Source organism: Rhodamnia argentea, chromosome 1 (genome assembly GCF_020921035.1).
Source record: "Rhodamnia argentea isolate NSW1041297 chromosome 1, ASM2092103v1, whole genome shotgun sequence".
NCBI lineage: Eukaryota > Viridiplantae > Streptophyta > Magnoliopsida > Myrtales > Myrtaceae > Rhodamnia > Rhodamnia argentea.
The window spans coordinates 32276413-32347861 of NC_063150.1; the positions used below are offsets into that span (position 1 = coordinate 32276413).

The following is a 71449-nucleotide window of genomic DNA, read 5'->3' on the forward strand; positions in this document are numbered from 1 at the left end:
ATGATATAAGTAATCATTTTTAGAAAAATATTTTCAACTCCTCGTTTTTTCTTAGAACATGCTCTGCAAATTGCAAAAGGTTGTCTTATATTTTTAAAGTATGTCTGCTCTGATTCGAATCTTTACTCCATTCCCAGATTCAGGATAGGCCTGAGTTCGACATTTCAGGTCCTGATGAAGTGTCGGACTCTGCGTATGTGGGTGAAAGCAAATCTGATGGCACCACTGAATTTTTTGAGGCCACGGGAATTAGGAGGCGAAGGAGAGACGGAAGGATTGGGCGCTATGACGGTGTCGATGAGGGGAAAACGGCGAGTATGGAAAATAGGAAGACGGACAAGGATGAGATTCGGGAACCTGCCAACCCAAGTGATGTTGCCGGATCGAGTCGCCATACATGCGAAGGAGAGAGATCCTACAAAGTTACAACTGAAATTGAAGATCAGGATGAGATCCAGGAATCTGCCAACCCAAGTGATGTCGCCGGGTCGAGTCGCCAAACAAACAGACTCTAAATGAAAAACAAAAACAAAAACAAAAGTGTCGGGAAGGAAACGATTGGCTTTGGTGCCCTTGTATGCCGTCGTCGACCTTCACGAAGCCTGTGCATTTACCACATTTCCTTGGAAGTTCTTGCCTGCAGAATAATGGCGGCACGTTATCTTTCGCCGTCGATAACAAAATTTCCTGGGCAGTCTCGAAGGGATGAAGCTCAACAACATCACATTAGTACAATGAGAAAATCTGAGAAAGACAAAGTCGTTGACTCTCGCGGACAGATTGGGGGAAAAGCACTAAAATGCCCCGAGCGAATTACATTTACGTCAATTCACGTATAAACTTTTAACTGTGCTAATTTAGTCTTAAATCTTTTAAAAATTTACCAATTTAGTCCATTTGACCAATTCTAATAAAAAAATTACTAATATGGACTCCGATCGTCCTATGTAGCATGGCCGGTGCCGACATGGATCGAAATTTTTTTAATAATATTTTGATTTTTTATTATTTACTTTTTTATTTCTTTCTTTCTTTTTTCTTCCTTTCCTTTTGGCCTACCGCAAGCAAGGCCATGGCGGTCTCATTGGCCCCGGGTGAGGCCTTTGCGGCCGGACCTCGCCTAGATCCGATGAGGGTCGTGACCAAAATGAAAGTGAAAAAAAGGAGAAAAAAATAGAAAAACATAAAAAACCAAAACTCATAATTTTGAAATAAAAAATTTAAAAAATTATTCACATTAGCTCAAGTCGTGCTACTTAGAACAACCGATATCTACGTTTGCCATTTCTGGCCAAAATTAGTCGGAAGGGCTCGGTTAGAAAATTGTGAAAATGTTTAGAATTCATTAGGTACATTTGAAATGTTTATGATTTAATTGACATGATTATAATAGATTTAGGACTTTTTTGTAATTTTGCAATAGGTCGGTGTCCACGTCAACAAATTCTGGTAAAAGTTGATCTAAATGAATGAATTGACATAAATGCAAAAGGTTTATGACTAAATTGGCTAAAAAAAAGTCTATAACTGAATTGGCACAATAGTAATAAATGTGTGACCTTTTTAGTTATTTTCCCTCTCAATTGGTGAAGCATTATGGAGAAAAAAATGTAGGTCATAGATAGCAAATGTACCCCCGCATCCATGAATCTTGGTTCGTTCTGTTCTCGACATGGGGCTGATCATCACGCGAGATAGCTATAAGATTAAGGATAGGACGATCCCGATAATATTTGAGAACATTATATTTCAATGTAATGTGAGGATTTATTGATCAAAATGAGCTGTTTTAGATATACTTAGTGAATATAAATTGTGCACCTAATGACTTGTAACAAAGCTGGTTTAGATTCTTAAACGCATAATGTAGTATTATCGGTGAAAAGTAAAAGAATAAGTTATGTTTGACAGTATAAAAGACAAAATCCAAGTCTTTCAAACATGGTATGCATGCTATGTATGCTGTACATACTCTATGAATGCCTTTCCCAGTTCTTGAAAAATCTTCGTAGCCGTGGGAATCACATTAGCATATGAAAGAGACGAGATTATGTACGACTTTATTTATTTCGCAAAAAATAAATGATTCGAAAGTGTTATAAATATATAATAATATGTGGATGCTTCACCTTTCACTATTTTCTTTTCCAATGTACGTTACAAATACATTGATATACATTGATGTACATTGATATGGATTGATGTTTCACCTTTCACATTCCATGAGCGGTTTTTTCTCTCTCAATGTAATGTACCCTCTAGCCTATAAATAGAGACTTTTGTAAACTTGTTGAGGTAATGAAAAGTGAGTTAACATTTGCTTCCGCCTCTCTCTTACATTCTTCTCTCATATTATATTTTCAAGTTCACTTTGTATTTCTAAGTTGATTCCAAAGATCACCGTTTACTTTTACAACACGTTATCAGCATAAGCCGGTTAAAATCTTGGCTATCACTCAAGGTAACACATCTTTACCTCTTCATTATCTAATATCTCTACATTTTCTTTTAAGTATGTCAAACATTACCAAGAGAAAGTTTGCAACGTTAGATATTCTTGGAAGTAATTATCTAACATGGGTTTTTGATGTCAAGATACACTTAACATCATTAGATCTCGGTCGATCCATTCTTCCAGAATCTAATCATACCCTAGCCCAAAAGGCTAAGGCTCTTATCTTCATTCGCCACCATTTACGTGAAGATTTAAAGGCCAAGTATCTCGGCGAGGAGGACCCTGCAATTCTATGGCAATCCCTGAAGGATCACTTTGATCATCAACAAGAAGTGGTCCTTCCTCATGCCAGGTTTCAATTGATCAATTTACGCTTTCAGGATTTTAAGTCCGTAGTAGAATATAATTCTGTTATTCACCGAATTGTATCACAATTAAGACTACGTGGCTAGCAGATCACGTAGACCGAAATGTTGGAAAAAACATTATCTACATTTCATGCCAATAACCTTATACTCCAGGAGCGGTATAGGGCAAAGCATTACTCCAAGCATGCAGAATTAATTTCTGCACTACTTGTAGCTGAAAAGCACAACCAGTTGTTGATGCAAAATCATAATTCCCGTCTTCTTGGATCGCACTTTGTGCCTGAAGCACATGTTGCATGTCATAAAAACAAGAGTCACTGGCATTGGAATGGCAAAAGGCGTAACTTGAAAAATCAACCTTATAAGAGCCGAGATAGAGGTTCACAATGACCTAAATGTGGTCCACAAAGAAAAGAAGGTCCAGAAGTACCTAACCAGGTCGGTGCCAATGTTTGTCATAAATGTGGTTTTACAGGCCATTGGTCTCGCACTTGTCGTACCCCAAAACACCTGGTTGACCTCTATTAAAGGGAACAAGATAAAAGAAAAAAGGAAGCCAATGTTGCAACCAAGCTCTTTATAGAGGATAAAGAATCATCTCTTGATAATACATCTTTTGATATTGATCATTTTTTGGATTTAGATTAAGCAATATATATACGTTTATGTTTATTAACATGTATTTTCTTAGTTTTTGAATAATATTCACGTTTAATATTATAGTTTCATTTCTTATTCTTTTATGTTAGTAATCAATGATGCTGAGCAATTATCTCGAGGTGAACAATGATATTCTTTGTCTTGTAGACAGTGGTACTACACATAATATCCTCCAGCAGATGAAGTTCTTTGAGACATTAAAAAAATGCAAAGGGAATATTACCACTATTTCAGGCGATAGTAACATAATTACAGGCTCCGGAAGAGCTCGTATAATATTACCAATGGGCACAGAAATTTTCATTAATGATGCTTTATTTTGCCCATGGTCTAAAAGGAACCTACTCAGCTTTAAAGATATTCATTCCAATGGGTTTCACATTGAAATCGAGACCGAATGTGGTAAAGAATACTTGTATCTAACTCGGATGAGTGGATACATAAAACAAATTATGGAAAAGTTACTATCATTCTCCTCCGGGTTATATTATACTTATATAAATGTGAGTAATAAACATGTTGCGATGAACCTGAAGTTCACAAACCCACAAGGTTTTCGGTTATGGCATGATCGTTTGGGTCACCCAGGGTCGAATATGATGCGTCGAATATTAACACATTCAGTTGGACATTCATTAACAAATCGTGGGGTCCCTTCACCTACTAATTATGTATGCGATTTGTGCGCTGAGGGTAAATTAATTATACGGCCGTCTCATACTAAAGTAAGGGTGGAACCTCCTATATTTTTGCATAGAATTCAAGGAGATATCTGTGGGCCTATCCACCATGCATGCAGACTTTTCGGGTACTTCATAGTCCTAATTGATGCTTCAACGCGATGGTCATATGTTGACTTGTTGTCAACACGTAATATGGCATTCGCAAAATTACTCACTCAGCTAATTAAATTACGTGCACAATTCCTTAATTACCCGATCCGGAAGATCCGGTTAGATAATGCTGGTGAATTTACATCTAAGGCTTTTGATGACTATTGTATGGCCATTGTGATAGACATGGAGCATCCTGTGCCACATACTCATGCACAAAATGGCCTAGCAGAATCTTTAATTAAACGCTTGAGAATGATTGCTAGACCGTTGCTGTTGAGGGATAAATTACCTTTTAGTTTATAAGGACATGCGATATTGCATGCTACATCATTGATTAGAATTTGACCCACTGCATATCATGAATACTCCCCAATTCAACTTGTACGTGGATGTGAACCCGATGTTTCCCATCTGCGAATATTTGGTTGTGATATGTATGCTCCTATACCACATCCACAACGTTCCAAATAGGGCCTCAACATCAACTTGGCATTTATGTGAGATATGAGTCTCCATCTATTATAAAATATTTGCAGCCTCGGACGGGCGACTTGTTTCTTGCCCGGTTCGCTGATTGTATATTTGATGAGACATATTTCCCGGCATTAGGGGGAGAAAACCTGAAGCTTAAAGAATGCCGTGAAATTTTTTGGAAGGAAGATCAATTGAATTACCTTGATCCACATACAAGCATGATCGAACTTGAAGTTCGGAAGATTACTGACTTGCAACATTTAGCAAGTAAACTGCCGGATGCATTTATCGATCACAAAGGGGTGACTAAGTCCCATATTCCTGCAGAAAACGCACCACTTAGAGTGGAGATCCCCTTGGGACCAAAAATGTATGATGAGCCTAGTCAATGCTGGAAGCGTGGATGACCCACGGGAGCTAAAGATATAAATCCGTGAAAAAAAAAACATTTAGTCACCCAATGCGCCTCCCGTAGAGGAAAGCAATCCCGGTGAAATTAGTGCAGCTGCCCCAAATAACAATTCCGGGAATACGGAGCAGTCAAATCCTATTGACTTGGGAAACGATGAGGATTTGGTTGATGTTAATATAGAGGTTGCAGTAAATTATATGAACACGGGAGTGAGATATGATAGAATCACAACTATCTTCGATGACTTCTTTGCCTCCTCGGTAGCGCCGATCGTCTCAAAAGATAATTTGGATCCGGAACCAAAATCCATTCTTGAATGCCAGAAGCGTTCGGATTGGAATACATGGAAGGGGGCAATTAAGGGCGAATTAGACTCGCTTAATAAACGTTGTGTTTTTGGACCTGTTGTCCGAACACCCAAAGATGCTATCCCTATTGGATATAAATGGGTGTTTGTAAGAAAATACAATGAAAAGAATGAGGTGGTGAGATATTAAGCGAGACTAGTTGCCCAAGGGTTTTCGCAGAGACCCGGTATAGATTTTGACGTCACTTATTCTCCTGTAATGGATAATATTACGTTCCGTTATTTGATCAACATGGCAGTAAGTATGAATCTCGATATGCACTTAATGGATGTTATGACTGCATATTTATATGGGTCACTTGACAATGATATATATATGAAAGTCCCCGAAGAATTTTCAATTCCCCGGATGGGAAAGAATGAAAATCGCAACATGTACAATATTAAATTGCAAAGATCATTATATGGTCTTAAACAATAAGGTCGTATGTGGTACAATCGGTTAAGTGATTACCTCATGAAGCGGAGATATGTAAATAATGTAATATATACTTGTATGTTCATGAAAAGGTCACCAAATGATTTTGCCATCATATACGTATATGTAGATAACCTGAATATAATTGGAACTCCAAAAGAGCTCGAAGAAACTCGTTCCTACCTAAAGAAGGAATTTGAAATGAAAGACTTGGGTCAAACTAAGTATTGTCTTGGCCTGCAGATCGAGCACCTCCTAGAAGGAGTTTTATTGCACCAATCTAATTATACAAAAAGGATATTGGAGATATTTTACATGGATAAATCTCATCCTCTCAGCACACCAATAGTGGTACGCTCACTTAAAGTGGACAAAGACCCATTTAGGCTTAAAGAGGAAAACAAGGATAGGTTAGGACCTGAAGTTCTTTACCTTAGTGCCATAGGAGCACTGTTATATCTTGCAAATTGCACCGGACTTGATATTGCATTTGCAGTAAATGTTCTAGCTAGACATAGTGTCAATCCAACCCGAAGACATTGGAATGGCATTAAACATATCATACGTTACCTTCAAGGAACTGTTGATCTTGGTTTACTTTACCAAAGAAATAAAGATTTAATATTGGTGGGATATTCAGATGTTGGCTATATGTCCGATCCTCATAATGCCAAGTTACTGACTGGTTATGTGTTCCTCTGTGGAGGTACGACAGTTTCATGAAAGTCGGTAAAACAAAGTGTAGTTGCTACTTCCTCAAATCATTATGAGATTATTGCGGTATTTGAAATTGACAAAGAATGTGTTTGATTAAGAACTTTGATACACTACATTCAAGATTCATGTGGTTTATTCTCAATTCATGATGCCCCCACTATACTTTTTGAGGATAATGCGGCTTGCATTGCACAAATGCGTGATGGATTTGTCAAAAGTGATAGAACTAAACATATTTCACCTAAGTTATTTTACTCGCATGAACTCCAAGAAAAGGGTGAAATAGATATCCATGAAATTCACTCTAGTGACAATCTTGCAGATTTGTTCACTAAATCCCTACCTACTTCCATATTTGAAAAACTCGTATATGGAATAGGAATGCGTCGGCTTGGGTGACTACTTTTATCGGGAGGAGCGAATTAACGATCCTTGAAGGATGGAACCTAGAAAGTTTATGGCTGTACTCTTTTTTTTCTTTGTAAGTTTTTTTCCCATAGGGTTTTTCACTTGCCAAAGGTTTTTAATGAGGCAGCTTACGTGCAATGACTATTACAATGGGGGGAGTATTATACACACTGTACTCTTTTTCCCTTCGCCGAATTTTTTGTTCCACTAGGTTTTTCTTGGCAAGATTTTTAATGAGATAGTTTAAACAGTGTATAATAAAATGGTGAACATCCAAAGGGGAGTGTTATAAATTTATTAATAATATGTGGATGCTTCACCTTTCACCATTTCCTCTTCCAATGTATGTTACAAATACATTGATATACATTGATGTACATTGATATGATTGATGTTTCACCTTTCACATTCCATGAGCGGTTTTTCCTCTCTTAATGTAATGTACCCTCTAGCCTATAAATGGAGACTTTTGTAAACTTGTTGAGGTAACGAAAAGTGAGATAACATTTGCTTCCGCTTCTCTCTTACATTCTTCTCTCATATTATATTTTCAAGTTCACTTTGTATTTCTGAGTTGATTCCAAAGATCACCGTTTACTTTTACAACAGAAAGATATTTTTCTGAAAAGAATCGCTTGTATCACATAAAAAAATGAACATATAGGAAATTATTTCGTTGTCCATGAAATGAAAAATATCGAACATAAATTATTGTTGATAATTGACACATCTCTCGTTACCCGATAATAAATATTTCCTATATCATCTATTTTTCACGAATAAAGTAAAGCCAAAGTATCAAAAGGGCGTTCGTCATTTCATTTCACATGATTGAGAAATCGACTTTTAAGATGAACGAACGAAACTCGGTACCTCGGTGCTCATGCCGCATAGAAAACGAAAAACATTAATTTAACCTTACTGTTGGGAACATGTGTACTGGCGTTCCCAATACTAAGTTCCTGTAAAACCCTAACTGAATACCTAACTCTATATTTGTCACATCTTCTGCTACATGCCCAACAAGTTAACAAACGTAAACTTCCCTTTCTTCTTTCGTTTACCCCCATCCCTCTGCCCCCCTCTATGGCCATCGTTCCGCAGGGAGAGAAGAGCGAGATGGAGGATCCTCACGGCATCCAGAACTTAGAGACCATGGACGCCGAGCCGCGTCGTCGGAAAGCTGCCAAGTCGTCCGCCGCCTCGGGTGGGCGCGAGAGGAACTTATGGTGGAAGGACGCGGAGGCGAAGAGGAAGAAGAGGTTGGCCAAATACAATCTCTACAGGGTGGAGGGCAAGTTCAAGGCTTCTTTCAAATCCGGCCTCCACTGGCTCAAGAAAAGGTGTTCTAAGTTCGTCGGTCTCCGGTAAATCTTCCTATCGTGAGGTGAGATGTGTGGGTGGAAGAAGTTCGTATTGAAGCGACACGAAATTTGGTTCATGAAATTTAAGACGGATCGAAAAAAACCGACGATCGGGTTGATATAGTGTGATTTCTAACTGGAACTGGTTTCTTTTTCCTTCATTTCGTTTGCAATTTTTCTCGGCCCTCTCTGTTCTTCTCTCTTGTATGATTGATCAATTTCTTCCTTGGGAAAAACGGAAAGTCAGGATCGGCAAGTAGAGAGTTTGATGTACTTTTCAAATATTGTTCAAATAAATTCTTAATTTCTCGTTATTCTTCTTCTTCTCTCCTCTATTTTTTTTTTCTTTAGCTTCTTAAGGGTTTTAGCTTGGAATCAATCGTCTCACCTGGATATTGCTGATTTAGGGTTTTGGGGTCTCACAGAAAAAACCCAGACTGCTATCGCCGGAGGTAGGGACAGGTCCGTAATGAAAAACATGCGGGACGAGGATAATATGAGCAATCTCGTATTATTGATCAATAATCACATGATATGAAGTTAAATGATGTATTAATAACTAGCTACTTTAAGTTAATAGTTGTCTATCTAGCATTAATTACTTCGCAATTTGGAGAAAAATATCCTGCTTTTCGATTCTTGAAAAAATATATCATCAGCGAAATATTCAAGTTTGGATCGGCCAAAACGAAAACTTTCCAAAGAGTGGCCTTGTAGTATTTATATCGCAAAGATTTGGGCCCCGGGGGGGCGGGGGGGAGGTTGGGGGTTGGTTTGTTTTGGAGATCCAATGTAAGACTTCATCGGTTGTGGGGGAAAAAATGGCAAAACAACTTTATAAAAATAATTATTTATAGCACTTGAAATAATTAATTAATAAAAATTATATTCATTGTCAATATATATTTAATTATTTTCATGGACGATAAGAATTACATTTCGTTCATTTTTTCAAGCGATTGATTTTTTGAATCATCTATTTCTCGGGAAAGAAACGAAGCTTGAGGTGCTTTGTTTCGCGAAAGGAATGAACGATTCGAAATTTTTTTTTCTAAAAAATTTAATTCATACACGTTTGTCAAGCATAGGGGAACATCGAGATGAACTCGTATAGAAGAACTGTTTTGAGAAAAAAAGGTTGTTTTTTTTTTTTAATTTAGAAAAGGCAAAGTTCTGGATTTTATGCATAATGAGTAATCAACAATTAATTACTCTGCCCCTCTACTTCATCTCTCCGTTAATTTCTTCCTTGGGAAAAAAGGGGAAATCAGGATCGGCACGCAGAGAGTTTGATGTACTTTTCATACATTGTTCGAATAAATTCTTAAATTCTTTATTTTTCATCCTAGTTTTAATTTCTTTTGCTTCTTAATGGTTGTAGCTTGCGATCAATTGTCTTAGCTGGAGATGGTGACGAGTCCGAAATCGAATCCTTGGGGGACAAGTTTAACAATCTCATATTATCGATCAATAATCACATGATATGAAGTTAAATGATATATTAATAACTAGCTATTTTAAGTTAATAGTTGTCTGTCTAGCGTTAGTTTCTTCACAGTTCGGAGAAAAATATCATTCTTGAAAAATATTTCACCATTGAAATAATAAAGTTTCGAGGGGCAAAAATGAAAACTCTCTAGAGAGTGGGCTTGGAGTATGAATATCACAAAGATTGGAGGGGGAGCCAATGGCGGACTTCATCTGTTGTGGGAAAAAATGATCACGATCTGAAAAATATCTTCTTGAAAAAAAAGGAAAATTTCAAATAAAGATTTGAAGTACATTCGTTTTTTTTTCAAATAAGGACATGAATTGCCATCATTTTCTTAAAGAATGGCTTGAAGTGAATTCCATTTCAACTAAGGACATGAGGGGTCCATAGAGTCTCAAAAGGGCATGATCTCAAGGGCATTATCGTTATTTCCCTTTATTTGATTTTTTCCTTTTTCTATCTTTTAAAAAATTGAGAAAATTAAAAAAAAAATGCACACACAAGCAAGAGGGTTGTGGTCGCCGCCCCATCCTGTTGGGGGGTCGACGAAGGTCAACCGCCTGTGTGTGTCCTTTTTTTTAGACTTTTTTTAAAAAGAAAAAAAAAAGAAAAAATGAGAAGAAATTTAAAAAAGGGAAAATAGGAAAATGCCGTTTAAGCCGGATCCGTTTTTGAGACTTCATGGGTACTTCAAGCTCTTATTTGAAATTGCTATACCACTTCAGTCCCTTATTAGAATTAATGTTTGCTTCAGGCCCTCATTTGAAAAAATGACAATTTTTCGAATTTTTATTTAACATTTTCCTAAAAATAATTACTCGTATCGCTCGAAATAATTAATTGATAAAAAATATTTCGTACTTGTCAAAAGTTTATATTTGACCATTTTCATGGATGATGAGAATCATATTTCGTTCATTCATTTTTTTTTTCAAGCGATGCAAGGGATTGTTTTTTTGGAATCATTTATTTCTCGCGAAATAAATGAAGTTAAAGACGGTTTTGTTTCGTGAAAGATGAACTGTTTTTTTCAAAAACATATTTATGTAAGAAAATAAAACACATTTGGTTTGGCTTTGCAAGGGGCTCTTGTGCATATTATACTCTGCAGAAAATGGTAAAGTTCTGGATTTTATGCATATTACTCTGCTCCCCTACCCTTTTTTCTTTTTTTTTGGTCAGGCTCTGCTCCTACCGACCGTCGGAAAAAGTTGTAGACAAAATCCCCAAAATTCTCAATTGGCTATGCTCTCAGCTGTAAATTAGGGTTCGTCATCGTCCCCCCCGCCACCCCCTTTCCAGGCTTCCATAGCCAAAATCCGCATCCTCGGAGGCAGCTTTCTCATCACCCTCGGGGAAACGGACTCCCGATTCGCGACGATTCTTCTGAAGTCCAGGCCGAGCCGAGCTGTTCGCAGCCATGGTCAATACCGGCAACAATGTAAGTTCGTGATTGGTTGGAATCTTCTGCTTTGTTTTAGGCAGATGATTAAGGGATTGTGTTTGTTGGAATTCGGGCGATATGAACTGTGGGTTTTGATTCCGGGATCGTTCGGCTGTTCCTGTAGGCTGTCGGGGTCGACAACACTTTCCGGAGGAAGTTCGATCGCGAAGAGTATTTGGAACGAGCTCGGGAACGTGAAAAGCAGGTTAGTTCCTCGCGATACATCCTCGTTTTTGCTCGTTTGAAAATTTTTCTTTTGCTTTCGAGCTATTCAAGCATTGTGGTACTGGTTTTTTTTTTCCTCAGGAGACAGAGCCGCGGCACAAATCAAAATGTGAGCTTTATTTTATCTTTTGTTTGATTAGTTAATTTGTGCATGTCCAGTTGCAATTCGAGCTCCCCCTGAAAGTTGCATACTGCACAGTGGTAGTTGGTGCTTCTGGGTGTGAAAGGATTGTAGTTGTTGGAGGAGTAATGTGGATATTTCTGTGCAGCGAAAGCTCCACCTGTGCAAAGGAAGCCATTGAAGCACAGGGATTATGAAGTGGACCTTGAATCTCGCTTAGGAAAGACTCAGGTGAGTTAACTGTTGGCATTATGTTCTCTTTTTTGCCTGGGCCTAGATCATGATTCTGTGTGTGGAAGCATGTAACAACTTGCCAGCTTTATGGCGTTGTGAACTTACATTTTACTGTCCGACCAAAAAAAAAAAAAAAAAAAAAACTTACATTTTACTGTCACTATCTCTTTAGTGAGAGTGACCTGATTCCTATCAGGTTGATCTCTCCCATGAACTAGCTGGTAACTCATGGCGCATCCAACTGGCTGTTTTCCGTGTATTTGAGTGGAATGAATATCGACAAGCATGTCTATTCTGCTAGTGAGAACTTGTTTATTTGCTGGTATTGAATGGGTTGCGTTTGCTGTAAGGGTGTTCCTTCTAAAAGTAAAACCCTGTCAGTCTAATTTTTCTCTTCCAAGCAACTACCATCAAAGAGAGAGGAAAATGCTTGGGCGCTAACTCGTTGGCATTACTTAGAGAAGCGACTTGAATACTCTTGTGTAGTCTAGCAATTTGCATGGGCCTACAGTGTGCAAGCAAGACTATTGTCTCTGTTACGAGTCACCCTGAGTTCTTTTATTTCTAGTTTCTTTGTTTATGGAGTCAATTTAGGTACCGTGTTATCATTTCAAGCTTGTGCAGTTGCAAAATTGGCAGCAATGAACTTTGGTGGCTGATTCCCTACCACACAAAAAAAAAAAAAAATTTTTGTTAGGTGATTTTCTGGGTCAATTGTAAACGTATGGGGGAAACTAAGTTATATAGATATTGTGAGACTGTTAATCTTAGAGTTTGTGTATGTAATTATCGTCAAATCTCTTGTCAGTACTTATTTGACATCTCCCCTACTCATTTGTGCTTTGCAGGTGGTCACTCCAATAGCACCTCTAAGCCAGCAGGTAATCTCTCATAATCTCAGCGTTGGTTGTTAAGGGTTGTGTTTGACTTTAGGTTTACCTTTAAGGGTCGTATCTGTTGAATATTAATTGACCCATCTGTTTTTTTCACCCTTTCATAGCCAGTGCTAGATCAGAATAGAAGTTTTTCTTGCTGGAATTTCCAACCGGATTTTTTGTGTGCTCTATTGGCTATCAAGTTCTATCACCACCAATGAGACTGATATTTCCCCCCTTTCCTACTGTGCTTTGCTTTTGCTTTTGCTCAGTAAATGGCTGCTTCATTCTTTTAGCACAGTGCTTTGGCATCTGAGTGGACTGAATTGACCTTTCGTGTTGCTATGCGTGCATGCTCTTTTCAAATACTCTTGCTCAGGGTTTAGGATAAATTCCATGGAGTGTTGTTTAGGTCATGTAGCTAGTTTTTGCAGACAGATCGTTTTAGTGCCGAGTATGTTCATGGTTATGATTTACTACTTTAGCATAAGTATTTTGTGGTCACATCTTCCTTATTTTACAGGCTGGGTACTACTGTTCAGTATGTGAATGTGTGGTGAAGGATTCAGCAAATTACTTGGATCATATAAATGGAAAGAAACGTATGTGTTCATCAATAGCGTTCCTTCAGTCAATTTTTTACAAGTGTCTCAAATTAGTTTTCATCCTCTCCTGGTCGCTTGTTTCATTTTTTCATTCAGATCAAAGGGCCTTGGGTATGTCTATGCGGGTAGAACGAGCATCTCTTGAACAGGTGATTCTCTCTTTTATTTTGCAGTGTGATTAAACTCTCTCTACTGCTTACTCTGGGGATTAAGACATTGTCTTCTTGGGGCATGATGTATGCTTTGCCAAATGACATGGTTGAGATTAGGAATGGAAGGCTCATCTGCTGAAGGTCTTTTTGTGGCCTGTAGGTACAAGGGCGTTTTGAACAACTTAAGAAGAGAAAGCCTCCTGGTACCTTTACAGAGCAAGGTAACCCTTCAAAGGATGCAAACGTGTATGGAGTTGAGTTTATTGATGCTTCATTTAATCAGATGGCTAATGGGAAGTTTGTCTACTTTACTGTACAGATCTCGACGACCGAATATTAAAACAACAGGAGGAAGAGGAGGAACGAAAACGCCAAAGAAGAGAAAAGAAGAAAGAGAAGAAGGTTAGTAAGTTTACTTGTTTTTGGTGTGGATCACAATACAAGTAGGAACATGCAGCTGTTAACCTGCAACTGCCCGTGGCTCTGGTCCTGCTGTGCTTGCTTTGGTTTTCTTTGTCATTCACTCATTTGTTCTGTGGGTCAGAAGGAGAAGGCGCTAGAAGAGGAACCCGAAATGGATCCAGAGGTTGCAGCTATGATGGGATTTGGGGGTTTTGGCTCATCCAAGAAGTAATCACTCACCATCATACCTTCCTATCATTGGTGATATTCCCAATGTCATTGTGAACTTCAAGATGGAAATGTCGTCTTGATCCACAGCGGTCCTTCACGAAGATGATTTTCAAGGTCATCTCGAATTTGTAGCTGATGTATGTGGTGTCTTTTCATCTTTATTTTAGGTTAAATGGAAGCTAACTTCATTTAGATTGGTATTCTGTTATCAAGCTGTATCTGTAGGTATTCTCTGGCTTAAACTCCAGCTGGAACTTGAAAGAGAGAGTCTTATGGCTTCCAGTTACATTTTATCGTTATGGTAGATATGAGAATTTGGATTGTCTCGACATCCCCTGTAAGTATGTTCTTGCTTGACAAGGCGAGTGACTTTCGTATTTCTGTGTCGACGATCTAGTTGGTTCTTGCTGTGAATGAATTCTGCATGATCATCTCCAAATGGGAATTTTGTTGGGCGGTTTGGGCCAATTAACTTATGGTTTAACCGAAAACACGAAAGCAACAAAAAGTGTAAACATGATTCGGACATGGTGTGGTGGTAAAAGTTCAATTTGATCCGAAAGCTCTGGGTTGGGCTTTATCTTTTGAAGTGATATCGAATTTGACTTCGCTCTAGTGAGCTGGTTGCTCAATTCAACTGAACAAACTCAGAACCGGGTAGAGGCAATATTTTTGTAACAAGATTTCCTTTTTTATTTAACAGAGACGTTTTTGTAGTTTATGCTCTCCTAAAATGGAGATCTTGCCTTGACATGATTTAATCTCCTAAGCCAGAAGCAGAAGTTTGAGTTGTAGGTAGGTTCTGATTTTGTTTGCAAACCATTAAAGGAATTTTTGCTCCAAGAGAGGGAACCAAATTGAACAATGATATGTTCGCCTTGGTTTTGTCTGTTTGAATGGAATGATGAACGCCTCTAAAAGCAAAGCAGAATGAATAGTGGTAATTTTTGCCCCCACCCATGGCCCTGGCGTACATTTAACCGACACGATCATGTTCTGCAATTTTTTTTGTTTGTCTTTTCAGATTTTCTTTACTCATTTATCTTTAAAGGTAGCGTTTGGTCACCAGGATATGAGATAGGATAGGATATTTTTTTATCTTATTTTGTATTTGGTAGCTATCTAATGTAGGATAAAAGGGATATAGCTAGGATAAAAAAATTTCAGGGCTGTGAATGGATTGGTATTCTATTATAGACCGGGGTATCGACATTCGAAATGGTTCTCTTGGACATTCAAAAGAACTCTTTTGGACGATTGTATGAATGCATCTTTAACTTGCGAAAGATGTAGAATAATTAAATTGTTCAACATTTATTTACTCACTTGACATGACAACAAGTAAGGTCAGCAGGTCATTTTTAAATAATTCGACTTCAAATCAAGACCCCTAGTTCAACGGGGTTTGCTTCGTAGATGTTGTTGGCCCGGACCTCTACTTAATAATAACATATTTATCGGGACTCATCATTGAATAATTTTTAGAGTATTATGATGTTTAAGTAAAATAGAGTTGATTTCAATTGTGCCTATGTTTATTTGACTTTGAATTGTAGTATACAAAATAGTAAAAAGGATATGATAATATCATTAAATTTTTTATTTTATTCTATTTAATTTTATTTTGACTAGAAATCCGGGTAATGGATAACAACCAAAAGGCACGGATGTGTGTACTAAAAAAAAAGTATTATCATGAAGGTGCTCGAGATGAGAGTGGAAAGGCACTGACAGGAACTGGCCTACATATGTATGAAATGGTAGCTGCTTATTGGGCAACTTTGAACACATCCATTGGCTGACCAAGTTTGACATGTCAACCTTTCCAAATCCGAAAACTGGTACAAGGCGATGCCATCCGAAACGGCCCACCGTCTTCAAGAATCAAAACCACTGCACTGTGGATGAACCCATCTCCACCACCAAACCGCTAATCTGCCAACAGATTCTCTCTCTCTCTCTCTCTCTCTCTCTCTTGCACACGCCTACTCACCAACACAAAAAGTAAAGAAGGAAGTCCACTAACGCTATAAAATTCGCTGCAACCTCCACTTTGCAACCCAACCCAGTTCTCAAAGAAGCTTATTTCTTTCAAAACGTTCGATCAATCCGAGTATCTTGATATTTTGTTTACCGGAGCGATAGTGATGGCTGAAGTGGGAGCAGAAGAGCGAAGAGTACTGGTGGCCGTTGACGAGAGCGAGGAGAGCATGCACGCCTTGTCTTGGTGTCTCAAGAATATCGTTTCCGACAAGTTCAGAGACACCCTTTTGCTCCTCTATGTGAAACCTCCTCGAGCTGTGTCCACAGCTCTCGATGGCACAGGTAAAAGATGTCATGCAGAAGGTACTTCTTTCCTTTTTCCTTTTCTAGTTCATATAGTTTCATGATCTTTGGTTTCCTGAATCCCAGAAGTGAAAAGATCGATTTTTTCTCTCTTCTTTTTCTTGGGTCGTGTTCTTTGTTTCTGTTTCAGCTTACTTGTTTTCATCCGAAGTGATGGTTGCCATCGAGAGGTACGGCAATGAAGTGGCCGATTGTGTGATGGAGAAGGCCAAGAGATTGTGCAGTGAGCTTGGTGATGTGAGTTCATGTTGTTGCTGTCAGTGCTTAAAGTTTGTACCCTTTTGAAGAAAATACTGGGACACCTCTTGCATTTTAGAATTTTACTCTCAGACCAAATGAGAATTTAAAAAGGAAGGTAGGAATACACTTGCAACCATTTAATGAGATGATTCTAAAAATTGGGTCAGGTTAAGGTGGAGACAAGGATAGAGAATGGGGATGCAAGGGATGTGATCTGCCAGATGACAGACAAATTGGGGGCTGATCTGCTGGTGATGGGAAGTCATGGCTATGGCCTGATTAAGAGGTAGTAATGATTTTTCAGTACCCAATAATTATCATGTTTATTCATGACAAATTAAATGGATTTTCATTTTCCTTTTCTAAGTTTGTGTTGGAAATTGAGTTTGACTTCGTTTTGGGCTGGGAATGGCAGGACTTTTCTGGGGAGTGTGAGCAATCACTGTGCACAGAATGCAAAGTGTCCTGTAATGATAGTGAAGAAGCCCAAGTCCACTCCCAACAGCCACTAAGCTAAACCCAAGTGGCTCTTTGCTCTGTTTAGGCTATTTTTTTCTTGTGAAACTTCTGTGTCTCTCTTGACCTGTGTGACCACCTACTGCTGTTGCCTCATTTGGTCAGAGGTTCAGGCCGACCGATATAAATGTAAATTCTGTTTTCTCATTCACGTTTCCTGTGAGATCGAGCCGAAGGATGCATCTCTGTATTTCCCCTTTCTAACACTCATACATCATGGGATGTGTTAACATGATGTACTATAATCAATCGCGATGTGGTCATTTATAGTGCTGTCATTTTGCTCCCCACGCATTTAGCTTGAGAAGAAAGATTTTTCCTTTCGTTTTTGCCTTAAGACAGAAATGATTTGACCGCCATCAGCTTAGCTAAAAACAAGTTCATCGTTGTGGAGAGTTGTCAAGTGGAACAGTAGTAAGGATCACATGGATGGAAACTTGAGCCTTGAATTGGGAGATGATTGAATGGTTAATTCTATTAGCGTGCCGGTCAAATCTTCAAGCTGCGTAATGTGTTTGTGTCTGGAATGGAACTTAACATGTGAGAATGTAAGGCCTGTTGTCCTGCATCTTGTTCTTGATTTTGTCTCTTGTTCCTGATTCTGTCTCTAATAAAGACAAGGTTGGTGTCGACACTCCTTATGTTACTTGAGATTCTTGGATTGATATTTGCCAAACACTAGTATCGGCATGCTAGACATACTGAGCCTGAGGAAAATGCTTGTGAAGACTCGTCTAATGCTCCTGTATTCAAAATTGACATATTTGATTCAATAACTGCAATCTAAGAGGTGAAGGCTTTAGCCTCGAATCAGACTTGTGCAATGGATGTACCGTGCGTTTAAGTTGACAATGCTCACTTGGTTTCTCAAAAGTTAGAAGCACTGCTTGCTTCGGAGGAATTCGAAGCTAGAAGAGCCAAACTGTGTTTTTATCGAGTATGGATATGGACCTCAGAAGCAGAGCTCATGTGCTTCCTCACTCTGCCTCTCATGTTTTCTGCATAGAGAGAGAGAGAGAGAGAGAGAGAGAGAGAGAGTCATCTCCTAAATCTTCTCCAAACTTCATGTTCGTGGAGTTGGGATGATTGACAATTGCCTAAATCTGATGGAATTGTCCCCTCGATGGTAGCAGTTCCTAGCTTTATGAGGACGCAACTTGACGTGAATATGATGACCCAGCACGAATTGCGACCCCTTTTCACCCCTTTACTCTGTTTCTTCCATTACCAAGTTGAACTCAAAACAGGGTGGATCAAGCTCTCTCAACCAACCATTTGAGATAAGAAATATGATAGGGATAAGGGCGAACATATGGTGGAAGAAAATTACTCCTAATTGATGCCGACAAGTTATAGCCTACTTTTATTATGAAACAAGTTCTCTTGCCTTCGCTTCGAAAGGATTATTTTTTTTGAAGTCAAACATATTATGGATGATCAATATTGTTGAGGAACAACGCCAAGAGTTACACAAACTTAGCGCAAATAGCAAAGGACGAAAGAAAAATCAAAATGCGTGAGGCATGATATACGTGGAAAACCTAAAACGGGAAAAACCACGAAGAGAAATAGGGGTTTCGCTATCTTCAAAAGAGAGTACCATAGTACAATCAAACATCTAAAGATCTAACAAGAAGAAAGTGAAGAACAATAAAAAAAGGGTAGAATGTGAAGGCCAGCGCTATCATATGCTATGCAACATATCCCTTTTATAACTCTTTCTAAAAAAAACCTAAAACAAAAGTGCATGGTCTAACGTATCCTTGTGTCTAATTTGAAAGTCAAAAACTCAATATATATAATAACAACTTTAAATAATGTAATTGAATGTAGGAATGAGCTTTAAAAAAGAAAAAGAATTTTGGATCCACTTTATCAAAATTTCTTTTAGCTTTGGCTGATGATAATACTGCCGAGGAAGGATGAAAACGATTCTATCAAAAAAAAAAAAAATTGTCGTTGCAAAAATCGTGGAACAGAGAACTAATTTAAGGGGCTGAATGAGATATGGTAACGATTTGTTCTTTTAAATTAAAGTGATGTAGTTCTCATGGTTTTGTTAAAATAAAATGACTCAGAAGCTACAAAATGTCTGTGTAAATAACGCATGTTTGCCAGTTTAGTACTACTGAAATTGCATGCTAGCCATTTGCGGAGCTCCTCTTATGCTCATTTCATTGCATATACGTTATGGCTTGTCATGACCACATCCATGACATGAACCATAGATGCATAACCATATCAATGTAAACCCATGACCTTATGGATCATCTTTGAAGTTGGGTTCATCCACGTTGTCTTAACAAAAGCCCCTCTTCGACAAAATAATTATATCAGATGGGGAATCAAATACGGAGAGAATTACAAAAAAAAAAAGCCCTAAAGTTACGGTAATTATACCAATTCAATCCTAAACTCCTTTTTTTTTTTCCGAATTTAGTTATAAACCTTTTGAATTTGTATCAATTTAGTCATTCGGGATAATTTTGTCTTATTGACATTGACGTCGCCAATTTGTCTTTTCAAATTTCTTAATTATATTTTATTTTATTTTTATTTTCTTTGTTCTCTTTATTTTTTCCTTCCTTCCGGGGCCTGACAGGTGGCATGAGGAAAAAGGAAAAAAAAAATAAAGAGAAAGAAAAAAAATTAATTAATTAGTGAATGATTCAAAAAAATTAAAATACTATTGAAAATTAGCCACGTCGGTGTCTATCGGTCAAAATTGGCTAAAAGGACTGAATTGGCACAAATTGAAAAGGTTTAGGATTGGAATGATACAAATGTAAAAAATTTAGAGCTGAATTAGCAAAAAAAGATTTAAGATTGAATTGACATAACTACGATAAGTTAAACATTTTTTGGCAATTTTTTAATCAAATACGTCATCAATTTTTTGCTTATATTAATGATATGTAGTTCTCATTTGACTTGGTAAACTACAAATTGTCCGTGAAATAATGCATGCTTGCCATTTTATTTCTAATGAAAATGCATGCTTGCCATTTGTCGAGCATCTTTTTTCTAATGAAACTATTTTATGTGTAATGACAACGCATGCTTGCCATTTGTCCAGCTTCTTTTTTCTAACGAAATAATGTCTTGTGTGGGGTTTCACTAAAGTACAAAGAGCGGCCACGAAAAAAAAAAATTGTTGTTTATATATAGACATAACCCAAACACTATGCAACATCATTTCGAAACTCCAAAAATTCATTATACAAAGTGAGAATGAAACTTGCATTACTATTTCTGATTTCCTTTTGTGTTTCGACGTACGAGATGGCAAGCATCTCTGAAGATGATGATGATCGAGATTTGGAAAGACAAGTTCGGATGATGACCAATTCACCCATGAAGACATTTGTGGTACTTAATCTTCCAAAATTCTTAGTAATTTTCTCCTTACGGATTGTATGTTACGCCTTGCAATCTATCTTGTTCTTTTTTGATCTGTAAATCTATCTTGTTCAAAAGCAGTATTTTTATTACAAATGACTGATTATATTTGGTATTTTCATGAAGACCAAAGAAGGAGACACCATTGATTGTGTTGAAATTGACAAGCAACCGGCACTTGATCACCCCTGGTTGAAGAACCACAAAATTCAGGTAATAATTTGACCTTTTTTTCCCCTTTATCCTGTTAAGGAAGAAAATCGTGTTTAGTCGAACTATCATCACTCTTGCATTAACTTGCTCTGCTTGATGATATTGGGGAAAATTGTCTAAAAAGTCCTAAATCTATTGTACTTTTGCCAAGTCATTTCTAAATATTTTACTTTTGACAATTGAGTTATAATCATTTTCACATTTTGCCAATTGAGTCCCTCTAGCTAATTTTAACCGGATATCACAGATATAGATGTCGGCCATTCTACGTGGCACGGTTGGCACTACGTGGATAATTTTTAATTACTTTTAATTTTTTTAATTTACTATTAATTTATTGTTATTTTGAGAATATTTTCATTTTCTATTTTTTTCCGTTTCTTTTTCCTTCTTCACTTTTTTTTTTCTGTTTATTATTGCGAAGGCCAGCCAGGGTCCGCTAGCCACCGGCCGAGGCTTTGGGACCTCCATTGGCCATGCCATATAGGATGGTCGGTATCCAGGTCAAAGATATCCGTTCACAATTAGCCGGATGAACTCAATTATCAAAACGTGAAAATGTTTATGATTCAATTAACAAAATTAAAAGGTTTAAGATTGAATTCACAAAATTGTAATAGGTTTGGGACTTTTTGAACAATTTTCCCGATGATATTGTGACTGTCCTTTTTGCAGATTGAGCCGAACTTAAGCTTTGCTCCATTTCATAGCCCTTCAAAGGTTAAATTTGTACAATTTGAATCGAGAGAACCTTGCCCTGTCAAAACAGTACCAATTACGCGAGTGAGAAAGGAAGACTTGACAAGGGCAAAGTCCGTAGCCAAGATGCCATCCTCTAACAGAAAGAATACTCTTTCTCAACATGTGCTCCTCTCTCTCTCTCTCTCTCTCTCTCTCTCTCTCTCTCTGTACGTGTTATGCTCTAGCGCACACAGACACATGCACCAACATACATTGAGGTTTGTGAGATTTTTTTATTGACAACCTGTAGATAACGTATGAAAAGATTAACGATAACGTGTTGTATTAATGCATGACTAATATTCTTCTTATTTATAGCTACCTCTGATATGCCCAAAATTTCTTGAAACAATATAAAATATGTCCAGCACTATGAGAAAAAAACATACAAATTGATCTTTTCATAAGTACAAAGAAAAAATCCACACACACACACACACACACACACATATATATATATATATAATATGAGTTGCCTGTCCCCTCAAACCAAAATAAACATACAATTGAAAAAAAAGTGTACTATCAACTTTCAAAAACTAATTTCTTGATCCAAATTGCATTTGTGATTTTGAAGCAGAATTATCGCTGCACCGTATTAGAGTGAGGCATTAGCAAACAAAACTTTATTTTTTGTTAACCCATCTACAACTTGATGCAGGTAGTTTCTTTGAGAGATGAGATGACAGAAAATATCAAGTACGGAGGTTGTGGAGTAATTAATGTGTACAATTTAACCATAGCTCATGACCAGGCTAGCTCACACAACATGTGGATTGAAACTGGTCCTGTGAATCATATTAACATGATTGTTGCAGGCTGGCAGGTACTTCAATTTATAGGCAAATATAGAGAATGCATTGAGATGAAAGATATAATATCTTTTGCTTTGACTAGGTTTCTCCACAACTATATGGTGATTCTCGTCCTCGGTTGTTTACATATTGGACGGTTAGTATGACGCTAGTTGATTGATTCTTCCAATGGATTTTGAATTTCCAACAATGAAGTTGGATTGTTGGCTTATTTTGTTGACTAAAAGCATCATTTTTATAGGGTGATGGCCAGCGTAATGGTTGTTACAACATGCTATGTCCAGGTTTTGTCCAGGTTCATAGATCAATAACTCCCGGCCATTTACTAGATGCTTCTTCCACTTATGGCGGACCTCAAAAGGAGTTTTATATCCAAATCCACCAGGCAAGCTCGATTTTGACGTAATTAAGACACTGAAGTCTGTTCTTAAAGAAACCAATTCAAACCTGTCCTGCTATCTTCTTCCCAATTTAATCACTTATGGTAAGAACAAGATTAACGTGGTTCAGCTTCAGTGAAAAATTTTGAACTGCACACATGTTGGGTGATTAACACTAACCCATACTAAATATTTACAGTATTAAAAGTTCCAATCTATCTTTCTCTCAAAAATAGGTCGGGGCAGCTAAAAATTATGTGGATATGTCCATTTACTTTTGAGACATAATATGCATTTGTCAAATATGAATGATTAGATCTAATTTTTCTTTGGAATCAATTCTGTGATAGTTTTAGGGGTACATAAGCTAGGTAAACACAATAAAAAAAAGCCCTTTTTCATTATTCGATAAGAGATATTGGGGAAAGAACAACTTTAAAAAATATAAAACAACGATAAACGCACAACTAGAAGCTCAGCAATAGATTTCTTAAATCAAGATTCATAGGAAAAAAATTATAAATAGGCTTTTGTATCTTTCAAATGGAATCAAAATCTTGTTTTTTTTTTTATCATTAGTATTATTATTAGTATTGTTGTTGTTGTTGTTACTATTATTATTATTATTATTATTGTTGTTGTTGTTGTTGTTGTTGTTGTTATTATTATTATTATTATTATTATTATTATTATTAGTATCATTTTAGTAGTCATCTTTACAATACATAAGCAATTTCTATAGTTATAAGTTATACATATATATAATGTCTCTGTGTGTGTGCGTGTATACACACACACACACACACACATATGTATATTATATATATAAAACTTTTGAATGAGTTATGAAAACAGTAACAAAATTAATGGAACGTGAAATTGCTTCATACTCCATTGCCGAATATTCGAAGCTACTTGTATTAAAATTGTACTTTATCTGCAACTTAGTTATTCTAAAATTATGTAAATGTTTTCATTTTATATATTAAGTACACCTCAAACTAAAATAGCTGTGAAAAAACTTATAATTTTCTAAAACTCCTCGCCTTCTCTATTAAAGCCACATGCTTAAGAAAAAAGAGGCCCGTGTATGATAAGCCAAAAAAATTATCACCACGTTATTTCTGCAGTAACATTGGTTTAGTTAAAGGATGATCTTCATGTGTAATTGAGATTTTATATGTCTAAACAAATATAACAATTTTAATATAACCGATAGTCGCATATTAGCGGCTATACTAAAGTAGAATGGAGCGATACGTTCTTCCGTATCGAAGCCAATGTATGCTCGTAAGAGAGAACTCAGAGATACTCGAGCAGTGAGATTTGCCAATCGAACATTGTCCAATTTATATTTTGAAATTTTCAGAAGTAATGACATTAATCTCAAATATGTTTAAGAACTTATGGACATTTGTTGCTTGTATACAGGATGCAGGTACAAAAAATTGGTGGCTGACTGTTGGTCATCAAATTGTGATTGGCTATTGGCCGAGTGAACTATTCTTATATTTACGCAACGGTTCGCTGCATATGGCTTGGGGAGGAGTGGGTATGGCCGGGAGAGACGGAGTTTGCCCTCCGATGGGTAGTGGTCATAAGCCTGACGGTGATTTTAGCCACGCCACGTACTTTCGAACTCTTCATTCGATAGATGCGACCGGCGGTTTTCAACGTCTTTCGAAAAAAACAGTGAAGTGGGTGGATAAATCCAATGTCTACGATTTGAAGTACTATGGCGATAGAGGTCACGAAGATGGGTACTGTATTAGTTTTGGTGGTCCGGGAGGTTACTGTGGTGAGGGGATGGATGGTTAGTAATGAGGAGCTATTTTGAGCAACTCAATAAGGGGAGGCTTTTGACTTTGTAAACTTTTGGCTCGAGTTTTTAATTAGTGCTGATCTTTTATCTCCCTTTTTTCTTGTGGCTGCGGATGAAATATCAGGGGAGACTTCCTACTTTCAATGGTAGATCAGTCCGATATGTGAGTCTGATTATAGAGCCCCAAATTAAGATCCTAATGAGTTAAATGGGAACTTAAATATGCATAAAATTACTCTGATTGAGTGGAACTTCATTAAATAATTCTAATCCGTACAAAACTGATTACTTATCAAATGATCATTTATAAAACGCCAGAATAGCACTAAATTAGGAGAATGGCTGGGGAAAGTTTCAAAAATGTCATAGTTGACACATGATTTTTGATCATTTTATTTTAGAAAATTAATTAAAAATTACAAAACAATTCATAAAATTACAAAATCAACTTTGGAAGCCTTGGCCTAGCTTTAGGAACCAATTTTGAACAAAAAATATTTTTTGTAATTTTTGACATTTTTCGGATTTATTTTTATTATAAAAATAGCCAAAATAAGGAAAAATAGCATTCGGGGTCAGAAAAATGCGCAAAAATAGTTCGTATTTTTTAATTTTAATTCCATTTTCGTTTTGGCCTATTAAATTTTGAAAAATTCAATTTGGGATCTCATACCTCTTCTGTAATCGAGCCATAGCCTTAAAACTTACATACTCTGTTTTAATCTTTCATTACAAGTTTGGCGCACGCTGAAGCACTATTCAAATCAATAATCGGCCATACTTAACAAATACATGATAAAGCTTCTAACATTAACGATCGACATGCCTAACCAAGGATATGGCCTTATATGGTTCATCGGCCAAAATTCACACAACAGTCATCAATCGTTTATTTCATCAAACTTATATACAAGGCGTTGGATTCAGTTACAACCACAGTCAATAATATCTGGGAAGTGAGATCAAAAGGCACCTATCCATGGTAGTCAACGACTATTAACAACCAAAAATGGTTAATTGCTCACAATCACAACTCTATTATATACATGAGCAAATCATCCTGTTTTCCCCACTACTACTTCCTTCCCTTACTTACCCATCATGAGGACCATCATTGTCCTCAACGAATGGGAGAGGACCCAAAAGTACATCGTCCTCACCAACCATGTACAGTGCTATGAAACGATACAGAATTGGGGCAGGCATCAGTCCAACTTCAATAGACAGAGTACTACTCAACTTCTTAAACTTCACATCGGGGTGATCCGTATCCACATAGTCCTCCTAGGATGAAATACATTCTCGAGGAACCCATAACATAGCACCGGCAAAGCCACGCTAACCTGTGGCATTCTTTTTATGTAAAAAACCACAATTCAACAACGGTGAGCTTTCGCCCCACGAATGAACGTCTAATATAATGGAATGCAATCATTGAAATCAGAATGTCACCTCAATAATTTGTAAATTCAATGCAAGCATCTTAGGCATAGGCATTTCCTTTCCAAAAACTTGTCAATTATATGCAATGTCTCGGGCTCCTTCGCAGATATACCTCATGCAAGTGTGCGGTCCTCGGGGATAAACCTCACTCGGCAATTCCGGTCTAGAGGCATCTCCTTTCAATAATATATAGTGGAGGCATCCCTTACCTACGAAAAGTGTTGAGGGACATCCCGATTTTTGTCCAGCTCCCACGGGGCATCGCTAGATAAACCTCATGGTGGTATAACGTCGGATAAATCTCACAACGAGTGTTACACATGTTTCGTCATGAAATGCCATGCCATGCACACACAACAAAATTTTGCCATCATTGGCATTCAGGAATTTCATAAAATGTATGAATCTTTCGTAATCATGATCATATTCTTTCGGAAAAGTCCAGCAATGCAGATCAAGCATATCAAGCATAATTTTCAAGAATACGATGCAATTTTTTTTTCAAACTATTGGCGAATGATTCTAACGTCAATCCAAACAAACTATAAAGGTTAGAAATCCACTTGCCTGGATTCAAGAAATCTTAATTTCCGGATCAACGAACGAATGACGGGCGACAGACGATGGGCGGCGGTGCACGACTTCACGGACGGCAACGGCTAGGGCGGCATGGGAACACGGGTGGTCGACGTTCCGCTTTAGGCAACGGACGGTCGACGGCTTGAGGAGGCGATCGGTGGTCGGTCGGTTCCAGCAGAGTGTCGACGAGATTTCCGCCTAAAGCTGCTAAATGAGCTGACGGCGGTTTGTATTTACAATGATTCGATCAGTAGCTTGCAGCAGCTTATGATTTGTCGTGCTTGTTGCGTCGGCAAGTTCACCCTTTGTAGGATTCACCACGCCGTGACATGTGTCAAGCACGTATCACACGTGCCTCACGGATGGCTACCATGTGTCAGGTGATGACACGTGGCACCGCCTCTCGGCCGCCTCATCATAAACCGCCACGTGGCCACCTCGTTCATGTGTGCATGCCCGGTCCCAATTTCATATGTATTTAGCCCCACCGTGTCCAAAATAAATTATACCGTGTTGCCCTATTGTCTTAATTTCAGCCCATAATTAATCAAAGGCACTCCTTGTCTCATTTTCACTTCATAGTGTTGCGACCCTCGTCGAATGAAGAGAGGAAGAGTGCTAATGGGTCGCCCTTCCGGCCCGGTTGCGTGTGGACCTTCGGACGCGGGCCTCTCCCAAGGCCCATTACCCAAATCGCAATGGAGAATAAGGTAGTCGACCTTCGGTGCGGTCTAGTGACATGTGTTACGTGTGCATGTCAAGGAGTTGCTACCAATTGTTTCGTGGAAGGTACGATTGGAAACCCTATCAAATAGTTGGGAGATTTTATTCGATCCCGCGAGAACCAGAGAAATGGGATCGGAGACTTAGTTACGCCAACTATCAGAGTTGACGCCCTTTCGGTACCTAAGTTGATTGAATTTTCTAACCTCGGATTTCATGCATATGAGTAGGGTACGAAATCCTAAATTTAAGAGTTCATGCAGATGGGAATGACTATCCTAGCAATCACAATCAACCAAAGTAAATGCGCAAATCAATGTATCCATAACATGCGGATAAATCGCATCAAATCAGCGTGGCATTCCTAGTATAGCCCTATCAGCTTAGGGAAGGGACATTCAAAGCATAAGAAGAGATCGGAGTGATTTGGAAGTGATTCGCCCATGAGGGGCAGAATCGTAATTTTGAGAAAATTTGGGGACGATTTGCCAAAAAGGGCAAAATTGTCATTTCGAAAGAGATCTGGAGTGAGAAATGTTGAAAATAGGATTGGCCACCTAAATTGACCCATTTTCTAATTTTCGACATTTTTTATAGACTCACATGAATTTTTGGAGACAAATGACCTCTAAAGGGTAAAATTGTCATTTTTGAAAAGATCGGGAAAATAAATCTCAAAAATAGGATTGGCCAATTGACTGTCGTCATTCCTCAATTTTTGAGAATTTTCTAGAATTTTTTAGGAATTTTCTACAATTTTTCCTAATAATTTTTTTTTTTATTTTCTATGATTTTTTTATTTTTTTATTTTTTTTATTTTTTATTCCGAGTCTGACCGGGTCAACCCGATCCAGACTCGTGCCCGGACCGGCACCCCTTGAAACGGCGTCGCTTCGAACATTTTCATTCGAATTTTTAAAAAAACCAGATTTTCACTCAATTTTTCGAAATTCCCGCCCAAAATGAAACATGTGTCTCAGATTTCGCCACGTAGCGTTCTATGGACACTTCGATCGGAAGTCAAAATCTATGGCTCAGGGTTTGCCACGTGGCAAAATCACAGCTCTTTGATCTGAGAGTGAATCTACGGTCGAGATAAAGACACGTGGCTGATCCACGGCCGTTTGATCTCCGATCAGATCTACGGTCGAGATCTGACGACGTGGCTAGTCCACAACCGTCGGATCAAAAGTATTATTTTTTATTCGGAAAATGATTTTTTTTATTATTTATTATCTGAAATTCAAAGATTGATCCAACTATCAGAATGGTGACATGCGGCCAAACCCTGGCCGCGCGATCACAAAATCTTTATTTTTTTAGGAAATCTGAATATTTTGAAAAATCATTTTTATTTAAAAAAAAAAGAGATCTCGACACGTGGCACCCTCTGGGCTGTTGGATCAAAATTTTTGTTTTTTTGTTTTTTCTGTTATAACAACTCGCTGATGTGGCCGCCACGTGGCTGCCACATCAGCGCCACGCAAGCCCGTTGACCCGCTGACCGCCACGTCAGCTTAGTCTCCTACCTCTAGACTCAGACGAAATGGACGGCCGACGGCTTCCCAGCACGATCCAACGGTGAAATCTCGTCCGATTTGGGAGATCTAGGTATCGACGGAATCGTCTCGACGTCATCTATAACATATCCGAAAATCAATGCGATCTAACCGTGGAAACTGTCTAAAAGAGGCCAAACAGGTTTGGCCAGAATGCACTTTTCTGGCGAGCTCTAGTTTTCGCATTTCCACCATTCCAACTTCGGTCAAAGCATTCAAATAGCATCTAAGAGATCTAAGGAAACTTACCTATCATCCAAAGCACTCGGCGATTGTCCGTTGGAAGCCAGTAGCTCGCGACTCCAGCAAGGTTCGGGAAGGGTTCGGTCATGGGGAAATCGATGTTCGATGCACAAAAAAAAGGTCAAGGCTAGGCTTAGAACTAGTTCTAAAGGCCGATGGAAGTCTGAAATATATGAAAAACTGATCGAAGATACTGGAAGTAAAATCGCAGGAAAACAGAGTATGCTCGGCCCAAGAAAAACTAACCTTCTTCGTACACTAATGGCGGCACTAAGGCTTCGATTTGATCTGTAAAGTCTTCAGGAACTCGCCACCAGCTAGAATAAAGCTTCAACGAGCTCTCATCACTCACCGATATCCACCAAGATCTCTCGATTCTTCCTCCATCGTCACTGTACCAGTGCTTCAACTAGAGACGATCATGCCTCTTTCTCTCTCTAAAACTCCCTCTGATCTCCTTTCTGTTCTACCTACCTTTTTTTTGTTATGTGATTTCCTCTTTCTTCCCCTCTCTCTTTCTGTTACCAGCCTTTTTGTTGCTCACTGAATCCCCCTTTGAACTTCAACTGAATTCCAAGTTGTTAACGATCTTCAAAGTTTGGCGCGGTGAGGGGGGTTCGGTTAGAGTCGTTCTCACGTGCACACACGTGCATGATCATCAATCGGTACCGAGAATGGATGAGTAACTCCGGCCGGTTTCTTTTTTGCTCAGGCGTGTACAGAAAAAATGGACTTCAAATGGCGTCGCCCTCTTTTCAGCGTGCTCGCGCGAAGACCTGCGTGGGAAGAGAGCTCCTGTGCCCGATGGAAAGAGAAAACCAATGGTCCTGGGCATGCGTGCATTTTTTTTGGGTTGGCTTAGTCAACTATTTGACTTGCTCCATTTTTTTTTTTATTTTTTTGTGTGCCTAATTCAGCATTAATGTGACCCCTTTTGCAATTTTAAGCTCAACATTGAACTCCACAACATGTCTAAAACTTAAGAATGGTAACATTCAATCCAGTGGATTCAATTATACATAAACCCCCAAATTTAACGAGCGACTCGTAAGTAAAATTTGTCCAATTAGTGCTCTTAAGGACTAATCTGTGCTAATTTGACCTCACCAGTGTGTTTAGAACGCCAAAAAACTTATGGGTCAATGTTCATTTCTGCATGGGTTCGGCTTTACAATGGCCAATTTGACCATGATTGGAAACCGGAGGATTAAATTGGAAATGCAAAGAAGTCCATTTTTCCATCTGTTCAAAAATTGAAATTGATTGTACCAAAATGTAATTAAAGGTGTAAGAATCAAATGTCATAACTGACTCAAAGTAAGAAAAATAATAAAAAGACCTCAAATAATTTTTTGGCTTAATTTGGGTCCACATTTGCGAAGAGTCATGCATCCCCAAATTGAATTTTCTAATTTTTCAAAGGACAAAATGAAGAGGGAAAAAATATTGGATATTTTCCTATATATATATTTTTTATTTTTTTAGGCCGAAATTGCTATTTTTTGTAATTTTGGGTATTTTTCTAATATATCGGAAATATAAAAAAATGTGAAAAATACCAAAAAATATTTTTTTTGTTCAAAAATAGATCCTTAAGCTTGGCCAAGGCTTCCAAAATTGATTTTTCAATTTTATGAATTTTTATGGATTTTTGAAAAAAATTTCAAAAGAAAAAGCGATTAAAAATCAAGTGTCAACACATAGTTGTCCAATAATATTTTTGGACAAGCAACTCAATTTTTGGGTCATCACATCTTCATTGAAGGTAGTCCTAAATTGACCCAAAAATTACATTTTAAATCATTTTAGCTAAACTTTGTTACTTTTTAGAGTCATGACATAAGACTTTGATACCATACATCTCATTTCAGTCCTTATGCATGGAAAAATTGCACAATTAGACTAAAAGGATCTAAATGCACCAATATTTTTTATTTTAGTCTCCGGTTTCACTCAAAGTGCAATTAATATTTTTCTAGGGGTGCCCATGAAAATCCAAGACAGCTACCCTATAGTTTTCATCATTTTGAATCCATTGGTAGGGGTAGTTTGTCTTGATTTGACCGTTTGAGGTTTACATTATTGAAAAATCAATTCTAGATCAAACTTTAGATTTGGGATTTTTGCACTAAACCAAACCATTTAATCCCAAAATACCTTGTTTACACGAAATGCATCCTGAGGAGTCCAATTTTGGCATCAATTTCGTGGAAAAAGGGCCAATTTGAGGCCCAATTTGAGGCCCAATTTGATGAAAAAGAGGAGTCGGGTGGACCCGACCCGGCCCGGCCCAATCCGGGTCTGCAAGCACAAGAAAAGAGCCGGTTTTTTCACGTCCACGCAGGGGAAAACGCCAAAGAATTCCACCGCTTGCTCCACGCCCCATGCCACGTCCTTGCCCCAAGATGATTCCAGAACAATTTCCTGAGGTTTGGCGTTTTGTGGGTACTGAAGTTGTACGATTCCAAGCTGGCGTTGAGGGGAAAAGGAACATAATGGTTTTTGGCCCTTTTTTTTTTTTGTTTTTTCAACCAAGGAATCTGAGCGCAGCAAGAGAACACAGAGAGGGGAGGTGAGCCATGGAGAGGTTTTTTGAGCCGAGAGAGTGAGAGGCTTCATTGAAAAGAGCCCAAAAACGAAAGAGAAACAGAGAGACCAGCGAGAAGGAGAGGGCTGCTCTTGGTGGGCTTGTTCCAGTGAGAGGGAGGTTAGTGGGGAGCTCTTTGTTTTGGAGCGTGAGGGGGCTCTGGGGAAGAAGCCCAAAAAAAAAGGGTGTAAGAGGAGAAGGCTGAGAGAGCTCGTGGAGGCGAGCTCGTGTAGTGACGGGCGAGCAGGCTCGACGGCGCCGACGCACGAGCAGATCCACGAAGCCCGTCCCTCCTCGCCTCGCTGCGCGACTTCTGGCCGTTCGCCTTTCTCCAACCAGGTAAGCTTGCCCCCGTTTGCCCGTGTTTTGTTTGAACTCGTAGATCCGTGTTTGCCTTTCCTCAGTTCACGTATCATCTGGGCTCGATCGTTTGGCCATTATGTATGGTTTTGCTTGCTGTTTTTTTTGTGTGGCCCGACGAAGGTCGAGCGTGTTTGACTGTGGCGTCGCCGGCTGTAATGGTTGGCCGAGAATAAGTCATTGGAGTGGTGCTCGATTTTTTTTTGTTTAAAAGTGAAGAACTGATGCGTTTTCGTTTCGACGGAGGGATCGAGAGAGAGGGTTATGAGCATGAGGGAGAGCGAGGAGGTCGTTCGTCCCCGGCCACCGTGCATTCGTAGCCGGTCGCTTTTCAGTTAGTCCATCGGGCCGCTCAAGACATGGTCGTGGCAATGGAGGTTCAGGGTAGAAAGGCCGTCGGGTGGTAGGTGGACGGTGTCATTCACGTCCGGCGTTCGACGTTGGTCTGGGACGCCAGCTTTGGGGGAGCTCTCAGTGAAGCTCCCACGGCGTCCCCTGAGAAGAAGGTCTGGGGAAAGAAGAAGACTCACGTAGAAAATGGTGCAGGAAATAAAAAAAATAGAATAAGGGAAAAGTTAAAATAAAAAAAAAGAAAAAAAAAAGAGAAAGGAAAAAATGTGGGTCAAGGAAGAGGTCAGATTGGAAGGGCGCGTTTGGTTCTTGCATTTTAGGTCTGGGTTAGTCTTGGGCTTGGTGGTGGTCTGTCTGGGCTTATTTGGTTTTGGTCTGGTTGAATGCCAATCGGGCCTAGGCTAAGAAAATAGAGATTGGGCTTTAGAAAGGAAGTTGGGCCTATTTGGAAAATCACTCAAAAAAAAAAAAAAAAAAGAAATGCAAAAATTGGGCCTAGCCCAGGGTGGGTTTTTACCTTAGAACAACTCAGGGCGCGCATGACAACAATTCTCTTCTCCGAACTTATTTCTGGCCATAAATATATTTTTTTATTTGTATTCCTTGGACGAGTTTCTAAGCCGAAATACGTGTTTGATAACGACATAAAATTTCTATTTCTGAAATAGAAGTTCGTTTGATAACAGTATAAAATTTCTATTTTCTCGAGCAGAAATTCATTTGATAACAGTACAAAACAAAATTTCTAGTTCCAAGATTTTGTTTCCATGTTATGTTCTCCTTAAATACAAATACAAGTAAATGGAGGAAATGGATTACAATCGCAACGAATTCAAGTTGAAAATAATACAATCACAAAAAAAAATTACTCCTATATTTTTTCAACTGGTGTTCTTCTATTGTAACTTTTGCTGCCCTCTTTAGTTGCTATTATATTTTTTCAACTGGCGTCCTTCTATAGAAAAGCCAATACTATAACAGTCATTTTTCGAATGCCTATGAAACGATAGAGATGAGCGATGGTTAGGAAGATGTTGATCCCGTCCTCCACCGATACGCATGGCGAAATGAATTACTGGTTTCTATGCTTTCCTTTTCCTTCCTTGGCTCAAGTCAGAAGCCCTATTAAAGATGTTCTATCTTATGTATGTGTGCTTCGAAATTGTTGTGATGAGCAATATGGGATTAAGATTGATTGCAATATTTTTATATAGTTGCCTCTGCTTTTCTTACTCCTATTTAGTAAAACAAGTACACAACCTATGTTATACTTCATCAATGGATTTTCTCATTATCCCAATCTGTGTATTGTGTTTGGTGACACATATGCTACTGGGGATTATGTGTGCTTCGAAATTGTTGTGACGCAATATGGGATTAAGATTGATTGCAATATTTTTATATAGTTTCCTCTGCTTTTCGTACTCCTATTTAGTAAAACAAGTACACAACCTATGTTATACTTCATCAATGGATTTTCTCATTATCCTAATTTGTGTATTGTGTTTGGTGACACATATGCTACTGGGGATTATGCAGCGGAAAATGTAGAAGATAGGGTGGTGTTGAAGGGCGATGACAATGGTGGTAGTGATGACATTGGTATGCAATAGGTGATCCAGAGCAATTTAATGAACACCAGGTTGATGAGGGAGTATTTACACCTAACATGGCTGCCACCCCAATTCGTGAGAAGCACAAGTTGGATAGGACTCCAAATTTCAAGAGGAGGAGAAAGAGTAACACATTTATTGTTAATGGTTGTTACAAAGCCATTCAAGATATGATCAAATTCAAGACGAGTTCACCAATGACAAGTGACTCCGTCACCTCACATGCCCCATCACTTGTAGACCCTTACTCCATAGCAGCAGTGGTTACTATCCTAAATGGCATGCTTGACTTGGAGTAGAATCTCTACAACAAAGAAGGGAACCAAGCATGCCTTAATGCCACCTGGAGAGAGGCTTTCATCCTATCTCTACTTGAAAGGAGACGTGGACTTATTGAATCTCTTTAAGTAGATGTTGAGAAATATGTTGTAGATTTATATTTTGCTTAATTTCACTTTATGACTTACGTATTTCGACACTCGTGGTTTTTTTCTTTATGATGCAACTATGATGACATTATTAGTATTGTTGATTGTTATTGGATTCCTTACTTATCTTTGTGTTTATGTTCTTCTTTTGTGTGATGGCATATGTAATATGGAGGGGGTGACAATGGTGTCTATAATGGTTAGGTAGCATCGGTTGAAGCGACTCAATAGGATTTTGATGATTTTGATATACCGATAGCATGGTTGTGCATTGTTATGGTGGATAAGGCCATGCATACGAGGGAACCTATTAGGGACACTATATTGTCAAGACCCAAATGGTTAAGGGAGGTTCTTTTTGGATATTCAAATAGAGTGTATGAAGCTTTTAGGATGGAGAGACATGTGTTTCTCAACCTATGTGGATTGATGAAGGCAAGAGGTTGGTTGGAATATGGTCAATATATTGAAGTAGATAAACAAGTTGCAATTTTCTTATCTATGATTTGTCACAAGAACTCCAATAGAGATTTATGTAAAAGATTCCAACATTTGAGACAAACTATCAGCAGATACTTTGCTATAGTGTTGCAAGCAGTTCTCCATCTAGCAAAAGAGATTATCACACCACCTTTCTTTGATGTTGTCCTAGAGGAGATTCATATGAATCCCAACAATGAACCTTACTTCAAGGTAGGATTTTCATACATTCTTTTACACCAACTATTTTATTTTGTTGATAATATTGTATAAATCTAATCGTTTTGATAAAATGATAGGGCCGCATGGGCGTTATTGATCGAACCGATATTCATGCTTTAGTACCTGTGTAGAAGTAGATCCCATTTAGATGTAGAAAAGGAATTACCACTCGGAACGTGATGTGTGCTTGCTCAATTGATATGAGGTTTACTTTTGTTTATGCTGGTTGGGAAGGATCTATCAACGATTGTTGCGTGCTCTCGGCAGCACTTGAGACTCCTCACTTGGAATTTCCTTGGCAAACTCTAAATATTTGCTTGTTTTATAAGGAGTAATTTTCTTTGTGATTGTAATATTGTTATGTCATGACCAATGTATTAATACCGTGTTATAGAGAAATACTACGTGGTAGATTCTGGTTATGCAATAGCTGTGGGATTTTTAACTCCTTTTAAAAGTGAAAGGTATCATCTAAATGATTATAGGGGTAGAGAAAGACGGCCAAAAACAGCAAGAGAATTATTCAATTATAGGCATTCTTCACTAAAGAATGTCATTGAGAGATCATTTGCGACTTTAAAGAATCGCTTCTTCTTTTTGAGACACATGCCTTTATTTACAATTCAAAAACAAGTATACATTGTAATTGCATGTTGTGCTATCCATAACTACATTCGTGATCAAGACAAGATGGATAAGAACTTTTCCCGATATGAAGATCCATATTACCCATTTGGACCTACACAAGATGAGGTTATAGACGAAACATCGACCGAGGAGGGAACCGGGATGAACATGCTTAGGAAAATTATTGCCAATAAAATGGCAAGGGATTATAATATGCCGGAGATTCCATGAAATCGTGTCCTCGACTTTTGTCATGTATTTTCACTATTTGTATTTGAGGATTTCCTAGCTTGACTCTTGTAATGACAAATGAGGCTATGTTTTGTAGAAGTGATCATTTGTGGTGGTATTCAGTTTGTTCAGAGTTCAAGTCCAACATGACCACTCTATTTGTGGTAGTATTCAGTTTGTTCATGTAAAATCATACCTTGCTTTGTAGTTTCCATGGTTTAGCTTAATGTCAGCATTCTCTTCTTGTCATTTTGATCTTCACGAAATACTTTTCAACAGGAAACATTGACCTTAAGTCGATATAGCAAGCATATGTATTTGCTATGGATGCGGAGTTCCACCGTACTTTGCTGGTTCAATTATTTGATTTTTCTTTTTGGCTAAACCCCAAAGAAATCTTTGATGATTCCCTGTGACAAATTTGCAGGATCATCTATTGCCTCGATTGTTCTCTCTCTTACTCCTTGTGACTGTTTGAGGGCGAGTCTGCATTTGCTTAACAATACTGATTTCTCACTTCCTGCATGACCCATCAGCAAGCTACTGGATTTCATTTTCTCTACATCCCAGAGTCTTATCTGAACAAACCGTGGGGAGGTGCTTGAGTATATATTCTAGAATCAATAATGAGTTGAACTAAACCGACTGTGTAATTTGAGCCAACCGAACAATTTGTGACTCTGTCAGTAAGAAGCAATAGTATTGACGACACTAAACTCTCTTTAGAAGTACATTTTCATCTTTATGGATTGTCTCTTTATCTAACCTTCCAACACTTTCAAAAGTCACTTCACCTATTTCTTTGTATTGGATAGGATGTTAGATGACATCTCAGCACCCATTTGGACTAGAAAGTAGGTAAGCATGACTAATGCTTGAGTGAACACACAAAAATTTAAAGAACCATCATTCTATGCTTGGAAATTGGATGAACTTGGAGAATCAAGCATCAATTCTAACCATTTAGAGTCAACATTATGAGATTATTAGGACATATGAAGAGAGGAAAAAAAAAAAAAAAAAGAAGACCGAAAGAAGGTGTGTTTCTTGAATGGTTGATTTAGACAAGTTCAATATAAGCTACTTGTCCAACAAAAGCACTTATTGCAATAGAAAAATTGGTTGAAGTCAAGAGTAGCCCTCCTCTGCTTAGCTGTATCAAAAGAACTAAAAAGATTCCTGCAACAAGCGAAATGGAGCGCAGCCATTTAACCAAGTATTAAGATGAAGTAGATTGAGTATACCAAAATATGCACATAACTGCAATAACATCTTGCTCCAATACTGGTTCTGTTCACATCATATAAAGAAAATTTTCCAATTCCCAATAATAAGCATGCCGAATCCATTGCTTAATCCTCCCGACACTATAATTCTAATTGAAACTCCAGCAAATCAAAGTGAAATCAACGGTTTCTATAAGCACACAAATCATGGAGGTCTAAAGAGGTCATTCACCTTCAAAAGAGAGAGATTGAGAGCGAGCCGACGGGAAGAATGAAAGAGAGAGAATGGGAGCGAGTCAACGGCAAGAACGAAAGAGAGAGGCCCATAGCGAGTCGTCGTTGGTGGCAACGAGATTTGGAGATGGAGGTCTGCGTCGTACTTTTGCTAGCCGTCATTGGTGGCGACAGGATATGGTGATGGAGTTCTAGGTCGCACTTTTGCTAAGCAGAGAGAAAAACTTCTGCATTGTACTTTACAAAAAGAAGCCCTAACAAGTGTGACGGCCTAAATTTTGGATGGCCTAACTTATTTTTATTTTTTGTTCTGAAAACAAAAAGGTAACTTTTTTCAACTTTTGATTTCTCTTCCAAATCTATTTCTGAGTCAAAAATTTGTCCCCGGAATAGAAAAATAAAATTGCATTGACAAGCGAATTTCTATTCCAAATCTGTTCCTCGGAACAAAAAAAGAAAAAGAAAAATAGAGGAAGATAACGATTATCATGCATGCCCTTAAACCCTTAAGGACCAGGGTAGGCGCCTACGGCATGGGTCGGGTCTGTTGGCCCGGCCCGAATAATTTTTCAAAATTAAATAAATAAAAAAAAATAAAAAAAATAAAAAATGGGAAAATTCAAGAAAAATAAAATAAAAAACCAAGAAATAGAAAATGGCCACAATCAACTGATCAAACCTATTTTGGGTGTTCTCGGCCTCCGATCCTTTCAAATTGACGATTTTGCCCTTTTTGGCGAATTGTCTCCAATCTTTTCCAAATCGACACTAATCCTTAATCCCACTTTTTCTAAGCCTCTAAGGCTTTACTAGGGATGCCTTGATTTATCTTGATGTATCTTTCAATCCTTGGTTGTGAATTTACTTTATTGTTTGTGATTGATAGGATTAGTCTTCCCGATTTGCATGATACCTAGATTTACACTTTCCTCACCCGAAAGCCACGCCCGCATGAAATCGTAGTTAGGGTAATCACTCGACATTAGATACTAAAAGGGCGTTGGTAGAAATATTGACGTAATCAAGTCCTCAAACCCAAAATCTCTAGTTCCATATAACCGAACAAACTCTCCCAATCGTTTGTGAGATATCTGACCAACCTTCCAAAAATGGCCGATGGCGACTCCTTTTTGCATGCACACGTTACACATGTCATCAGACCCCACTAAGGTCGAACTTGATCGATGATTAATCCATGAAATTTCCCTCGAAAATACTCCATTCGCAATTTGGTATAGGCATGGAAGGGCTCATGCTAAGAAGGCCTGCCACTTCCAAGATGGGCCTCTTGGCAATCCATTACCCCGTCAACTCCGTTCGGGTTGTGATAGTCATTTTTGACCTAATTTGACACTAGCCCACATTTTTTATTTTTACAAAATTACATATTTACATTTTTTTAATTTTTTTTTAATTCAGCCGACCGAACTTAAAGATTGAAACTCAGTTTGGGTTTTTCATCGAACACCAGTATGTATTAGATTGCCTAGGCCAGTTTCTCCGGGGTGATTGTCCATAGCCTTCAATCTTAATCCATAAGAAACCTGTGATGTCCAAGAATTTCTCGTGATCGGTTGAAATCTTCTGCCTTATTTCAGGAAGGTAATTAAGGGATTGCGTTTGCTGAAATTTAGGTGATATGAACTGTGTATTTTGATTTCCGGATCATTCGGCTGTTCCTATAGGCTGTCGAGGTCGACTACACTTTCGGAGGAAGTTCTATCGCGAAGAGTATTTGGAATGAGCTCCAGAATGTGAAGAGCAGATTAGTTCCTCGCGACACCTACTCGTTTTTGTTCATTTGGAACTTTTTCTTTTGCTTTTGAGCTCTTCAAGCATTGTGGTATTGGTTTTTTTTTTTCAGGAGACAGAGTCGCAGCATAAATCAAAATGTGAGCTTTATCTTATCTTTTGTTTGATTAGTTAATTTGGGCATATCCAGTTGCAATTTGAGCTCCCCTTGAAAGTTGAATACAATATAGTGGTAGCTGGTGCTTCTCTGTGTTAAAGGAGTGTAGAAGAAAATCTTGTACTTCGCAATCCGACATGTCGTCTTTTGCTTTCGCTTCCGTGGACACAAGCGGTGGGGTTTCCGAATTCCATAAAGGGTCAATTTGTTTGTGTTCTTTTTTTCTCCACGTGCGTGCCCAAGAGGACAAAAAAAAAAAGTCACTTAAATTGAGGTTATGAATCCTCCACATGGACAAAAGGTCCTGAGCCTTAGGAAACAAAAAGGTGGACGCGGACCCATTTTCAGAGTGTTGAAATATAGATGTATAGTTTTTATTTTGATTGTGAGTCCACGACGTTAACGTATGTCTCACTAAAAAGATAAAATAAAAATGCAAAAAGGATAAATTGGCCGCCGAATCATCACCTAGATGGTATTTTCAAGCTCCGAGAAGCCATTTTTTAAAACAAAATAATTATATTTTTCGTGGTTTTGACATAAAAATAAATTAAAAAATAATTTTCGTCTTTTTTTTTTTGGTAAAGACCGATTGGACACATTTTATTATCTGATTTTTTTAATAATGTTATATTTGTTATTTTATATTTTCTCTTTTCTAGCTCACCCGAATGGGTTGAGCTAGAGATGCGGAGGAGGGTTTTTTTTTCAAATTAATTTTTTAAAAAAATATTTACAAAATTATTTTTTAAAAAAAAGTAATTACAAATTTGGGCCTCGCTCGGCGGTTGGGGTGTCAAGCGAGGCCCACTCGGTAGCCGTGCTGCAGAGCAAGGGCTGCTCGGCGGCCCAGCTATCGAGCCGGGGGGGTCGCTTAGCGGTTGAACTGGCCGAGCGAGGGGCCCCCCTTCCCTCGCTCGTCGAGCCCCATACGGCTCAACAGCCTGATTTTTGAGGACGGGGCCCCTACTCTCGAACCGCCGAGCGAGAGTAGAGGTCCTCGCTCTCCTCCGCATTTTATGCACTGCAGCATTTGAGACGCTGCAAGCTCACGGGCGCTATATCCCCTATGCTTCTCCCTCCCTCTTCTCCTTTTCCTTCTTTAAAACTTCGTTTTCCTCGTTCTCTCTTTCTCATTTCTCTCCATTTTCCGAACGTCTTCTCGCTCTTCCTCTCCTTCAAACTCCTCCATCTCAGAAAGTTCTAGCACTTGTTTTGTCCTTCAAACGGTCTCCCTCTCCCTTAGATGCTCTTGCTGCCATTGAAACGCTCTCCCTTAGACGTTTTTTCTTTAGAATTAAGTATGAATTTTTTTATATGATTTATATGTTGATAGTACCATATTTTTATGTTAATGTTTTTGTAATATTGAAATTAATTCGAACTTTGTCTTGACAGTTGTCGCGACCTCGCCTTCGGCCTCCCGCGGAGGGTCCGGCGGGGTTTAGAGGTATTGCCATAGATCAATGGCGTGGGCTCTCCCAAGTCCTACCTCGCGTGACATTGGATTTCTTTTATTGATTAGCAAATTAAAATGCCATTAAGAGTCGCCACTAGCCTATTGGGGTCGGCTAGAAACCAATCGAGACACGGGAGGGTTATCTCGATTCCTACGCAACCCGAGTTTCTAGGTTCGGGGACTTGTTTACGCTAACTGGATAATTAGCGCCCTTTCGGTACCTAACCGGTTGATATTTCCTAAGGTGACCACACATTCTGCATATCATTTTAGGCTTATCGGGTATCTAACCAAGTACTAAATGATCATGCATAATATTTTTCTGTCATTTCATGCAATTACCTATTTATCCTTAACCTTGCATACGGGGAAAGCGATCAACAAGCAATTTTTCAAAAGACAGTGTTTTTTAACACTCAATCAGATAAATATACCAAATAAAGATTAGGATAAGCACATGCAGACCAAATCTATGATGGCGATATTTAAACGAACAATTTCGACGCGAAGGTCGAATTACAACGATTATCGACCCGGATTGGACATCGGTCTTCGATCAACGCCAATTTTAGGCATGAAAATTCAAATTAGGGGCAAAAAGGTCAAAGAAAACATTTTTCTAATTTTCTGAAATTTTTTTTTTATTTTTTTGAATTTTTATTTATTTTTTATTATTTTATTATTTTATTAATATTTTATTAGATGGAACCGGGTCCGGGTCGGGTCCTCGGACCCGGACCTGGATCAGGTCGTCGGGCCTGGCCAGGCCCGGGGGAGAGGGTTCGAACCGGGCCTGATCCGCACAACAGGTCAGGCCCAATTTTTCTTGTCTTAAATAAACTAGGCCTAAATTGCCTTATGGCCCAGCTGCCAAAGCCCATTCGCGAGATACTAAACATCCTAGGCCCAGCTCCTTTTCATTCTCTTTCACGCCAGCCCACTTAGAACAGCCCAACCTCTTCTCCTTCGGTCTTTTCGGACCAGCCTCCTCTCTTCTAACGCCAGCCCAATCTTCTCTTCTTTTCTTTTTCTCAGCCCGTCCGAATAGCCCACGAGCCCTCCTTCGACTTCCCTCTTATTTTTTACGCCAGCCCAACTTCTCCTCTTTTCTTTTGCTCGGCCCGTCCGAATGGCCCAAGAACTTCTCTTTTATCTTTCACTAGCCCAACTTCTCCTTTCTCTTCTCTTCCACGCCATTTTTATCTTTCTCGGCCCGTCCTCTTCATTTTGCCAGCCCGTTTGATCAACTCAAAAACAGCCAAGAAGAAGAAAACGTGAATCTGCACCCCCCTTTTTTACTATTACTATTCATTGTCTTCTTTCATGCGCCTTCGTAACACGCGACGACGTCATGCCCTTCCGACGTCAACTATCCTTGTTCGCCTTGTCGGTGCACCGCCAAGATCCGCTCGTCTCACCGCCGCCGCCGCCGAGTTTCGCTCGCGCCGGGTTTCGTCGTTAGTCCGCGTTCGTCCGCCGCACCGTCCACACACGCTGTCGCCTTCGGTTCACGCGTGCATCACATCTCGCCCAAGCTTGCATCATTCCCGTTTGGGCTCGCAATCGCGTCCGGACCTCATGTGCAACCAATGGTTCAAAGTTACCTTGCCGCCATGACCAACTCGTGCACTCCGAGGCCGCCTCGCTCCGCCGTTCTTTGAAAGTGCCGCGGAAAAATGACGCCGAGATCCACGTTCAACGCCACCGGTTCGAGTCCACTCTCGTGTTACCACCGGTTCACGACACCTCACCGTAGGGCCTAACCGTGAGTTCGAAATGCAGACCACACCTACACCGACCTCACAAAAACGTTGCACGGGCTCCCGCTCAGACGCAAATTCAAACACTCTCGTCGGATCGTGCTTCGCCGCGACGGTCTCTTCGCACCACCGGGATGACCCCGGACGTCGGACGCGAAATGGTAGCCGACAGGAATGAACTAAGCCGACTCAACATCGAAACGCTAAAAAGAAACCCGAACTCATCGTCCTCGACTAGCGGATTTAACGCCAAAGATAGAACCGAGCCCGCCCACACAAACTACTAATGCAAACTAAAGTAACGGCTGGGGATGGGGGAAAAAGAGATGGCAAGCTTTCTACAAGGGCTTGAAACTCAACTTCATAGCAGCAATAAAAACGAATATATTTGAACAGGAAAGCAAAGACACCAACAAAAGCGGGAGAAAAGGAAGACAAACGTTGCCGATTTTTGGGTTCGGGCGGCGCAAGGGTGGAGGGAAGAAAACCTTACACGGTCGTGGGGGAGCGGTTTCAACGTGAGCAAGCCTTTCCACAAGCTCCCCTGTTCTTTTCCTTTTCTTTTGAACCTCTCCTTTCTTTCCGGGGCCGCACAAACCTCTTTAGCTCTCTCCCTTCTCTCTACTTTCCTCCCATTTTTTTTTGGTCGCCGAACCCACCCCGAGCCCGCCCTCTACCCTTCCTTTTATCTTCTTCTTGACTCCTTCCCCAAGCTTTCATGTGTGGACCGGAGTAAAATCCGTTGATGTGGACGTGGATTAATGAGAGTCCACGTGAGGCGTGCAGTGAGTGACGTGAGTAATGATGGTGCAGAGTGATGTGGGGGGATGAATGTGGGCTGATAAAAATAAAAATGAGAGATGTGGGCTGAAGAGAAAAAGAAGAGAAGATGGGCTGAGAAGGAAGAAAAATGGGCTGAATTGAACTGGCCCGAACCGATTTTTTTTCTTTTTTTTTTTTAAAAAAAAACGAAATAAAATAATAAAATAAAATTTGATTTTTGATTTTTTTTATTCTATAGTACAACAAGAAAAATATGCATATTCAACGGCATATCAAATTTTTTTTTTTTTTTTTTTTAAAATAGTTATATATATTTTTTTATCTTTCTATTTTGCAATAAGACGAAAATAAATTAGACGTGTTCTTATTTAACAAATAATAATACTACTAATAATAATAATAATAATAATAATAATGTGATCGCCAAAATTAGGTGTCAACAGCTGCCCCTCTTGGAATGGGAGCTCAAAGAGGTTCCATTCCAAGACGAAAGGACACCTAATTTTGTCAGGAAACTAAACCGACAGTGCTTGGGAAGAGCCGCCAAAGCAACTATCAAGACTAAAAATGGGAGACTCGCTCGGAGAATATGCTCCGGGGCTCCAATCCTCTTAGTACCTGCGCATGCAAGGTTAACTAAAACAAACAAAACTGAGAGACGACCGCATAAACGATACGGGCTTGGTCTCGGATGGAAATGGCATGACCGTATAAACGATACGGGCTTGGCCTTCACTTGTCAATGCGTTTGTTCCGGGCTTTAAGGCTCACCATACTTGAGGGGACTTGCTCGGGAAACCGGCTCCGGGGCTCATGCCTCTCCGTCACTGTTCGGGCAAGGTTAGCTCAAACAAACACACCTCCGGGACGACCGTAAAAACGATACGGGCTTGGCCCCAAAGGGAACGACACAGTTCACGGTATTCTGACCCGTGAAAAGGCGATTGAAAAAGTCACGGTTCATGGTATTCTGACCCACGAAAAGGCTATTTTGAAAAGTCTCGGTTCGGGGTCTTTGACCCATGAAAAGGCTATTGAAAAGTCACGGTTCGTAGTCTTTGACTCGTGAAAAGGCTATTTTGAAAAGTCTCGGTTCGGGGTCTTTGACCCATGAAAAGGCTGTTGGAAAGTCACAATTCAGAGTCTTTGACTCGTGAAAAGGTCATTGAAAAAGTCTCAATTCGGGGTCTTTGACCCGTGAAAAGGCTATTTTAAAAAGACTCAATTCCCCTCAGCATTGTATCTGCTTACTTGAGTGAGGAACCTATTTATAGAACGGGCTTCGGGAAGTTAAAGTTCACCTTACCTATCCAAAGAAGGTTAGCTCAAACAAATAGTTATACTAGTGAGGAGAGAGTGTTACTCTAGGCTGAACTTACACTTCGGCCTCCGGAGTACGTCCTCCGAATTGCACGGGACAAACTCTCGACCTTAGTGCTTGCATGTCGATCGGAATTTGCTGAATGAAGTAAAAATGTCGTGAACGGACTCTGCCACCGCGAATTACACTCGCGTGACTTGGTTCTTCACAAGCACTTGGCGTCATATCTGTCCAAACAAGGTTAGCTCGAACAAATACTAACGCCAATGAGCATCTATGATATGTTTGCTCACAATTCGAAACCCGCTGCAGCTAACGGAACTGTTCAATCCGGGTCCCCGCATAAGCGAGGACTTATGAAACATATTTGGAATGATGAGTATATGTTATTAAATGCATGAGCGGATGAGTTAAGTCTACTCGCCGGGGAAGCTACTTGACACAACGTGATACCGAAAGCTTCTCACTCAATTAGATGACATCGCTAACCATTAGACTCCATGGGGAAAATTGATTGAAGGGAGAACTGTCGTTCCCGAAAATGAAGATTTGTTTTTTTTTTTTTTTTTTTTTTTTTTTTTTTTTTTTTTTTTAAAAACTTTGGTTCATGAAAAACAACAATTTCGTTTCATGAAAAGGGGTTTATTGAGTGTGCCAAGCTAAAATCCTTAGTCCGAAAGGGCTTCTCACACGCTCTCGTTGGGGAATATTCCGTTGATCCCAATCTCTCACTTGGAGGTTTCTGGAACAAATACTCTCGAGACCTCGCACTCTTTTCGTGTCTAAGGTTTCGGACATATTCGCAATGCATACATTTTTTTGTCAATCTGAAAGGTCTTTCGGGGACCGTAATGTTGGCTTGGTCATGGACTTACACAAAGGGTTTCTCCTGTTTTGAGGCCACATTGGGGAAATATTTGAAATTACTACCTTCACCGGGTTTACAAGTCAAGAACCCGGAAGATAAGACAAGAAATGATTGACTCCACTCCTTCAAACGGCCGCTTCTTTGTAAAGTCTTCATGTCAACTCGAAACATCCCAATCGGAAGAGTCTTCGGATGGGTTGTAATGTCGGTTTAGGAAGGCTTATAAGGCTCTGATTTTTTTTTTTTTTTTTTTAATGGGGTTTATGAGTTGGTGACCATCCTGGTGTCTTTACCAATCTTGCTCCATCCGGGGAAACCATCTGACTCGGGGGATTACAACCTGCCTCGAGAGTCCAATGAGCTGTCTGTTTTTGCTTGGCAAGAAAAGAGTTTTTCTTTATTTTCTACATTTGTTTCTGTTCGAGGTAAGCTCAATGCTTTTCTGCATTTGGCCTTTTCCTCTATGGGCTTTGGCCTTGCTTTTACTAGGCACTTTGCTTTTTTAGCCCTTTGATTTTCATTTTCCTTTTCTTCTCTTCTTTGCTATTTTCATGAGCTCCCTGGACTCTTGAGACATATGACATTGATACCGATTTTCTGGCAAAACACATGTCTTGCCCCAATTTGGGGAAATGATCACTACTCTGGTTTAGAAATGAATGATTTCGGGCTCAACTTGGCTAGCAAAGGATATTGGTGTTTGGGTAGAGAAAGAAATGCTCTTCTTCATTTTGGGACGCTTCGAGCCTCCATAACGATTCACCTGAAGTTACACACAAAGGTTAATGCAAGTGAAGGCAATTAAATCTTTCTTACCTTTCTCCAATTGATTTTCAACTACGATCTCCTGCATTTGCCCCGGTGTGGGGTGGTTCTTGTGAGGGGTATTTTGAATTTTTCCTTTCTCAAGCTCAAAGTGGCTAGCAAGGGATATATTGTGTATGGGGAAAAGAAGGAATTGCCTTTCGTCACTTCGACCCATATATACATTGCGAATGGATCCTTTGTCCCAAGACACGAATTTTGTTCTCACTTCACTCGGTCTCAGAGTGTATCGGGGATGTGTTTAGGTGGGGCTTGTTTTTCATCCTAAGTACTCTCACTTGACATACTCAATATCTCCGCTTCATTTGAGAAAATCATTTTGTCAAATGAACCTGCAGGAAATTTAAATGCAAGATGCATGTATGCATGAACGGACGCACCGGTTCGGTGAACGTGGACGTTTTTTTTTTTTTTTTTTTTTTTTTTTTTTTTTTTTTGGGAATGAGCTGAAGCATAAACTCCAACTGTAATAAGATGAGAGAGATTTTTTTTTTTTTTTTTTATGCTTTACCGACTGAACATTTAATATAATCCAGTTGGGGGTGAAGCATTTGAACAGTCATGCTTCTTGCAAAATTTTTAGGAGAGGGATACTTACCTGGGCTACAAAGACCAGTTGACCCTTTGTGTTCACTCTTCTGAGAATCCGTGCTGATAGAGCATCTTGGGATTTTATGAACTGTCCCATTCTTGGAAGTTATCAAAAGATTTTGGTGCATCGGTGTAGTAACCGATGTGGCGGGGGCACTTCTTAAGATGGATAGCGACGCAGTTCTTCGTTGCTCCAGTCGTCCCGATTTCGCTCCAGGGGAAATGTTCCCCTCTTCTTGCAAAAATAAAAGAGGTGCAAATTTTTTTATTATTGCAAAAAATGAAACGAGTGCAAAAAGTTTTTTTTTTTTTTTTTTTTTTTTTTTTTATTTTAATTACAAGGGAGCCCCCCATTTTTACAATGGGGCTCACCGTGATGCCACTCCCGGGGTTCGAACCCCGGGTGCTCCGGACCGCCTTCACTCCCCTAACCACCAGGGCTACGGCACGTTGGCGTCGGATGGGGGTCTCGTTTTTATTTAAGCGATCCCACCGACGCAGGGCACGGCTTTCCATGCGGCCTCGGGCGTTGGTCACTTGCCGGTTTCCTTTTCCTAAGGCGCTCCAGATTAAGTTAATCCAATGATTTGGCTCGGATTCGTTGAGTATCACACCTAAATCCGCAACACAAATATGATATGCATGTATGCATGATATGCATGATGTTTGCGATCACAGTGACTCGGATTTGCACGGGAAAAGGCCATCAGAGCCTTTGATTTTATTCATGGGAAATACTTTTTCACCATATCAGCATTTACAAGGCTCGACCGGACACGGCCGTCCATCTCGGCTAAAATCAACGCGCCACCGGGGAGGACTTTCTTGATCGGATATGGCCCTTCATAGTTTGGCGTGAACTTGCCTCCGGGGTGCGGTATAAATGCCAATCTCTTCTTCAGCACCAAGTCACCGATCTCGAAAAGCCGAGGACGAACTTTACGATTGAACGACTTTGCCACACGTTTTCGGTAACACCGACCATGACAGATAGCCCGTAGTCTTTTCTCGTCGATCATATTCAACTGTTCATATCTCTGTTGAATCCACTCGCTTCGATAGTTTCAATCGTGTGAGAATCCCGAGTGATGGAATCTCTGTTTCCACCGGTAGCACCGCTTCCATACCATATACCAACGAGAAAGGAGTTGCCCCGGTTGAAGTGCGGATCGACGTCCGGTATGCCATCGGTGCATAGGGGAGTCGCTCATGCCAATCCCGATAATTCTCTGCTGTCTTGGACAGAATCTTCTTGATATTCTTGTTCGCCGCTTCTACCGCACCATTCATCTGCGGGCGGTAAGGCGAAGAATTCAAATGCTGGACGCGAAATTCACCAAGAACCTCGTCAACCACCTTGTTGTTGAGGTTTGAACCGTTGTCAGTGATTATAGCCTCCGGCACTCCATATCGGGCAAAGATATCTCGACGCAAGAACCTGGCCACGTTCTTCGTCGTGACATTGGCATATGAACTCGCTTCAATCCACTTTGAGAAGTAGTCAATTGCCACAAGTATAAAACGATGTCCGTTTGAAGCTTTGGGATTAATTGGCCCTATGACGTCGATGCCCCACATTGAGAAAGGCCACGCCTCCGACATCTGGTGCAGTTCATTAGGAGGAGCCGTGATTCTATCTCCATAGACTTGACACCGGTGGCAAGAACGAACATGTTGAATACAATCGGCTTCCAAGGTGAGCCAATAATATCCCAATCTCATGATCTTCTTACTCAGCAAGTGGCCATTCATATGGGAGCCACATTCACCCTCATGGATTTCACTCATCAACCGATTAGCTTCCTTAGCGTCAACGCACCTCGGGAGAACGGAGTCGTATGACCTCTTGTATAACGTATCGCCACCGAGGAAAAACTTTGAAGACAGTTTCATCGGATATTTCCTGTCAGCCGCTTCACTACCTTCAGGAAACTCTCCGGTCTGCGGGTAAACCTTAATATCTTGATACCGGGGCTCTCCATCCGCCTCTTCTTCTATTAGCATGGAATAAGCAGAATGCTTCAAGATTTCGATTCTCAATGGCTCGATGTCCGAACCTGCAGTCACTTGGAACATTGAGGATAGGGTGGCCAACGCGTCTGCGAACCGGTTCTGGGCTCTAGGAAGATACTCGAACGCTATCTCATCGAACTCTTCGATTATATCTTCCAGAAACTCATGATATGGGATCAACTTCGGGTCACGAGTTTTCCACTTGCCTTCCGTCTGAAGGATAATGAGGGCGGAGTCGCCATAAACTTTCAGTCTCCGAATTTTCATCTCTATGGCAGCCTGTAGCCCAAGAATGCAGGCCTCGTATTCAGCGATGTTATTGGTGCACGGAAATAATAACTTGGCGGCTACTGGATAGTGTTGGCCATCTGAGGAGATAAGAAGCGCCCCTGTGCCGGATCCGGATAAGTTAACGGCTCCGTCGAAGTACATGATCCACTTTTCTGTAGTGATCGGTAAAACACGATCATCGAGAGGATCTATCCCATCTTCGCTCTGTGATCCTGCAGCGCTCTCTGCTAACATGTCTGCTATAGCTCGACCTTTCACCGACTTCTGTGTCATGGTCTGCACATCGAACTCAGAAATAAGAATCTGCCACTTGGCCAATTTGCCGACCAACGCCGGCTTTTCTAGCAGATATTTGATGGGATCACATTCGGTGGTTAACATAATCTGATGGTGAAGGGTATCTTGCCGCATGATCGTGTAATACCCAAACTAAAGCTACGCAAGTCTTCTCGACCTCCGAGTAATTAGCTTGAGAATCGGAGAATTTCTTGCTGAGATAGTATATCGCGCATTCCTTTCCATCTGATGGTCTTTTCTGCACCAATACAGCTCCCAAGGACTCCTTGTGGATGGTCGGATAAAGGATTAGAGGTACACCGAGAACAGGCGGAACCGGAACGGGGGAATGGGTCGGATAATGTTGAATTTTCAGGAAAGCGGTCCGACATTCAATATCCCATACAATCTTTGCATTCTTCTTGAGAAGCTTGAAAAATGGCCAGCGCCTCTCGATAACCGGGATATGAATCTTGCCACATAGTTCAATCTCCCCAGCAAACTTCGAACTTCCTTCACGTAAGACGGGGGTCGTAGCTCGCATATGGCCTTCACCTTAGACGGATCAATCTCGATGCCCCTACTACCGACCATGAAGCCTAATAATTTCCCAGACTTTGCCCCAAATACGCACTTTGCGGGATTGAGACGTAATCGGTATTTACGTAGGCGCTCAAATAGCTTGCGGAGAATCGCAACATGGTCTTCGCCTGATCTTGACTTCGCGATCATGTCATCGACGTATACTTCTATTTCATTGTGCATCATATCATGGAATAAGGCCACCATGGCTCTTTGATAAGTGGCACCCGCATTTTTCAAGCCGAAAGGCATGACTCTATAGCAAAAAGTTCCCCATGGGGTTATAAAAGAAGTTTTGCTTCTGTCTTCTTCTTTCATCCGAATCTGGTTATAACCAGAAAAACCATCCATGAAGGAGAAAAGCTCAAACCCAGCCGTACTATCAACTAGCACGTCAATATGCGGGAGCGGGAAGTCATCTTTAGGGCTGGCCTTATTCGGATCACGGTAGTCAACGCACACCCCGACTCTCCCGTCTTTCTTCATCACCGGGACGATATTCGCTATCCAATCCGGGTAATGAGCGACTTCAATGAAATCGACTTTCGGGAGCTTCATTACTTCATCCTCAATCTTTTTAGACAACTCGGGTTTTGTCCTTCTCAACCGTTGTTTCTTCGGCGGTATATCCGGGTTAGTCGGTAGTGCATGTTGCACGATATCCGGATCCAATCCTGGCATGTCGGTGTACGACCAGGCAAACACATCCCGAAACTCTTGAAGAAGGCTGACCAATGCGGCGGCTTCTGCTTCCCGTAACCATGCCCCGATTTTGGTCTCTCGGATATTGTCTTCAGCACCCAAATTCACTGTTACCATCGGTTCGGTTGTCAACGGCTCTGACTCCTCGTGGCGACTCCATTCGATCTTAATCCCTTTTAGATCATCACTATCGCTGCCCGAGTCTGAAGAATCGTCGCTCGGCGAATCCGAGTCACATGTACTCTTATTATGAATATGAAGAATGCTATGCCCGAGACACGATGCAGAAAGGTTAATTCATTTCAATGACATATAAACAAAAAGCGGAAAAGTGTGTTTTTGAAAGCAGATTTACAAAAACATTTTTCAAATAGGTAAGCCCCGGGAAATACCCTCATATCATCGGGTCATCCGGATTTTTTTTGAAAAAGCCAAAACTAGGAAGCGTGTGAAAGTCCGGTCCTCAGGCTTATACTTAGGCTCATAATTGCATCGTCATGGGACCGGCAGTATACTTTCACACGTCCTTAATAAACATGTGCTCGTTTTATTTAACTGGGAGCCGCATTACAACATGTACTTCCCCTAAGCCAACGGCTCGAGGCCTGGGGGTATCCAAAAAACAGTTAGCACATCAGAAACACGGTCCTTGGCGGGAGCGGGAAAAACATATATACATAACAAAAAACAAACAAACCCATGATCCTACTCTGGAGAGTCGGGAGAACCGCCTGACGACTCCACGTCCTCGGATGCCGGAGGCTCATCCGGAATAATCTTCTGAGAATCGGTAGGCTCAACCTTGGGAGTCTGTTCTTCAAAGAAGGCGTCAACATCAGCAGGTGTGATAACGGTGTCGTTACCGGGTTCTTCAAACGGTTGTGCAATCCCTTCTAAGTTAGAGAGGCTTGTGTCATCTAACATTTTGGGCGGACGGGGAAAAAACAACTTGAGGGGATTTCCAATGGGCTGGCTACCGGAACTTTCACCCACCACCGGGCAAGCGGCATTATCCATGCGACCTTCCTGGTTGCCTTGACTTCCTCGACCATAGCGTCTACACCAGGTGGGAGATGGGTAAGGATTAGCTGCATTACGACGCCTACGTCGAAACAGACGAGCCGTGGGGCCGTCGGATCGGTTACGGCTTCCCGAATAACCAAGTCCGAAAGGACCATTATCCGGTTCTACGCGAATGGGTTCGGTGATGCCCCGACCATACAATCCCAAACCTTCTCCAGGGATATGTCCGTATTGAAGCAACACTCTACTAGACATAAGGGCGGGGCCGGACAGCGACGGGGGTTGAGTGACGGCATCTTCCGGGACATGTATTGTTGATACCGGTTCGAATGTATGATAACCGGCTTCTTCTTCAGCCCTAGGCGGAATATATGAGACGACAACTCCCTCGGGAAGTCGCATGTCCATTTCTCCATTAACCGTTATCATTTGACCGTTATCAATAAATCGAACTTTCTGATGGAGGCTTGAGGGGACAGCCCTAGCCATATGAATCCACGGTCTACCCAGCAACATGTTGAAGGAAGATGGAATGTCCGGAACTTGAAACGTCATTGAGAACTTGGAAGGCCCAATTAACACTTCTAGTTTAGCCTCACCGAGGACATTCTTGCTCATACCATCGAAAGCCCTCACATTCGACCTAGATGGATGCATCTGCGACTCTTCAAATCCCAAGAGACGATATGTACTCGGTGGGCAAATGTTCACAGCAGACCCATTATCAATAAGGACTCGTGAAATCATTCTCGCTCGGCATTTAATGGAGATGTGGAGAGCATTACAATGCGAAAGACCACCGGATGGAAGATCCTCATCAGAAAATGATATTTGATCATTCAGGAGAATAGAGCCAACGAATTCCTCCAACCGGAGTGCGCCAAGAGTATCGGGAATATGCACCTCATTAAGCACCTTTAGAAGGGCTTCTTTATGCTTTTCCGACGATTGGAATAACTCGAGAATGGAAATGCGGGCCGGCATTTTTCTAAGCCGATCCACTACGGAGAATTCACTAGTTTTTACAACGGATAGAAGATGTTCAGCCTCCGCTTCCGTCACGGGTTTCTTCCGAGACGGCCCCGGAGGTGCATAAGAACGACCCGTCCGGGTGACCGAATCAATCGCCTTAGTCCCATAGTCCCGGGCCACTTCCTTATTGTCGATGGCAACAGGTGCGCCTTCACTTGCAACCGCTGATGGTGTATCAACCGTGATTGGGCATAGATCGCTTCCCACAATGCCCAAGCTAGCATCCAACCGAGCCCCCATACGGATGAATTCTTCGGAAGTGAGATCAATAACCATATGGCCCTCATCTTCAAGTTCGTAATCGCCTAGATCCTCTACGACGGTGAGGTCTATTACCACGAGTTCTACCATAGCGATGAGTGTCTCATTCAGATCCGGCACTACTTCGGGGGCAACCGTATCATCAAAAGTGGTCTCTTTGGTACCGATAGGCTGTGCTGCTTCAATGAGCGCGATCGCTTTGTCGGTGGGCTCCAGTGCATCGAACTCATCTCCCCACTCATTCCAATACGTTCGTGTCTCCGGGATGGGCTCCTCAAAGAACCAAGACGGTGGTGAGTATTTTACGAGGAAATCATATCCACCACTGGGCTGTCCCAAAGTGTCAACGATCTCCCCTGCAGCATATGCACTTCGCAGGAATTCTTGATCCCAGTAGTGCGAGTTGTACGATGCATCGCCTACTAGATCGTGATTCTCGTCTGGCCGCGCCAACGCCACCTCGTGTACGTTCACGTTTTCCGGCTCGACAAAGGCGTTTTCTGGCTCGACTACGGCCGTCTCCAATTTTGGCTCGACAGGGGCGGTTTCGGGAATACCAACCACATGAGGGGTTGAAGTGCCAATGACTTCATTTGGGGTAGCCCGAATTACTCCGGTTCGGACCATCTCGGCGATGCGCACACGCTTCTCTTGGATGGGGATTAAATCCGTACCACCGTAATGTCCAGCCGAAACGAGTGCTTGATACATTTCCACGACATCTATTCGGAATCTCTTCTTGGTGACGCTTCTCACCTCTTCAATGATCGCCACATTTGGGGCGTGGCACGGTAGCGGGTTTCTCTGCACATTCGGCTCGAAATCCTTAAACGACAAACGATTTCCTTCTAGAAGATCCTGGACTTTATGCTTGAGGACGTAGCAACCGTCAACGTCGTGCCCTCTTTCTCCCGTGTGAAAAGCGCAGGATTTGGAAAGGTCGAACCCACGATACTTCGGGGGGTTAGCTCGAGCAACTTCTTTAGTCACAAGTTGTTTGCCTAACAAAGCGGGTAAAAGTTGTGATAATGGCCTCGGCAATGGAGTAAACTGTCTTGGCTTTTCGAGCTGAGTATTCTGATATCCGCTATTTCGATAACTTCCGGATGCAGACGCCATCCGATTGGGGGCAGGTTGGGAAGTTGGCGTCGATCGGGTAACTGGAGCTTGAACAAAGGATACTTCGACCTCCTTTTCTTTTCTGATTGGTGCCCTTCTGCTGGCACCTTCCGCTATTCTTCCTTCATGCATTCCACCCTCAATTCTCTCCCCGGCTTCGACGAGCAAGGGAAAATTTTGAAATCCTGCTCCAATGAGCTTTTGATAAAACTCATTTGGAAGAGTTTTTACAAACATGCTGATCATCTCGGGTTCCTCGAGAGGTGGGCGAACTTCAGCAGCCAAAGCGCGCCATCTATGTGCAAAAACCCTAAATGACTCATCTCTCTTCTTGATCGTACGGGACAACACTTCCCTTGTTGGAGCCATCTCGGTGTTGTATTGGTATTGTTCTACGAATGCCTTCGCCAAATCTTCCCATCTTGTAACTTTATCTGGCTTCGGATCCAAGAACCAAATGCGCCGCGTCCTCCAAACTGTTCGGGAAAGTCTGATCAGCAAAGGAACATTCTTGACGTACCGACCCATCTGATTGGTGTAATAAACTAAGTGTGCCCTCGGATCACCCTTGCCAGAATACTTCGTGAAGTATGGAACTTTAAACTTATCGGGAAAGTCGATCTTGTCATATCGGGACGGATCCCCGACATTTTCGAGTCCATGTTTGTCCTTGAGCTGTTGCTCCGGATCGGCAAATCGCTTTTTAGTTTCCTCCTCTAATCGGGCCGAGATGGCTGCTGAAATGGGATCAAGAGGAGCGGGCGCAAGAACTTGAGTTACCGCATCTTCAACGACCGGATTTGCTGGGAGGTCATCAACAAGACCGGGCATCTCAACCGGCGGCGGAAGCCGCACTTGATTCCGATTTCGTTGTACCGAAAGCGCTCTGACTTCGGTAGATAACTGGATCAACATAGCCCTTAAATCTTGGATCTCCGCGAAGGCGGCGGCTCCTAGATTTCGATTCTGCGCTTCATCATCTGCACGGGCTTCCATACGTGCCGTTATGGACCTAGTACGAATGGGTGAACGCGTAAAGCCCGCAATATCTACCTGGAGAAAGTAAAATTCATCGGTGACTTCGAATAAAACTATACGCGATTTCCTTTGAAAATATAAACTTTTGCAACGAACTCGGGACATGTAAATTCTCCAGCAAATTTAAATTGAGAGAATAGACTCTATCACGGGTCGTTTAGAAAAGAATACATTTTCAAACGGAAAAACACGTAATAATTAAATTAATGAGAATGTCGGTAAGGAAATAAATGCTTCATATACTAAGTTTAAAAAGGGTTTTCACAACATATTACAAAAACACCAGCTCAAAACAAAAACCAAAATATGACATAAACTCGATGGGTAACGGTTCCATCGATATCAAAATGTCCGCTCCCTTGACCACAAAATGGGAGTTTCGGGCGACCTATCCCTATTTTTTAGCTTATTGACCATCTTCTCGCTGCAGCCCAAGATGAATGACTTCCGGGGGAATGACGGGTAAAACAATTCGACAATTAGGATCTTCGGGGCGGTGAATGTATGCCCATGATGCTTGATGGAGTCCCATATCGCCCTCTAGTTCGGGAGCTTGAACAATGGTCTGCTTAAAACAACTCTCCCGGGCATTCTTGATATTGTCAATGTCCACTTGTCGAAGGGCGATTTCCTGCTCATCCATCTGCTTGTGCGGGAGGTTAAACTCGAATAATTGCCCTCTCGGTGGCGGCGGGATATCTTGAAGAGCTCCACATTGTCCGAACGTCCTCAATGGGTAACAGGTAGTGGCCCCGGTGAATCCCAATAGGGGTATGGGATCGGTGTGGGCGGCGGGAAGATGGATGCTTTGAAATTGGGAACCCCCGAATTTCCATCGGATTTGGTCCGGGGCTAAACTCCTCAAAAAATGAAACCAAGCGCGGTATGACCGTGTATAAGGTTGCATCTGCAATTGTATAAGCTTTTCAAGTGGGTGAGTGCGATGCTTGAGATCAGAATATACCATGTGGAAGGATGTTTCATGAATGTGAGAGATAAACCAGGTATACAAAAGTCCAGCGGGCGCATGAAACACTTTTTTCCCATCGGTATCAGCTTTGAAATTGTTGAGGGACAAGAAAGATTCAGCAAGAATCATAGGGATGAAGTCCCATTTGATGCAGACTTGTCTTACAACATGGGCAAGAAGAGGGTTCATAGCGACCGTAGACACGGGGAAAATTATGAAACCGAAAAATGCTAAAAGAAAAGCTCGGGCGGATTTGTTGCCATCCTTCTTTGGCAGCTTCGAAAATTTCCCAAATAAAAAGGTCGGAGGGCAACGGCCAGCATAGCTTTTGAGCACTTTGGTGATCTCGACTTTGGGTGTATCGAGGAATTCAGCGAGGGTGCTTGCGGGATCACGACCTAAAGGGGGTTCAATCGGTCTTTCTTCCGGGGAGACACCACTTATGAGGTAGTATTCTTCGATGGTGGGAGTTAATTCATGACCATTGAAGATGAAGGTGGATGTGATCGGATTCCAAAAATGTGCCATGGCTTGGATGGCATGGGCCCGACAACGAACCCGGAGTAGATGTATCGGGTAGCCAACCCGTTCTTTGATATATCGCTGATTGTGACGATCCATACCCTCCCACCATGTCATCAAAAGTCTTTCGGGAATAGGGATAATGGTAATATCATGCTTTCCCATCGAGTCTATATCATATATAAGTATTTGAGTCGATCAATGGACGTAACAAAAACATAACCGAAAGAGATATAGGAAAAATTGGGATAAAATAGAGATCATACTTACGGTGGTTGGTGAATGATATCCGTTAATGGCATAAACACACGCATGCTAACAGTGAGGTTTAACACATAGAGGGTAGGGTAGACTAATGGCTAAAGGCTCCCACCACAACGAAATAATGTACCGCCCCCAAAAATGCCGACAGCATAATCGGGTCGGGGCACACATTTCGAGATGATGAGCGGGATCAGAAATGATCGTGCCATTTGCAGACTTGCGTATGGCCCAATCTATTTCTGACACCTCCTAAGGATTTCCTAGGGTCGCAGTCCGGGTTTGACCACTGGATGTGTGTGCAAAAAGTGTAGTGTATGAAAAACATGCATAGCGGGGTATATCAAACACCGCTTCTATATACATCCAGAAAACATACATTCCTACGACTCCTCGCAAAAGAGATATGTCAACAATCACCCTTCCCCTTATAACTCCAAACCTGCAAGAACAACTAATTACAAAATTAACAGATTAACCTGATTTTTCTACCAACACAGCAAAATGGTGATCAAGTTAGGAAATAATCAACTGGTTATTACGGCCTAAGTCTACATGGATTTTTAATCTATATGTCCCCAGCGGAGTCGCCAAGCTGTCGCGACCTCGCCTTCGGCCTCCCGCGGAGGGTCCGGCGGGGTTTAGAGGTATTGCCATAGATCAATGGCGTGGGCTCTCCCAAGTCCTACCTCGCGTGACATTGGATTTCTTTTATTGATTAGCAAATTAAAATGCCATTAAGAGTCGCCACTAGCCTATTGGGGTCGGCTAGAAACCAATCGAGACACGGGAGGGTTATCTCGATTCCTACGCAACCCGAGTTTCTAGGTTCGGGGACTTGTTTACGCTAACTGGATAATTAGCGCCCTTTCGGTACCTAACCGGTTGATATTTCCTAAGGTGACCACACATTCTGCATATCATTTTAGGCTTATCGGGTATCTAACCAAGTACTAAATGATCATGCATAATATTTTTCTGTCATTTCATGCAATTACCTATTTATCCTTAACCTTGCATACAGGGAAAGCGATCAACAAGCAATTTTTCAAAAGACGTTGTTTTTTAACACTCAATCAGATAAATATACCAAATAAAGATTAGGATAAGCACATGCAGACCAAATCTATGATGGCGATATTTAAACGAACAATTTCGACGCGAAGGTCGAATTACAACAGATTATCGACCGGATTGGACATCGGTCTTCAATCAACGCCAATTTTAGGCATGAAAATTCAAATTAGGGGCAAAAAGGTCAAAGAAAACATTTTTCTAATTTTCTGAAATTTTTTTTTTATTTTTTTGAATTTTTATTTATTTTTTATTATTTTATTATTTTATTAATATTTTATTAGATGGAACCGGGTCCGGGTCGGGTCCTCGGACCCGGACCTGGATCAGGTCGTCGGGCCCGGCCAGGCCCGGGGGAGAGGGTTCGAACCGGGCCTGATCCGCACAACAGGTCGAGCCCAATTTTTCTTGTCTTAAATAAACTAGGCCTAAATTGCCTTATGGCCCAGCTGCCAAAGCCCATTCGCGAGATACTAAACATCCTAGGCCCGACTCCTTTTCATTCTCTTTCCCTTGCACCCACTTAGAAACAGCCCAACCTCTTCTCCTTCGGTCTTTTCGGACCAGCCTCCTCTCTTCTAACGCCAGCCCAATCTTCTCTTCTTTTCTTTTTCTCAGCCCGTCCGAATAGCCCACGAGCCCTCCTTCGACTTCCCTCTTATTTTTTACGCCAGCCCAACTTCTCCTCTTTTCTTTTGCTCGGCCCGTCCGAATGGCCCAGCAACTTCTCTTTTATCTTTCACTAGCCCAACTTCTCCTTTCTCTTCTCTTCCACGCCATTTTTATCTTTCTCGGCCCGTCCTCTTCATTTTGCCAGCCCGTTTGATCAACTCAAAAACAGCCAAGAAGAAGAAAACGTGAATCTGCACCCCCCCCTTTTTTACTATTACTATTCATTGTCTTCTTCATGCGCCTTCTGTAACACGCGACGACGTCATGCCCTTCCGACGTCAACTATCCTTGTTCGCCTTGTCGGTGCACCGCCAAGATCCGCTCGTCTCACCGCCGCCGCCGCCGAGTTTCGCTCGCGCCGGGTTTCGTCGTTAGTCCGCGTTCGTCCGCCGCACCGCCCACACACGCGTCGCCTTCGGTTCACGCGTGCATCACATCTGCCCAAGCTTGCATCATTCCCGTTTGGGCTCGCAGTCGCGTCCGGACCTCATGTGCAACCAATGGTTCAGGTTACCTTGCCGCCATGACCAACTCGTGCACTCCGAGGCCGCCTCGCTCCGCCGTTCGCCGAAAGTGCCGCGGAAAAATGACGCCGAGATCCACGTTCAACGCCACCGGTTCGAGTCCACTCTCGTGTTACCACGGGTTCACGACACCTCACCGTAGGGCCTAACCGTGAGTTCGAAATGCAGACCACACCTACACCGACCTCACAAAAACGTTGCACGGGCTCCCGCTCAGACGCAAATTCAAACACTCTCGTCGGATTGTGCTCGCCGCGACGGTCTCTTCGCACCACCGGGATGACCTCCGGACGTCGGACGCGAAATGGTAGCCGACAGGAATGAACTAAGCCGACTCAACATCGAAACGCTAAAAAGAAACCCGAACTCATCGTCCTCGACTAGCAGGCAGAACGCCAAAGATAGAACCGAGCCCGCCCACACAAACTACTAATGCAAACTAAAGTAACGGCTGGGGATGGGGGAAAAAGAGATGGCAAGCTTTCTACAAGGGCTTGAAACTCAACTTCATAGCAGCAATAAAAACGAATATATTTGAACAGGAAAGCAAAGACACCAACAAAAGCGGGAGAAAAGGAAGACAAACGTTGCCGATTTTTGGGTTCGGGCGGCGCAAGGGTGGAGGGAAGAAAACCTTACCCGGTCGTGGGGGAGCAGTTTCAACGTGAGCAAGCCTTTCCACAAGCTCCCCTGTTCTTTTCCTTTTCTTTTGAACCTCTCCTTTCTTTTCGGGGCCGCACAAACCTCTTTAGCTCTCTCCCTTCTCTCTACTTTCCTCCCATTTTTTTTTGGTCGCCGAACCCACCCCGAGCCTGCCCTCTACCCTTCCTTTTATCTTCTTCTTGACTCCTTCCCCAAGCTTTCATGTGTGGACCAGAGTAAAATCCGGCTGATGTGGACGTGGATTAATGAGAGTCCACGTGAGGCGTGCAGTGAGTGACGTGAGTAATGATGGTGCAGAGTGATGTGGGGGGATGAATGTGGGCTGATAAAAATAAAAATGAGAGATGTGGGCTGAAGAGAAAAAGAAGAGAAGATGGGCTGAGAAGGAAGAAAAATGGGCTGAATTGAACTGGCCCGAACTGATTTTTTTTCTTTTTTTTTTTAAAAAAAAAACGAAATAAAATAATAAAATAAAATTTGATTTTTGATTTTTTTTATTCTATAGTACAACAAGAAAAATATGCATATTCAACGGCATATCAATTTTTTTTTTTTTTTTTTTTAAAATAGTTATATATATTTTTTTATCTTTCTATTTTGCAATAAGACGAAAATAAATTAGACGTGTTCTTATTTAACAAATAATAATACTACTAATAATAATAATAATAATAATAATAATGTGATCGCCAAAATTAGGTGTCAACAACAGTTTCAGCTCCTCATTCGGTGCGTGTGCTCCGTCGATAATTTGAGGTAAATTTTGTTGTAATTATTTTTTTCAATTTCGTAAGTATAGATTTATTTATGTGGTTATTATTTACACCTGAATCATCTATATTACCTATAGATTGTTAGTAATTTCTGTTAAATTTTTGCGAATGTTTTGATAATAGTTATAATGTTTACGAATTTAGATATTGTTTAAAAATATTTACTGTTTTAGGAGTTTAAAATGAATTTTTGGGAAAATAACAAAAAAAAAAGTTATGAGACTGTTGACATGAGAAGCACGGGCCACATTTAACCTCATAAAAAAAAATTAACGAGACTAGGGTGAATTTTATTATTTACCCTATCTCCAAGTACGCTATTGTATTCTCCTTCATGGCTTTCTCTAGCGACTCTATTTAAAAAAAAAAAATAGCAGCTGGAGCCGCTAGATAAAGCCATGAAGGAGAACACGATAGCGTACTTGGAGACAGGGTAAATAAAAAAAATCCACTGTAATCTTGTTAAAACTTTTTTGTGACTCATTTTTGCAATTATGTCCATATTCATTTCTAGGTGATCGGATGGCTCGAGAATCGCAGGCTGAATTTGACCCGGCCTGAAAAATAGTCTTTTAAAATAATTTGAAAATTCGAATAATTAAAAAATAAAAAAATAGAAAATTGATTAAAAATATTTTAAAATCATAGAAAATTAGGAAAAACTAAAAAAAATTCATTGAAAATTTGAAAAAATAGTAAATGGTCACAATCAATCGGCCATGGACTATCATGGGTATTTGGCCCCCGATTTAAAAAAAAAATAACAATTTGTCCTTATAGCAAAATCTCTCCCAAAAAAATTGACAAAATTTCGAAAAATTTCGAAAAATAGGAAATGGCTACAATCAACTGGTCAAATCCTAATTTCGATAATTTGACTTTCCGTGCATTCGAAAATGTTGATTTTTCTCCTTCTGACAAATTGGCTCCCAAATTTTTTCGATTTGCCCATGCACTTTGATCACACATTCTCTAAGCCCTTAGGGCTATACCATACATTTATTTTATTTGATATTTTGATTGTTATAATATTAATTGGTTAATATGTTCGGGACAATGTTTAATAAATTGTATGTGGGAAATAATTTGTAATTTCTTTATTTAGTAGAATGTCATCTATATTATTTGCGATTGTATACTAGGGAGGTAGAATAGTGCACAAAAAATATGGACATGATTACGAAGGCGGACAATCTACCATGTTCGAGTTTGCAAACATATCGACATTTGATGAGTTATGTGCTATGATAGAGAGCGTGTTGAATATAACACCCAACCAGTATATTCATAAGCTGATATATAGATTCCCGATTTTGACATCGGATTGTTTCATATATGACATTACGGAGATGCATGATGATGGTACCGTTAGGATGATCAAGTAATTTGCACTTCACACTGGTGCTACGGGATTTTTACTGTTTTATGCAGCTGTAGCTGAACACCAAGTGATAAATGATTCAGCTGGGGAAAGTTCTAATATTGGTGAAGATGACGTCGGTGTGCATAATCGGTACATGGACCCCTATCAGAATGATGATAATGATGGAGATGATAGCAATGAAGAAGATGATGATTGGATGGACAGTGATGACAATGATGAGGAAAATGTCGGAGGTGACAATATGAAGGCTTATTACAATAGCCATTGTAGCAATCACATCTTGCGGTTGGTACATCCGCCGCCCTATTCAGATATCGACTTTGATATGATGCAAGTTGATACAAGAGCCAAGTCGGGGCGTATGTAATTTGATCCATCAAAAGAATTTGATATTGACATGTTATTTCCATCACGGGACGTGTTACAGTTAGTCGTGAAAGAGTACTCTCTAATAAGAAATCATCACTTTTGCGGTGATGTCACAAATAAGTCCTAATATGTGATAAGGTATGGTAATCGGAATGGACCGTGTGATTGGAGGCTCTACGCGTCTAATAAAGCAGGTATCCTATTTTGAAAAATAGTTAAGTACAATGAGCCACACACATGTTCTCATTCTCAAATGTCACGGGATCATCGACAACTTGATTAGAGATACATATGCAGCTAAATAAAAGCAATGGTCACCGCCCGACCAGATATCAAAATCAAAGCACTAATGGCAGAGATTCAAGACAAGCTGCACTTCGAACCTACTTACCATAAAATATGGGCAGCTAAACAAATGGCGGTAAGGAATCAAGGTTCTCATTTTGTGATCGGTGATCACATGAACCTAGATCAGACCCGCACCATTTTCAACCTGATTTTTTGGAATTTAAGCAGACGATTGAAGGCTTTGCAAGTTGTCGGCCTGTGATATTTGTTGATGGTACTCATTTGTATAGGAAACATCGAGAAATGCTCTTTGTAGTGGCCTCACTTGATGTCAACAATCATATATTTCCGTTGGCATTTGTTATGATCGATCGGGAAGATAATGATAATTGGACTTGGTTTATGACTTTGTTGCGGAGATATATCACTAGTAGGGATAATATTTGTATAATATCGGATAGACATACCGAGATTCAAAGAACAATGGAGACAAGCAGGTGGTGTCCTCCACATGGCCACAATAGATATTGCGTTCGTCATCTTGTAAGCAACTACAACAAACAATTCAAAAATGCCAAAGGCAAAGACCTTATTGAGGCGGCAGGTAAATTTTGAAATTTTAAAATTTGAGGAAAGTAATATTCACAATATTTGAGACCGAAGTACTAATTATTATTGTAATGTGCAGCTTACACGAATCAACAGCAAAAGTTCCATCGCATCATGAACGAAATTAGGGGTATGGATGCACGCATGATCGTATGGTGTGACCCGATTCCAAGGGACAAATGGACGGAGGCTTATAATGGAGGGAAAAGATATGAATCAATGATAACAAATTTAGTTGAATCGGTTAATGACATGCTGAAGGGTTATTATGGTTTGCCAATAAAAGCTATGGTGGAGGAGATATTCTATCGGTTGGTCCACTATTTTGACATGAGAAGAACAATGTACAGAATGCGGAAGGACCAAAAACATGTATTTACACATTTTGTGGGTCAGAAGCTCGAGGAAAACAGTCAACATGCAAATAGGCACGAAGTTACATGTTTCGACTACGATGGAGGGATTTTCGAAGTTAAAACTGGAAGCGACGGATCCGGATGATCGGGGGCCGAGAAATAGATAATGCGTCTAGACACGTGAATGTACACATATGAAAAATTTCAAAAGATTAAAATTTCATGTTCCCACGTAATTGTAGCATGTTAAGCATATGGAATTGATTACGAGGCTTATGTAGATGAGTGGTATACGCTGGATAAAACCCTTCGGTGCTATCGGTATATGTTTTATCCATTGGGGCATGTTGAGTACTGGTTCGAACCTGACGCGCCGCCATTAGTGCCGGACCCCGAAACACATTAGGAAGAAAGGAAGGCCCCGTAGATCATGTATACGTAATGAGATGGACTGGAGGACGCCGAGCAGTAGTAGTTCTCGTATCCATTGCTCGATATGTGGGAAATTAGGGCATAGCGGGGGTACTTGTGCACACAGATCAACCTAGGAATAGATCACAGATCGGCAAACTTGTGTGAATTATGTAAATTAGCTATACTGATTATTTTTTGTTAATTATGTATATTACCTATACTAAATAATATGTACCATTTTATATATTAATTTATTGTGATGTCATAATATCACGGTTGCACGATATTTATTCCGCTCATCTGTTCCATATGTACATTAGATATGTCAATTTAATGATGGAGATAATATCACAATTGTAGATATGGTACAAACGACTCATATTCAGCCGGGACCTCAAGATGATTCACTACTTACATGGCAGACCCAACATAGATAAGAGATCGTATGGAACGCTTAGGTAATTGAGAAATTTAACAGTTTATCTGTCATTCGTAATACCAATATCAAAATTGCTACTAACAGTTCATATTATGTTTCACGGCTAGATGAGAATGCACTCCTTAGATGTCGGTGATCGATGCTGCATGTAGATGAACTTGATCAGTGCATACTCCCGTATCTTCAAGCTTCGGGATTTTATGGAGTTTATATAATGAGATATTTTCAACTAGATTGGCAATTGATTACTGTGTTGGTCAAGCGGTGGAAGCCCCCGACCCACACCTTCCATATGCCAAAAGGTGAATATAAGATCACGCTTGAAGATATAGCGGTACTTACAGGACTTCCCATCGATGGACGTGCAGTTACTAGCCCTATTAATTTCAATTGGGGCACTATCTGTGATGATCTACTTGGTGCACGCCCACCCAATTTACGTGGCATGCAGATAAATTTAGGCTGGCCGAAAGAACACTTTGATAATCTTTCTCCGGATGTCGATGATGTTACTATAGTACAACATGTTAGGGCATTCATTCTTCGCCGGATTGGAGGATGTATTTTTTGGGATAAATCAAGGGCATGGGTTAGTTTGTTGTTTCTTCCCTTCTTGGCGTACCTTAACAACCCTACGCAGTACGGTTGGGGTTCAGCAGCGCTTGGGTGGTTGTATCGAGTGCTATGTAGTGCAACCGATCCATCAAAATATCAAATTGGAAGTGCCCTACATGTATTGCAGATTTGGGTGTGCGAGCGCTTCAGATGTGTCTCCCAATCCCTGGCAGACCGTGATCCTTTAGAGGATGCACCTCTCGGTAGTCGGTAAGTGATCTATTGCTTTTTTAGTTTGCGAGTCATTAATTCTTTCCAGTATGTATAATATATGAAAATCTCTTTTTTTGTTTTGTTTATGTAGCTGGAGTCAAGGCCTACCGACAACGGAGGTCCCCACACATATGTTGCCACATTTGCACTATCAACTCGATATAATGGGATCAGAAGACGTAAGTAATGATAGCAACCAACGAGTTTAATATAATTTCAGCTTATAAATTAATTCTTGATTTAATTTGATATGTTTTATTACGATACCAGATTATTTGAGAGCCCTACCCCAACGACGTTCCGGATGCTCCACCATATTACTGCCGGCAAGGACAAAACAGTTGGAGGGCTCGTGTCCCACTCATCTATTACTAGACAGTTGAGTGGCATTATTCGGACCGAGTACTTCGTCGGTTCGGTATGCAGCAGCCAATACCTACTTGTCCGCGTGATCATACGACATTGCATTATATTGAATTAAGGCCAGTTGGGAAGGGTTGGATAGGTAAGCACGCACGATGAATTAGTATGTGGGATCGTCGTATCGATTATATAGTCAATGGTGATCCAGCAATAGAGGCACTTCACTATCATTCGGGATATATAGAGTGGTAACATATACATACCTGGAGGTAGATTCCCATTCCGGGAGCCGTAATAGGTGTAACGGTTCGTGCAAATACTTTCAATTTAATTCATTAATTATTCTTTAGTAACGTAACTTATTATTATTTCATAATTTTTGTTAATTTTGATATCATTACCAGGATGATGGCATCGAACAAATTTTACATATCATAGATAACGTCAATGCATCTCGTCGGTTCCGGATAAGCGTGGGGAATATAGCTAGGGCAATGCTATACGCCCATAATGAGAAAAGATGGCTAACAATGATGTCACCGCCCCAACCAGCAACTACAGTAGCACCCATTGGGCAGCAGGATGATGACCCACCCGAGATTATTCGGTTAATCCAGATGACTACTCGAGCTCATCCAGATGATGATGTCGTTCCCTACCCCTTGGAGTATCATACAACAGATTTCACTCCGGGGTTCACTTTAGGGTTTCGCCGGTCAGATTTCACTCCGGGGTTCACTCTAGGGTTTAGCTAGTCAGATTTCAATGTAGGGTTCGCATAGTTTGTAGGCCCTTCTCACAGGGGATCCGCTTTTCAATTTCCCGACAATCCACTACCGTAGACTCCAGTTACTTACGCTAGTACATATGGATCCGATTTCTCTCCTTTTTTTCAATACCCTCATATAGTATGATATGTAGCGTTTGGGTGCAGCATATTTTCGGAAGATATGCCTTCGTCATCTATACGTCCTACTCATCCGGATTCTCGTCCTCCACCTCGGTATAATACTAGACTTGCCGAACAATGGAGACAACTTGATTGCGGAACATGAGGTCATATAGGAGGACGACATCATTAGTAGATGTAATTACGATTGACGATTATTATATATTATGAAAATCTCATTTTTTTTTATATATCTTACCAATTTTATTTTATGAATATTTTAATTAATTACATAATTACAACATTATTTATTAATTATAGATCTTAATAAATTTTTACATTAATTATTGCTAATTATGTTATTATAAAGATAAGCTGCACAAGAAAAAAATTATAAATAAAATAAATATTATAGTATCAATAATTAAAAAAATAAGAAATTAAAAAAAAAAACCTAGCCCACTGGGCAGCCCAACCGCCGAGCGAGGGGCCGAGCCTACTACAACCCCTCGTTGGGCACACCAATTGCCGAGTGAGGCCCAAATCGATAAATACTTTTTGTAAAAAAATATTTTTGTAAATATTTTTTTAAAAAAATTAATTTGGAAAAAAACCTTGCGGAGGAAGAAGGAGAAAAGAAACAAAATAAACAAAAAATTATATTAAATTAAGTAACGCATGTTTGCCATTTTAGTACTATTGAAATTGCATGCTTGCCATTTGTGGAGCTTTCTCTTATGCTCATTTTATTGCATATCCGCTATGGCTTGTCCTGACCACATCCATGACATGAATCATAAATGCATAACCACATCAATGTAAACCCATGACCTTATGGATCCTCTGTGAAGTTGGGTTCATCCGTCTTGTCTTAACAAAAGCCCCTCTTCGACAAAATAATTATATCAGATAGAGAATCAAATGCGGAGAGAATCACAAAAAAAGAAGTCCTAAATTTATGATAATTATATCAATTTAATCCTAAACTCCTTTTTCTTTGAATTCAGTTATAAACTTTTTAAATATCTTATTTATTTTTATTTTCTTTGTTCACTTTATTTTTTTCTTCCTTCTGGGGCTTGGCGATCTGCTGGAGGAAGAAGGAAAAAAATAAAGAGAAAAAAATTAATTAAAAAATGAATAATTTTAAAAAATAAAATATTATTGAAAATTGATCCACGCTAGTGCCTATCGGCCAAAATTGGCTGAAAGGATTGAATTGGTATAAATTGAAAATGTTTAGGATTGAATTGACACAAATACAAAAAAATTAGGGCTGAATTGGCAAAAAAAAAAAAAGGTTTAATACCGAATTGGCACATTTACAATAAATTTAGGAATTTTTGGTAATTTTTTCATCAAATACGTCATCAATTTTTTGCTTATATTAAAAATATGCAATTCTCACTTGACTTGGTAAACTACAAATTGTCCGTGAAATAATGCATGCTTGCCATTTTATTTCTAATGAAAATGCATGCTTGCCATTTGTCAAGCATCTTTTTTCTAATGAAACTATTTTATGTGTAATTAAAATGCATGCTTGCCATTTGTCCAGCTTCTTTTTTCTAATGAAATAATGTCTTGCGTTGAACCCCATTGTCAGGTGTGTGCGGTTTCAGCAAACTACAAAGAGCGGCCACGGAAAAGAAATTGTTGTTTATAAATAGACATAACCTAACACTAAGCAACATCATTTCGAAACTCCACAAATTCATCAGACAAGTGAGAATGAAACTTGCATTACTATTTCTGATTTCCTTGTGTGTTTCGACGTCTGAGATGGCAAGCATCTCTGAAGGTGATGATAATCGAGATTTGGAAAGACGAGTTCGGATGATGACCAAGTCACCCATGAAGACATTTGTGGTAATTAATCTTTCAAAATTTTTAATGATTTCTCGGATTGCATGTTACACTCTGCAGCCTATCTTGTTCAAAAGCAGTGTTTTTATTATAAATTACTGATTATATTTGCTATTTTCACGAAGACCAAAGAAGGAGACACCATTGATTGTGTTGAAATTGACAAGCAACCGGCGCTTGATCATCCCCAGTTGAAAAACCACAAAATTCAGGTAATGATTTAACCTTTTCTGCCCTTTATCCTGTCAAGGAAGAAAATCGTGTTTAGTCGAACTACCATCACTCTTGCATTAACTTGCTCTACTTGATGATATTGGAGAAAATTGCCTAAAAAGTCTTAAAACTATTGCACTTTTACCAATTCATTCCTAAATCTTTTAATTCTGACATTTGATTTTTAATCATTTTTACGTTTTGTCAATTGAGTTTTCTCGACTAATTTTAGTCGGATATCATAGACGTAGATGCCAGCCGTTCTACGTGGCACGATCGGCACTATTGTAGATAATTTTTAACAACATTTAATAATTTTTGGAATATACTATTAATTTATTATTATTTTGAGAATATTTTTATTTTCTGTTTTCTTTTCCCTTCTTTATTTTTTTCTGTTATTATTGCTAAGGCCGTCAGGGGGCTGCTACCCATTGGCCGAGGCCTGGGGACCCCCGTCGGCTATGCCACATAGGATGGTCGGTATCCAGGTCAAAGAAATCCGTCCAAAATTAGCTAGATGAACCCAATTATTAAAAAGTGAAAAGGCTTATAACTCAATTGATAAAATTAAAAGGTTTAGGATTGAATTCACAAATGTGCAATAGGTTTGGGACTTTTTGAACAATTTTCCGGATGAGATCGTGACTGCCTTTTTTGCAGACTGAGTTGAACTTAAGCTTCGTTGGCTTTCATGCTCCTTCAAAGGTTAAATATGTACAATTTGAATCGAGAGACCCTTGCCCTATCAGAACAGTACCAATTCGGCGAGTGAGAAAGGAAGACTTGACAAGGGCAAAGTCCGAAGCCAAGATGCCATCCTCTAACAGTCAAAATACTCTCTCTCAACATGTACTCTCTCTCTCTCTCTCTCTCTCTACATGCGTTATGCTCTAGCGCCCACAGCCACGTGCACCTTTACATACATTGAGGTTTATGAGATTTTTTTTATTGAAAGTCTGTAGATAACCTATGAAAAGATTAACGTTAACGTGTTGTATTAATGCATGACTTATATTCTTCTTAGCTACCTCTGATATGCCCAAAATTTCTTGAAATAATATAAAACAAGTCCAGCACTATGAGAAAAAAAAAACAGCACAAAGAAAAGATCCAAATGGAAATATATATATGTGCGCGCGCGCGTGTATATTTGCATTGCCTGTCCCCTCAAACCTAAATAAACATATAATTGAAGAAAAAAAATGTACCGTCAACTTTTAGAAACTAATTTCTTGATCCAAATTGCATTTGTTATTTGAAGCTGAATTACCACTGTAGAGTGAGACATTAGCTAACAAAAGTTTATCTTTTGTTGACCCATCTACAACTTGATGCAGGTAGTTTCTTTGAGAGACGAGATGACAGAAAATATCAAATACGGAGGTTGTGGAGAAATTAATGTGTACAATTTAACCATGGCTCATGACCAGGCTAGCTCACACAATATGTGGATTGAATCTGGTCCTCTGAATCATATTAATATGATTGTTGCAGGCTGGCAGGTACTTCAATTTATAGGCAAATATCGAGAATGCATTGAGATGAAAGATATAATATCTTTTGCTTTGACTAGGTTTCTCCACAACTATATGGTGATTCTCGTCCTCGGTTGTTTACATATTGGACGGTTAGTATGAAGCTCATTGATTGATTCTTCCAACGGATTTTGAATGTCCCACGATAAAGTTGGGTTGTTGGCTTATTTTGTTGACTAAAAGCATCATTTTTATAGGGTGATGGCCAGCGTAATGGCTGTTACAACATGCTATGTCCGGGTTTTGTCCAAGTTCATAGGTCAATAACTCCAGGCCATTTAATAGATGCATCTTCCATTTATGGCGGACCTCAAATTGTATTTTTCATCCAAATCCACCAGGTAAGCTTGATTTTGATGTAATAAAGACACTGTAGTCTGTTCTTAAAGAAACCAATTCAAACCTATCGTGCTATCTTCTTCACAACTTAATCACTTATGGTAAGAACAAGATTAACGTATTTCAGCTTCGGTGAATGATTTTGAACTGCACAGATGTTGGGTGATTAGCACTAACACATACTAAATATTTACAGTATTGAAAGTTCCAATCTATCTCTCTCTCAAAATAGGTCAGGGCAGCCAGAAATTATGTGGATATGTCCATTTACTTTTGAGACATAATATGCATTTATCAAATATGAATTAGATCTAATTTTTCTTCGGAATCAATTCTGTGATAGATTAGTGTTGGGACGTATCCAAAAAGAAAGCTTTTGGGGTACAGAAGTTAGGTAAACGCACACAAAAAAAGCGTTTTTTCAATATTCGATAAGAGATATCGGGGAAAGAACAACTTTAAAAAATATAAAACAATGATAAACGCACAACTAGAAGCTTAGCAATAGATTTCTTAAATCAAGACTTGTAGAAAAAAATTATAAATAGGCTTTTGTATCTTTCAAATGGAATCAATTTTTTTTAATGATTAGTATTATTATTAG

General features: G+C 40.2%; 5 protein-coding genes across 7 annotated transcripts in view; 4 read left to right on the forward strand and 1 right to left on the reverse strand.

Annotated features, from left to right (window-relative positions):
- Nucleotides 1–11192: 11192 nt before the first annotated feature.
- On the forward strand, nt 11193–14550 carry LOC115752851 (zinc finger matrin-type protein 2). Its single transcript, XM_030691235.2, has 10 exons — nt 11193–11412; nt 11540–11620; nt 11722–11749; nt 11910–11992; nt 12844–12876; nt 13394–13472; nt 13572–13624; nt 13788–13848; nt 13947–14029; nt 14172–14550. Exons 1-10 carry the CDS (start codon nt 11392–11394, stop codon nt 14259–14261), a joined length of 612 nt encoding a protein of 203 aa, XP_030547095.1. The 5' UTR covers nt 11193–11391; the 3' UTR covers nt 14262–14550.
- A 1662-nt stretch (nt 14551–16212) lies between these two features.
- LOC115752853 (universal stress protein A-like protein) lies at nt 16213–17562 on the forward strand. Of its 3 annotated transcripts, none has more exons than XM_030691239.2 (4): nt 16213–16606; nt 16737–16843; nt 17014–17132; nt 17262–17562. In XM_030691239.2, the coding sequence occupies exons 1-4, from the start codon at nt 16408–16410 to the stop codon at nt 17356–17358; spliced, it is 522 nt and encodes a 173-aa protein (XP_030547099.1). In that variant the 5' UTR covers nt 16213–16407; the 3' UTR covers nt 17359–17562. The 3 variants fall into 3 exon arrangements, with proteins under 3 accessions (XP_030547099.1, XP_030547100.1, XP_048138175.1); XM_030691240.2 differs by having other exon boundaries at nt 16213–16585; XM_048282218.1 differs by having other exon boundaries at nt 16213–16585; nt 16758–16843.
- A 3082-nt stretch (nt 17563–20644) lies between these two features.
- On the forward strand, nt 20645–24728 carry LOC115752835. Its single transcript, XM_030691221.1, has 6 exons — nt 20645–20731; nt 20888–20974; nt 22377–22541; nt 22613–22666; nt 22772–22915; nt 24342–24728. Exons 1-6 carry the CDS (start codon nt 20645–20647, stop codon nt 24726–24728), a joined length of 924 nt encoding a protein of 307 aa, XP_030547081.1.
- Nucleotides 24729–25824: 1096 nt separating this feature from the next.
- On the reverse strand, nt 25825–49869 carry LOC125314909. The gene is made up of 3 exons (XM_048278263.1): nt 48974–49869; nt 47162–47252; nt 25825–26016 (listed from the first exon to the last, which is right to left on the reverse strand). Exons 1-3 carry the CDS (start codon nt 49867–49869, stop codon nt 25825–25827), a joined length of 1179 nt encoding a protein of 392 aa, XP_048134220.1.
- Nucleotides 49870–68605: 18736 nt separating this feature from the next.
- The window catches only part of LOC115752836, a 4959-nt gene continuing 2115 nt past the window's right edge, over nt 68606–71449 (forward strand). The window contains exons 1-6 of the mRNA XM_048278273.1: nt 68606–68758; nt 68881–68967; nt 69632–69853; nt 70309–70473; nt 70545–70598; nt 70704–70847. Coding sequence (XP_048134230.1) covers nt 68621–68758; nt 68881–68967; nt 69632–69853; nt 70309–70473; nt 70545–70598; nt 70704–70847 — 810 coding nt within the window. The 5' untranslated portion in view covers nt 68606–68620. The remainder of the gene's footprint in view (nt 68759–68880; nt 68968–69631; nt 69854–70308; nt 70474–70544; nt 70599–70703; nt 70848–71449) is intronic.

Excerpts from the sequence above, each read along its gene's own strand:
- LOC115752851 (XM_030691235.2), top strand. The coding sequence starts at position 11,392 with ATGGTCAATACCGGCAACAAT. Across the intron at positions 11,621-11,721 it reads CTCGGGAACGTGAAAAGCAG|GAGACAGAGCCGCGGCACAA; the intron begins GTTAGTTCCTCG and ends TTTTTTCCTCAG. Across the intron at positions 11,750-11,909 it reads GCCGCGGCACAAATCAAAAT|CGAAAGCTCCACCTGTGCAA; the intron begins GTGAGCTTTATT and ends ATTTCTGTGCAG.
- LOC115752853 (XM_030691239.2), top strand. The coding sequence starts at position 16,408 with ATGGCTGAAGTGGGAGCAGAAGAGCGAAGAGTACTGGTGGCCGTTGAC. Across the intron at positions 16,607-16,736 it reads TAAAAGATGTCATGCAGAAG|CTTACTTGTTTTCATCCGAA; the intron begins GTACTTCTTTCC and ends TTTCTGTTTCAG. Across the intron at positions 17,133-17,261 it reads GGCTATGGCCTGATTAAGAG|GACTTTTCTGGGGAGTGTGA; the intron begins GTAGTAATGATT and ends TGGGAATGGCAG.
- LOC115752835 (XM_030691221.1), top strand. The coding sequence starts at position 20,645 with ATGGCAAGCATCTCTGAAGATGATGATGATCGAGATTTGGAAAGACAA. Across the intron at positions 20,732-20,887 it reads CACCCATGAAGACATTTGTG|ACCAAAGAAGGAGACACCAT; the intron begins GTACTTAATCTT and ends ATTTTCATGAAG. Across the intron at positions 22,542-22,612 it reads TGATTGTTGCAGGCTGGCAG|GTTTCTCCACAACTATATGG; the intron begins GTACTTCAATTT and ends TGCTTTGACTAG.
- LOC125314909 (XM_048278263.1), bottom strand. The coding sequence starts at position 49,869 with ATGCGGCAAGATACCCTTCACCATCAGATTATGTTAACCACCGAATGT. Across the intron at positions 47,253-48,973 it reads TACGACTCCGTTCTCCCGAG|AATGGGACAGTTCATAAAAT; the intron begins GTGCGTTGACGC and ends ATAACTTCCAAG. Across the intron at positions 26,017-47,161 it reads AACTGGTCTTTGTAGCCCAG|GAGGACTATGTGGATACGGA; the intron begins GTAAGTATCCCT and ends ATTTCATCCTAG.